The 71,351-nt window shown below is 45.6% G+C and overlaps 5 protein-coding genes and 1 pseudogene across 6 annotated transcripts; 2 read left to right on the forward strand and 4 right to left on the reverse strand.

The window, feature by feature from the left end:
- The first annotated feature begins 6,761 nt into the window (after nt 1-6,761).
- Nucleotides 6,762-11,705, forward strand: LOC133905334 (cellulose synthase-like protein D4). Of its 2 annotated transcripts, none has more exons than XM_062347103.1 (4): nt 6,762-7,187; nt 7,263-8,086; nt 8,724-9,549; nt 9,629-11,705. In XM_062347103.1, exons 1-4 carry the CDS (start codon nt 7,011-7,013, stop codon nt 11,438-11,440), a joined length of 3,639 nt encoding a protein of 1,212 aa, XP_062203087.1. In that variant the 5' UTR covers nt 6,762-7,010; the 3' UTR covers nt 11,441-11,705. The 2 variants fall into 2 exon arrangements, with proteins under 2 accessions (XP_062203087.1, XP_062203088.1); XM_062347104.1 differs by having other exon boundaries at nt 6,762-7,165; nt 7,223-8,086.
- Nucleotides 11,706-13,998: 2,293 nt separating this feature from the next.
- Nucleotides 13,999-15,436, reverse strand: LOC133904232 (major allergen Dau c 1-like). The gene is made up of 2 exons (XM_062345690.1): nt 15,175-15,436; nt 13,999-14,581 (listed from the first exon to the last, which is right to left on the reverse strand). The coding sequence occupies exons 1-2, from the start codon at nt 15,356-15,358 to the stop codon at nt 14,280-14,282; spliced, it is 486 nt and encodes a 161-aa protein (XP_062201674.1). The 5' UTR covers nt 15,359-15,436; the 3' UTR covers nt 13,999-14,279.
- A 2,744-nt stretch (nt 15,437-18,180) lies between these two features.
- On the reverse strand, nt 18,181-19,631 carry LOC133904317 (major allergen Api g 1, isoallergen 1-like). Its single transcript, XM_062345785.1, has 2 exons — nt 19,362-19,631; nt 18,181-18,767 (listed from the first exon to the last, which is right to left on the reverse strand). Exons 1-2 carry the CDS (start codon nt 19,543-19,545, stop codon nt 18,466-18,468), a joined length of 486 nt encoding a protein of 161 aa, XP_062201769.1. The 5' UTR covers nt 19,546-19,631; the 3' UTR covers nt 18,181-18,465.
- A 9,198-nt stretch (nt 19,632-28,829) lies between these two features.
- Nucleotides 28,830-32,697, reverse strand: LOC133905287 (probable polygalacturonase). The gene is made up of 6 exons (XM_062347045.1): nt 32,398-32,697; nt 31,731-32,042; nt 30,598-30,718; nt 30,345-30,519; nt 30,169-30,239; nt 28,830-29,829 (listed from the first exon to the last, which is right to left on the reverse strand). Exons 1-6 carry the CDS (start codon nt 32,407-32,409, stop codon nt 29,159-29,161), a joined length of 1,362 nt encoding a protein of 453 aa, XP_062203029.1. The 5' UTR covers nt 32,410-32,697; the 3' UTR covers nt 28,830-29,158.
- A 1,112-nt stretch (nt 32,698-33,809) lies between these two features.
- LOC133904585 (xyloglucan endotransglucosylase/hydrolase protein 24-like) lies at nt 33,810-34,597 on the reverse strand (annotated as a pseudogene).
- A 14,942-nt stretch (nt 34,598-49,539) lies between these two features.
- LOC133904586 (uncharacterized) lies at nt 49,540-51,009 on the forward strand. Its single transcript, XM_062346067.1, has one exon. It carries the CDS (start codon nt 49,540-49,542, stop codon nt 51,007-51,009), a length of 1,470 nt encoding a protein of 489 aa, XP_062202051.1.
- The last annotated feature ends 20,342 nt before the right edge of the window (nt 51,010-71,351 follow it).

Below are 71,351 nucleotides of genomic sequence, written 5' to 3' on the forward strand. Positions count from 1 at the left end.
GTTCAAACTTTCATTTCATCACCAATACAATTAGATACAATATCATGGCCACCATCATGGAACACCGAATATGAGATGGATTCGGTAGAGATAGAAGAAGACTTGAGGAACAAGAAGAACAAGTAAAACTCTGTTTCAATTCATTTCATAGATTCCCTCTTGAGTACATGTGTTCTCTCACATTTAACATATTGTCTTTCCTTTATGGTCATATGTTCATTACATAAACCTTCAAGGAAAATTGTGCATGGGCTAGTTTGAGTTTTTGTTGGTAGTGTTTATCACACAAACACGATTGTGGTGCAGCATAATTTTTAGTCTTATATTCATTTTTGGTAGATATATTTAAGCAACAGATTTGGTCACGATGTCCCTGAAAGAGGTAGAAATGAACCAAATAGTTTTTTAGCTCATTAGCGTGGTGACAAACCTCACAATAGACATGCGCACTACCAACTTTAGGACTGGGAGATTAGAACAGCTAGAGACTTCTCTTAGGAATCTTCTTGAGCGAAAGTCCTTGTGGTGAATAATGAAATACTAAATTGCAGCTCTTATAGTTGAACAGGTTGAACACTCTGTGGACAGAGATGCACCCTTTAATGTGGCCACTCTATAAATTAATCTTTAATTATATTCTGGTCTCTCCCTGTGAATGAAACATGGAAATATGTGAAAACCACTCGAATATTTACCCGCATTAGCTTGAAGTCTGTTGCATATATATCCCTCAATAATTCATCCTAGTAGTTCATACTGCAAAATTTTCATGCGTGCCTCCTCTTTTTTTGCTAAAGCCTTTGCCTCATCTATGTACTCAAAGTTGGCAACCTTGAATCCTTTTAGAAAGCCATACTCTTCTTCATCTTCCACAGATTGTACCCCATCAGTTTGGTCATAATCCCTATTGCAGCAGCATCATAATGAATTTGGCTTGTGACTAGACTCACATCCATCTTTATATCAGCCTGATGAACAGCTAGCTAGCTATCCACAATAGTACAAACCTTGATGTGTACTCCCACTCATTGGTAAATTTGATTTCGACCTCTGTTCTTTGATCCCCTCACCAATCCACCTCTATATTGGCATGATGAACAACTAGCAAGCATACACATAATAGTCCTATAGCTTGATGTATATGCTACACACGAATCTTGTAAGCTGAACAAGTAAGCATGTATTGAATTGTGATCTGAATTTTTATTGGGTCATACAAGGGACGACTTGGCCCATGTTCTGAAATAGTCCGTATTAGACTCGAGTCGTATATGTCAACTCCTATAAATATATCTTGTAAGCTGCAAGGAGAATTAAGACGCTCATTGTAATCTCCTGCATTGTACATATTTCTGATATAGTGAAGATCGCTGAGGTTTTTCCCAAGAGTTTTTCATGTAAAAATCGTGTCTCGTGTTCGATCCTGTCATGCTTGATTTCTAACAAGTGGTACCAGAGCCGGATTGGACCCACTAAAAAAAATAGATCAGTTTCTTTTTTTGCCGCCACGGGATTCTTCATCGTCGAGTCGGCGAGTCGTTGCTTCCTCCGTAAAATCTTGCCTCGGAATTGATATGTCCCCCATCTCTTCGATGCAAGAGAGAATTAGGAAACAAGCCTGCTTTCTTCAGAGAGAGAGAGGGAGAATTTCTTCGTTGCCTGCCCACGGTTCGAGATCTCTCTGACTAGGAGTAGAACCGCCTACCCCTCACGTGAAAGAAAAAAAAATCAAATGTGGCAACCTCCCGCGGGGATGATCTCCCCGAAGCGCGAGAAGACTAAGTCCCGGGAGAGGGCGCTCGGGGCCATAAACAGCGGTCCCCGAGTACCCGAGTTCCCCGATAATCCGCGAAGATCATGTACCGAGAAGAGAATGCTCGGGGTCATGAACAGTAGCCCCCGAGCACCTAAATCCCCCGATGACCAGAAAAGCTGAGTACCGCGAAGGGTGTGCTTGGGGCTGCGAACAGTGGCCCCCGAGCACCCGAGTATCCCGAGGACCCAAGGAAGGTAGTTCCGGGAGAGAGTGCTCGAGGCTGCGAACAGCGGCCCCCGAGCACTCGGTTCCCCGAGGATCTGAACAGTCAATTCCGGGAGAGAGTGCTCGGGACCGTGAACAGTGGCCCCCGAGCACTCGGTTCCCCGAGGACCAAAAAAGGGCATATTCGGGAGAGAGTGCTCGGAGATGTGAACAGTGACCCCCGAGAGCTTGGTTCCCCGACAGCCTAAGAAGTACTTCGCCGGTGGCCCCCACAGAGGTCCAGCGGTGAGGTGTCAGCCCATGAAAGGCCCGATGCAGCATTTAAGAGGGCGCGTGGCCTGTCACTTCCAACTGCTCCAGCCACGCTCGGTGTCAGTCCCTGCCACATTCTAGCAGGAGGGCGTGGGGACATTTAATGCACGGGTCCCATCCCGTATCATCCGGCGCACCTCGGGATAGCATCGCGAGGCCTAAGGCGCCCCGCCTGCCGCCCTGCTGTGTCAGGCGTACAAGACTGGGCGGGCACGCCGGACCGCTCTGTGGCTGCCCGGTGGGCCCTCTCCACGGCACCCGTTGCAGAACGCATCATGACAACCGAGGCTGGGCGGGGGGCGCGTTTTCAACCCCACCGTCACTTCGCGCAGCAGCCCATGATGGATGCTTTTCCATTTATGGCACCTTGGAACTCGTGCCCTCCCTTTTAGGGCACGCTACCGCCGGCGAGTATTTAAGAGGAGCCGATGGAAACGAGAAGGGGGGGATCTAGCTCTCTGACTCTCTCTCTCTCTCGGACGGGAATGAAGATCGAAGACAGAAGAACACCCCAGTACAAGCACAGAAGCTGAGACCACCGAAGAACAAGGAGCCCGATGCTCTAGGATAGACAGACATTCTTGTAACCAGCAACATCCCTGAGAGACATTCTCAATACATTTATAGCATCCACATAGGAGTATGGTATTATGCTTAGTGCAGCCCGAACTTGTCTAAAAACCTCCGGTGCATTTACTGCATTCTGCATTCGATTATTCCATTCCACCTGCCATCGCATTTACGACCATTTACTTCACCCGCAAACAGATTCAGAATCATCCCCCCGGCCGAATCTCAAAGGGGGTCCCTCCGGATCCCTGCTTTAGGAGTTCATCCTCCGACAACCACTTATAATTATGTTCAAGATGCTAGTTCTGTTAGGATGGGTGATGACAACCCACGTTCAATTGTTGGAATTGGATCAATTATGATAAAGATGCATGATGGCATTGTTAGAACCTTGACAGATATGAGGCATGTTCCAGGTATGAAAAGGAATCTTATATCTTTGAGTACTGTTGATAATAAAGGGTATGATTGGTCAGGTGGAGATGGTATTTTGAAGCTGAAATAAGGTTCCCTTATTGTAATGAAAAATGATTTAAAGTCTTCCAATTTATATCATCTTCGAGGCACTACAATCACATATGATGCCGCTGTAAGTTCACATTCATTACCAGATTCTGATGCTACTAATCTATGGTATATGCGTCTTAGGCATATGAGTGAACTTGGTTTGGCAAAATTGAGCAAGAGAGGTCTTCTTGATGGACATAGCATCGGCAAGCTGAAATTATGTGAGCATTGTATTTTTGGCAAGCATAAGAGGGTGAAATTCAACACTTCGGTTTATACAACAGAAGGTATTCTTGATTATGTGTATTCTGTTTTATTGATAATCTTTTAATTTCTTGAGTACAAAGCTGGGAGCATAAGAGCACTCCACAGCCACTTACATGGGCTCTGATGACAAAAGAGCATACAACCTACACTTCTCAGTCTCGCTTCCTCCTTGAGAGTTGTGACACCCGTTTTGTTTTCCCGTCGGGTTGGTCCATCTTCCCGTGCGCTATGGGCCGATGCCAACCAAAGCCTAGACCACTCCCTCTCTCTCTCCGCCCCGCTGCCACACTAAGCCCACCTGTCAGCCCCTTCCTCCACCTCCAGCCGCGTGCGCAACCGCCTGTCTGAAACCGCTGACATATGCCTCAATTTCAACCGCCTGTGGTTTGTCCGGTGTTCGGGTAGGTCTAAGCTAGTTTGGACTCTGTGTTGTTACATCCCTCAATTTCATTGAGGGATCCGGAGCAGTGGCAACCGTTTCTTGCTTGTTTCTAGGTGTTGTAATGTATGTTGCTATGTATGGTTTGGTCTTTAGGAAATAGTTGGACAGGGTTTGCCATCTACCTTAATTCAAGTTCAAATCTAAAATGACAAATTTTGGATTAAATGTTGAAATTTAAAAAGTAAGTCAATGGGATTGTTGTGAACTCTGTTGAGTACCAATTGGAATGCATGGGTTCATTCTGCAACAGTCACCGGTTTGAGTTTTTCAATGATGACTCCATGCTGTCGTGGATGCGATCCTCATCAATTAAACTTTCATGTACCACTAGATCTAGCTCTAGGTAGCGAAGGGTGTTCATCTATAACAAGACCAATGGCTGGCTCCGCACCATCTCCGCCAATAATGTCAGGTCCCTCAACCTACGCTAGAGGCTCTTTACTTCATGGCCTTGACAATTGACAATAACAACTACATTCACTATGATGTATTGCACCATCTGAAAGGAGAGCTATGGATGTTAGATAGAGGGTCTTACATTGTTTTTTTTTTGGAAAATGCTTTATATCAATGGATTGTGTTGTGGGCAGTCTAGAGTTCAGTAGCACCTGCCTTGACGAGCGTGAAGCAGTGGTCTAGGAAGCCTTTGCCTGTTGGGCCATACTGTCTTAGACTATGCCTAAGAGATTCCTGTCGCGGACTAAATTCTCGTCGTGAAGGGATTTTCGTTCCCTTCAGCACTCCAACAGTTTCCCTTCACGATTTCCGTCACGAAGGGATTCCTAGAATCATTCCTATTAGGACGAGATTCTCTCTCATTTTCCTTCACGATTCCTCTCGAAGGGAAGCTGTTGGAGATGAGAGAAAATAAAGAGATGAGTGACCATCTCTAACCATATTCCCTTTATTTCATTCCCTTCCATGTTCTCATTCCCTTTATTTTCTCTCATCTTCAACAGCTTTCCTTCGAGGGGAATTGCGAAGGGAAAGGAGAGAGAATCCCGTCCTAAAGAGAATGATCATGAAAATCCCGTCGTGAAGGGAGCCATGAAGAGAAACCGTTGAAACACTAAAAAGAACGAAAATCCCTTCACAACAAGATTTTCGTTTCCGAAGAGAAACCGTTAGGCGTAGCCTAATGTGCTTCGAGGCTTGGCATCCAATGCCTGAGGCATATGGAGCTCACCGCACTGAGCAGATTAGATAAAATACGCTCTCTATATATACACATATCTATAAGACGATATAAAAACATAAGCACAACCAGTAAAACACAGCTCTTTGCATATCATCCGATTCCAATAAAATGAATGAAAATCAAAAGAAAAAAAGAGGTGGAATTACTGCCGGTGCCAGTAAGTTGCTAACTCATTCAGCTATGGAATCCCGATCAGGCCTGACAAAGATCGATCCTAAAACCTGGCGCCTAAAAGGATTCGAATTTTCATATGCTAAAATAGGTCGGCAAACGCTCCAAAGGGTAAGTACATGATATGCAGATCGATCGGCAAAAGGGGTTGAATTCCCATTACATAATGTTCTCAAGGACCCGGATCCATGATATGCAAAGCGATCTGAATTGTGGTACCAACGGCTGGGATCCATGATTGCCCAATCGCGAGGATCAAATGATTGAGCACCTGCAAACCAAAATTACGCAGGGATGTTATCTGATTGACTCCCTTTGAGTATAATAATATCCAGGCACATAGATTTTCTACTTTTAGTTAACGAAAATGCGCGGGAGCTCTTGTTACCGCTGGCTCTCTGCAATTCGTTTCCTCAGACGCTTGCACAAAAAAAAAAAAGAAGGAAAAAAAAAAGTGCGACTCGTTAGCCACCTCGACAGTCTAATCAAAGGGCAAGGCCGTGCACCGAACAAACAAGTTTTCCTCTTTAAAAAAAAGAAATGAACGGACAAGCTTCTCTCTCTGTTCTTTATTACTCATGACAATGGCCGCAATCAATGTTTTTAAAAACCGTAAAATTACTACTTAAATATGTCACGTAAAAATGATATTGGAGCATACAAAAACCAAAACTAAGTAGAAAAAGTACTGGTGAAGCACATTTGATGGATCTGTACAAAGCGACAGCTAAAAGAAAACCAATATTGTTCTTAAATCGTAATCACAGGACCTGACAGGTGAGCCCTCTCGGTGGTCTCTGTAATCCCGTGTTTTTTTTTTGCGGGGGCTGTAATTCTGTAGTTAATCACAGTAAAATCTTAGATTTTTCTCTTTTTTTTCTTTTGAAACACAGAGAGCTTGGCTAGACCTAGTCCGGACAAAACAAATCGTTCGGCCACGAGCGAGGGAAATTTGATTATATTTTCTTAAAATTGATTAATATTTAATAATATGTTTCAAAATTGGTTATTTTTAATTATATCTAAACACGGCCCATCCGTCAGTCTCCCAGCCCCATGCGGACCCCGCCCCGCTCCCTCCCGTCACAAACGGCTACCTCCTCTCCCTCCTCGGGCTCTCGGCCTCCCCCGCCCCCGCGCACCCCAACCAAACGTCGACCGTCCGATCCCCCACGCGACGGCCGATCCGCGCCCCGCCCCCGACCGTTGCGCCTCCACGTCAGCCCGACCCGACCGTTGGGGGGTTCGCCGTTTCCAAAGGCAGCGAAGAATCAAAGGAAAGCGTGGGATAAATACACTGCCACTCTCTCCCTCTCTCTCTCTAGAGCCCCACCAGATCCTCTCCTCGATGCGCGAGCCCATCGATTGCTCAATCTCCATCCCCTGGGCTCAAGAGCTCTATAATTTCGGACCCGAGCCGTAAGGGAACGCTTCTCCGAGCTTTGGCGGATTCATGGGACCGCGAGGATTGGGTAAAATTTCGTGTTTTTCTTGGCTGAGCTGAGCTGGCCGGGGTTTGGTTTGGAGGGATCGAGCTGGTTGATTTGGTTGGGGGAGGTGGGATGTCGCGGCGGCTGTCGCTGCCGGCGGGGTCGCCGGTGACGGTGACGGTGTCGCCGGTTGGAGCGAAGACTGGGAGCCCAGGGGATGGGGTGGTGAAGAGGGGCGGCGGAGGGGGGCTCACAAGCCCGGCGCCGAGGCACTCGCTCGGGGGGTCGTCGTCCACCGCGACGCTGCAGGTCTCGCCCGTGGGGCTCACAAGCCCGGCGCCGAGGCACTCGCTCGGGGGGTCGTCGTCCACCGCGACGCTGCAGGTCTCGCCCGTGCGTCGCAGCGGGGGGAGCCGCTACCTGGGCGCGTCGCGGGATGGTGATGGCATGGACGCCAGCGCCGAGTTCGTGCACTACACCGTGCACATCCCGCCCACGCCGGAGAGGACGGCGTCCGCGGCGATGGACTCCGACGAGGCCCCACCGCCGGCGGACGAGGAGGGAGCGGAGGTGCGCGCACAGAGGAGCTACATCTCGGGCACTATCTTCACCGGCGGGCTCAACCAAGCCACGCGCGGCCACGTGCTCAACACCTCCACCGACGGCGGCGCGAGGGCTGTCGCGGCCTCCGGGAACATGTCGTGCAAGATGCGCGGCTGTGACATGCCTGCGTACCTGACCTCTGGCGGCGGTGGGCAGCCGCCCTGCGACTGCGGATTCATGATCTGCCGGGAGTGCTACATGGACTGCGTCGCCGGCGCCGGGAACTGCCCCGGCTGCAAGGAGCCGTACTCCGCGGGCAGCGAAACCGACGACGACGAAGACGAGGCCGTCTCCTCGTCGGAGGAGCGGGACCAGCTGCCGCTGACGTCCATGGCGAAGCGGTTCTCCTTGGTGCACTCCATGAAGGTGCCCAGCAGCAACGGTTGCGCTGGCAAGCCGGCCGAGTTCGACCACGCCAGGTGGCTCTTCGAGACCAAGGGGACCTACGGCTACGGTAACGCTCTCTGGCCCAAGGACGGGCACGGCGGTGGTGGCGGCGGCACAGGCTTCGCTGGGTTCGAGGAGCCGCCCAACTTCGGCGCCCGGTGCCGCCGGCCGCTGACAAGGAAGACCAGCATTTCTCAGGCCATCCTCAGCCCTTACAGGTAACAAATCCTTTGCAAGAGAGAATAAGAAATACTACTGGATTTTTATCTTACTAAAGTTGCCAAATCGGCTGTCTAAAAGAGCAACGTCTAGTTGACTTTGATGTTACTGTGTGCTGTTCATGATTAAATTCTATCTGACAATTTAATTTAGTACAGTAGTATCCAAAAATCTGAAATTACTTGCTGCTCATGGTCACTAAATAGTACTTTCTTTGATCATAAATACTTATAATTTTGATCAAAATTTAATCAAATTTTAAAAACTTTTACCGTCAATTATTTCTAAAATATTTAGTTTGAAAATATAAAATCATATGGGTAGATTTATCTCGAAAAATATTTTCATAATATTATATTTTTTATTAAATAATATAACTATATTTTAATTAAAAATTATGATAAAAATTGCACGTCAAAAACTGTAAAAAATCAAAAACGACGAGTATTTATGATCGGAGAGAATAGTATGATTTTCTAAATTTTCAAGGCCACTGACATTCACAATTAGATTGGTACAGTATTATCCAAGAATCTGAAATTACTAGCTGTTCATGGTCACTAAATGGTAGTATGATTTTTTTGTGTGTGATTTTGGTTGTCTCACTGTACTGCTTCTTCCTCTGCTCTGGCGCAGGCTGCTGATCGCCATCCGTCTGGTGGCGCTGGGTTTCTTCCTGGCGTGGCGCATCCGGCACCCGAACCCGGAGGCGGTGTGGCTGTGGGCCCTCTCGGTGACGTGCGAGGTGTGGTTTGCCTTCTCCTGGCTGCTCGACAGCCTCCCGAAGCTCTGCCCCATCCACCGCGCTGCCGACCTGGACGTCCTCGCCGAGCGCTTCGAGTCGCCCACCGCGCGCAACCCCAAGGGCCGCTCCGACCTCCCCGGCATCGACGTCTTCGTCTCCACCGCCGACCCGGAGAAGGAGCCGCCCCTCGTCACCGCCAACACCATCCTCTCCATCCTCGCCGCCGACTACCCAGTCGAGAAGCTGGCCTGCTACCTCTCCGACGACGGCGGCGCGCTCCTCACCTTCGAGGCGCTCGCTGAGACCGCCAGCTTCGCGCGCACCTGGGTGCCCTTCTGCCGGAAGCACGGCGTCGAGCCTCGCAGCCCGGAGGCGTACTTCGGCCAGAAGAGGGACTTCCTCAAGAACAAGGTGCGGGTGGACTTCGTCCGGGAGCGGAGGAAGGTGAAGCGGGAGTACGACGAGTTCAAGGTGCGGGTGAACTCGCTGCCGGAGGCGATCCGGCGGCGCTCAGACGCGTACAACGCCGGTGAGGAGCTGCGTGCCAGGAGGCGCCAACAGGAGGAGGCTATGGCGGCCGGCGCCCTTCCAGGAGCGTTGCCCGAAGCGGCGGCAGCCGTGAAGGCGACATGGATGTCAGACGGCTCGCACTGGCCTGGCACATGGCTCACCGCAGCGTCGGACCATTCCCGCGGCGACCACGCAGGCATCATTCAGGTGGTTGATCGATTGGTCAGTTTGATGCATATCGCACTTCAGTTCTTGATTCAAAATGCTGATGTGTCCCAAATTACAGGCAATGCTGGCGCCACCGACGTCGGAGCCAGTGATGGGCGGGGAACCGGCGGAGTTCGGCGTGCTGATCGACACGACGGGCGTGGACATCCGGGTGCCGATGCTGGTGTACGTATCCCGCGAGAAACGGCCGGGGTACGACCACAACAAGAAGGCTGGCGCCATGAACGCGCTGGTCCGCACCAGCGCCATAATGTCCAACGGGCCCTTCATCCTCAACCTAGACTGCGACCACTACGTGCACAACTCGGCGGCGCTCCGGGAGGGGATGTGCTTCATGCTCGACCGCGGCGGCGATCGCGTCTGCTACGTCCAGTTCCCACAGCGGTTCGAGGGCATCGACCCCAACGACCGCTACGCCAACCACAACCTCGTCTTCTTCGACGTCGCCATGCGCGCCATGGACGGGCTGCAGGGCCCCATGTATGTGGGCACCGGGTGCGTCTTCCGCCGCACCGCGCTGTACGGGTTCAGCCCGCCGCGCGCCACTGAGCACCATGGCTGGCTCGGGAGGAAGAAGATCAAGCTGTTCCTGCGGAGGAAGCCCACCATGGGGAAGAAGACGGACAGGGAGAACAACAACGAGAAGGAGATGATGCTGCCCCCGATCGAGGACGACAGCTTCCAGCAGCTCGACGACATTGAGTCGTCGGCGCTGCTCCCGCGGCGGTTCGGCAGCTCGGCGACGTTCGTGGCGTCGATCCCGGTAGCCGAGTACCAGGGGCGGCTCCTGCAGGACACGCCGGGCGCGCACCAGGGCCGTCCTGCCGGCGCCCTGGCCGTGCCCCGCGAGCCACTGGATGCGGCCACCGTCGCCGAGGCCATCAGCGTGGTCTCGTGCTTCTACGAGGACAAGACAGAGTGGGGGCGGCGCATCGGGTGGATCTACGGATCAGTGACAGAGGACGTGGTGACCGGGTACCGGATGCACAACCGCGGGTGGCGGTCCGTGTACTGCGTGACCCGGCGCGACGCATTCCGCGGCACGGCGCCCATCAACCTCACCGACCGTCTGCACCAGGTGCTCCGCTGGGCGACGGGCTCTGTGGAGATCTTCTTCTCCCGCAACAACGCCCTGTTCGCGTCCCGGCGGATGAAGCTCCTCCAGCGCGTCGCCTACTTCAACGTCGGCATGTACCCCTTCACCTCCGTCTTCCTGCTCGTCTACTGCGTGCTCCCCGCCGTGTCGCTCTTCTCCGGCAAGTTCATCGTGCAGTCGCTCAACGTCACCTTCCTGGCATTCCTGCTCATCATCACCGTCACGCTCTGCCTGCTGGCGCTGCTGGAGATCAAGTGGTCCGGGATCACGCTGAACGAGTGGTGGCGCAACGAGCAGTTCTGGGTGATCGGTGGCACGAGCGCGCACCCGGCTGCGGTGCTGCAGGGCCTGCTCAAGGTGATCGCCGGCGTGGATATCTCCTTCACGCTGACGTCGAAGCCGGGCACAGGGGATGACAGCGAGGAGGACGCGTTCGCGGAGCTGTACGAGGTGCGGTGGAGCTTCCTGATGGTGCCGCCTGTGACGATCATGATGGTGAACGCGGTGGCGGTGGCGGTGGCATCGGCGCGCACGCTGTACAGCGAGTTCCCGCAGTGGAGCAAGCTGCTGGGCGGCGCCTTCTTCAGCTTCTGGGTGTTGTGCCACCTCTACCCGTTCGCCAAGGGTCTCCTTGGGCGCCGCGGCCGCGTGCCAACCATCGTGTTCGTCTGGTCGGGGCTCATCGCCATGACCGTGTCGCTGCTCTGGGTCTACATCAGCCCTCCCGCCGGCGCAAGGGAGCGCATTGGCGGCGGCGGCTTCAGCTTCCCGTAGTAGTTGCATGTCTGAACGAGAGAAGCCCACGCCCACGCCCACATGAAGGAGTCCTTGCTTCATGGGGTGTTGTTACTTGTCAGTGGTAATTAGCTGTGATGATGCATTCTTAAGTAGCTGATGAGCTGCTGCTGTATCCAGATTGAATACTTGTTTTAGTTATTATGCTGCTCCAAAACTGTATATTGTGATTGCATGCATTCTAGGTTAATTAGATCTGTGCCATTATAAATTTATATGAATTGAAAAGTACTATTATAAATTAGTTATTTATAACTATGCTATTACAAATCTGTATCTATCACACCAATATCATTTTGTACAAATTTGTATCTATTTCACTCTTCTCGTTAGCCTTCTCCTGCACTCATAAGCAAGTGTGTCGGTGTGACTTCTTGGCCATTGCTGCCGCCTGCCTCAAGTTCGCGTTGCGCCCTCCCCACTTTGTCATGCTCCTCCCGCTTGCCAAGGCCTGTGTGTGGCTCTGCCTCGCCTCGCTCCTCCTTAACAGCCGCAGCACCGGTGTCACCCCCGTCGCCAAGGCGTACCTCTAGCGCATGCTCCTCCCCCTCTCACTGCTCCCGTCCGCGCCACCCCTGCCGCCAAGGCGCACCTCGAGCGTGCGCTCCTCCTCCTCTCATTGCTCCTGTCCGTGCTGCCGTGGTTGAGCTCTTGGCCCACTCCCACCTCATGGGTGCACACGGTCCTCGGTGCCATCCCGTCATAGAAGCACGTGATTTGTCGCAACCTTGGCCTCCTCGCCTCCGCGTTTGCCTTCGGACTCCTCCCCCGCGTGCCCATGTTGCTTTGGACGTTCAACTTTCAGGCGTAGCTTGCGTCCGCGCTCACCATCGACTGGGACGCCACGTCCATGCTCTCCACCCTGTCTAAGGGGAGCTACTATCGCTGCAGGGCCCCGGAGCCCCTAACTCGAGCTCTTCTTCGCCGTAGTAGAAGGCTAGGGAGAAGAGTGAGATGAGTTAGCTCGGACCAGGAGCATTTAGGACCATATAGAAATACGGAGGCGTCAAAATGTGTTCCGAGGGTACAAAATGGTATTGGTGTGATAAAACCATATTTGTAACGATATGGTTACAAATAACCAATTTATAATAATATTTTTTATTCTAAAATTTATAATAACACGGATCTAATTAACCCTTCTTAATATTGTCACTCGTATCTTACCACAATGCTAGTGCTTCAGATTCAGTGGCATTTTGCATTGCTGCTGCCTGTTGCTGGTCTTTTCCCAGGTCACAGAGGTCATTTTCTTCATCTGCAGTGGATGTCATCAGTTACATGTTTTTTCAGAACACTTACGCGGAAGGAAAATAGTCCAGACTTGAGAGCAACAAGGAGAATAAATATCCTGTGACAACAACCAAAGGATCGCTCAGCTACTGATACAGAAATTGACAACGACCTGAAGTCGGCCTGAAATGTCAACAGTGTGTGAAACTGAAGCGTCGATACGTTAAGACATTCTGATGTGGAATCCTTGGATCTGTTGGAATGTGGCCCATTTAAGATCTATTTGTGATAATGCAAAGCAAGAAAGTTTAGTCTCGTATTGTCAGATAAAAGAATGTAGATCAATTTAAATACTTGAGTTCTCTGACCTCTTTGAAATAGAGAAAATGAGAAAGAGAGAGTATACTTTGCTATATTCACACGCACGCGCGCGCGCGTATTCGCGTGAATATCCGCGTGACTTGTGACTTGTGACGCGCGGCCGTGGCGTGACAGCACAAAATTGCAAGCCCTTTTGCTGCTCTCCTTTTTTTAATTGTGATCAATGTCATAATCAGCTATTTTAATCGCGATTAATGCCTTAACTCTGAGGGTTATTGGTCAGTTATGGAGGCTGCAATTGTGGGAATTTTATGAGAGAAAACGGCTCCAGGAGGGCAGCCATTTCCCTATAAATCCTGGAGACGTCCAGGCTTTTGGGGACAGATCTCTCTACTCCACATTTTCTTCTCCACCCATCCAGATCACTGTCCTGTGTGCTGTGCTGCCGGATCTTGCCGGCCCTTCTCTTTGCCGTGCACAAGGTTGGAGGGTGAGCGGTATCTTCGAGCCTCTGCCGTTGTGAAGCTCATACGAGGGACGGCAATAAGGTTTCTGGGCAACGCACCAGCGCGACCGCTCTGTACTGCTTCATCTTCGATCTGCACGGCAGCAAATCGACACATCGTCAACTTTATCCCTTCATCAATCCGACTGTGAGTTCTTGATGAAACTGATGGATTTTTGGTACTGTTGCTTGCTGCTAGGGTTAGAAGTATGTTCAAATATTATAGGTCGTGAAATATACATTTGTATAAAATCTGGAATTAGATTTTTGCGTATATTACCAACAGGATCAGTGGATTGAACAAAGATGTAGCAATAGATTCTGATGTTCACTTCGCAAATCCGGCTGGACATCAGAATTTGCCGAAAGATAGTTGGGCAGTGCTGTACATTGAATGGTTGATAGATTATATATATCTTTGGATACGTAGTTCTGAATTTCTGGTCCCTAAAATACAGATACTCATTATGCTCAGAACTAATCTGCAAACCACACCACACACATCTTTATTCATGAAGCAAAATGCTCTCATGAGCACTGAACACACATACAAGACACAACAAACACAAAGCATACAACATAAACTCTTCTCACAAACTCAAACCGATTTAACTCTCCTCACAAGCACAATCAACAAACCAAACCGAGGATCAACTCCTCCGATTACAATTACACACCAAATACACACTGCATCAAGATCATACTTGCAATTAACACGGATTTCTGCGACGATTTTTTTGCGACGTTGATCGGTCTCGATCAGGCGTATTCCTCGGGGTGCGCAACGAGGTAGGCCTCCACCTTCTTGACGATGCCGAGGTAGCCCTGTGCGACCGTCGCCTGGTCCTCCGGCGAGAGTGGCGCGCCGTCCAGCCGCTCATACTCGATCGTGAACTTGGCCAGGCACGCGCCCTCGCCGGCGGGCTCCACCCGCACCTCCGTCACCTGCGACTTGAGCTGCGCGCTCACCTTGCCGCCCTCCAGCACTTCCGTCTTCAGCACACGCGCTGCGCTGTCTTTCGCTAGCAAGCGGGTCTTGAACACCGTCGCCTCACCCACGGCTGCACGGAATTTATTTCCAGTTAATTTCAGAAAAAAAGAGAAGTGATAAACGTTGTACGCTTGAAAACGGGTATTTTTTCAAGCGACTACGCACAACCATCCAATCTAACGGTGTCTAATCATCTTCTTTATTCGTTATTTCTCACCGTGCTTCTTTCTCCCCGTGATGTCATGGCAAGCTCCCTTATCCCGCTTACTTCTGGTCGTCTCCAGCGGCTCTTCTACCGTTGGATCTGTGTCTACTACTTATCACTACGCTAACAACTCTATTTTTCTCACCTCTGTAGCAAACCTCTCTCACTGCCCACCTACCACTCTAGCAGCGCCACCATCACCCACCTCCAGTCCGACCACCTCTTCAAGCCTCCCTCTAATCCTAGGGTCGCCGATAAACTTCGAACCCTAAATCTTAACCCCTTTCCTAAAATCGCCGGTGGCAGCCGCGTTCACATGTTCGCCTAGCAGGCGTGTTTTACATGGTTCAAAAGCACATTTTTCTCGTTGCATAAATCGACACCGTGCCAAGACCAGGCGAACGTAGATTCCACGTCACAGCACATCAATTGCAAATCGTCCACTGTTCCATGCCTACCTGGGTTAAGCTTCATGGTGGTGATGCTGCCGGGCCCGCCGTCCCCATCGATCTCGACGGCGTCGATGAAGCCGGCGCAGGCCTTGGGCAGGAAGACGGACCAGGCGTCGGCGAAGGCCACCTTCCACAGCAGCTCCGCCGACACCGCCACCGCGCACTCCTTGGTGAAGCTGCCGGCAACCATCTTCTTGGCAGTCACTCGTCACACACTGAAGACTGATCACTGATCAGAGAGAGAGAGAGAGGGAGTGTGTGCGCGCCAGAACTGTGAGCAAGCAAGGGGATACTTATAGATGACTCAGAGAGCAGGCAGAGAGGATTTGAGCTGAGCTGCGGGGCGCCGGGGCCTGGGCACAGGTGGACTTCTGGGACACGAGATTGGACTGCCGAGAACACATGGTCTAGACCTGGAAAATTCAGAGATTGGACTTCCGGTACAAATTTGTACTAACGAGGGCGTCGCAAATTCGGAGGAATTCAGAGTTGGGTGGGATCTAGAAGGGTTGACAAGGAATACTACTTGGCTGCATGTGTTTGGATGATTTTTTTTTTTCAGAGAATGGTCATTCAGTAATCCTGTTTGTACTGGCGTATGTACAAATTTGTGTGGATTATGTTCATCCGGGTCGTGGTCGATTTGGGATTCTAGAAGGCTAAGCATATCAGAGCGACCAGATGAAAATATTAGTGTATTTTAATAGAATTTATTCGGCTTTGATAGTGTTTGATCGATGTAGGGGAGAAAAATATGATTTTGTTATTTAGTGGCCAACCGCTACTTAGTCAATTTTCTTTTTAGTTTTTCCTTCCACCTCTTTTCTTTTTTGTATTTACTAGGCTTCAGTCGACTGAAATATGGAGATTTCAGTCCATGGCTTGAACACCGGCGCCGATGAGCTTCTTCACTTGTTGGGTTAGGGGAGGAGGGTTGCCGAATTAGGGTTGTGTTCTGCAGGCTTAGACGAGAGGCCCTACGAGGTGGCTGGCCCGGTGGAAGAGATGGGCGGCGGGCGGAGCAGTGAGGCGGGGTGTTGCCCGCCGCAGGTGGTGAAGGACGACCAATGGGTGATGGCGGCGGCGGCGGTAGAGGAACTCAAAAATCGACTGGTTAGTGTAGCGGGGGAGGCGGAGAAGCCACTGGGACTGGAGGAGGTGGGTGTAGGTGGGGGCGTGATGAAGAGCTTGCATGCTTAGAGAAGATTGCTACTGTCAGTGTTGCCGGAAGAAGAAGAAGAAGCGTGCATGGCCGTTGGAAGGAGACTGAATGGTTTGGGTGCGTCGACCGAGACATTTCTTGTTTTCAGGCGATCGAGATATAGGTGGTGTTTGGTTCACGTATTTGTAACGATATCCAATTACAGTGGTAACAGATTGCATTAGATTTGTTTGTTCCAACCCAATTGTAATCAAATCACGCTGTAATCGGATACGGGCGTGTAGAAAGCCGATACCGCTCTCATCTTAGCGCAATCGGATCGATACCCATCATCTTCTCTGCACGGCATCTTCTGTCTGCCGTTCTGCATGGACTTCCTCCCATTCCCGACATCTCCTCACTTCGCCACCACGTGCCCACCCCTTCGGGATCTTCCTCGCCTCTCCGACTCTGTCTCCTCCACTCCCTGCCACTGCTCCACCTTCACCGTCGTTTCCCGCTTCTCGTGGGCGCCATTGTCTTCGCCGACTATGGCAAGCCACCAATAAGACTGGCAAGGCCCAACGGATACAAAAGCATGCATCATGGGCATCCAATCCAATCGGGCTTGGATGCAACAGCATCGTCGCCGCATCCATCAAGTCGCCGCCCATTCAACAGGCTGCAATGGGACGCCCCGCCATTACCTGCAAGCGGATCTGCTTGCCGTCACCGCGGGCTATGAGCACATCAGTCATGGAAGATAACTGTCACCGCGGAGAGCGAGTAGGCCTAACTCCCCACCGACCACCGTATGGGGCCTGCCGCCGGGAGCCCAGGACTCGCCTCCCTGGAGGATGTCCCCTTCTGACTAGAACGAATAATTCAGAAGATTTCAGAACTGTCCCCAATTTTTCTTGTCCCGAATTTGCAAGATCTGAAGTCATTGCTGTCGTTCAGGAGGTCTGGGTGGCCCTACTCTGATTCAACTTTCAGGCACAGCTTGCGTCCGCGCTCATTGTCGACTGGGATGCCATGTCTGTGCTCTCCACCCTGTCTGCAGGGGGAGCTACTGCCGCTGCAGGGCTCCGAAGCCCCCAACTCTAGCTCTTCTTCGCTGTAGCAGAAGGCTAGGGAGAAGAGTGAGATAAGTCAGCTTGGTACGGGAGCATTTAGGACCATATAGAAATACGGAGGCGTCAAAATGTGTCCTGTCCCAAGCGTATAAAATGGTATTGATGTGATAAAACCATATTTGTAATGATATGGTTACAAATAACCAGTTTATAATAATATTTTTTATTCTAAAATTTGTAATAACACGGATCTAATTAACCCTTCTTAATATTGTCACTCGTATCTTACCACAATGCTAGTGCTTCAGATTCAGTGGCATTTTGCATTGCTGCTGCCTGTTGCTGGTCTTTTTCCCAGGTCACAGAGGTCCATTTTCTTCATCTGCAGTGGATGTCATCAGTTACATGTTTTTTCAGAACACTTACGCGGAAGGAAAATAGTCCAGACTTGAGAGCAACAAGGAGAATAAATATCCTGTGACAACAACCAAAGGATTGCTCAGCTACTGATACAGAAACTGACAACGACCTGAAGTCGGCCTGAAATGTCAACAGTGTGTGAAACTGAAGCGTCGATACGTTGAGACATTCTGATGTGGAATCCTGGGATCAGTGGATTGGACAAAGATGTAGCAATAGATTCTGATGTTCAGTTAGCAAATCCGTCTGGACATCAGAATTTGCCGAAAGATAGTTGGGCAGTGCTGTACATTGAATGGTTGATAGATTATATATATCTTTGGATAAGTAGTTCTGAATTTCTGGTCCCTAAAATACAGATACTCATTATGCCCAGAACTAATCCGCCAACCACACCACACACATCTTTATTCATGAAGCAAAATGCTCTCATGAGCACTGAACACACATACAAGACACAACAAGCACAAAGCATACAACATAAACTCTTCTCACAAACTCAAACCGATTTAACTCTCCTCACAAGCACAATCAACAAACCAAACCGAGGATCAACTCCTCCGATTACAATTACACACCAAATACACACTGCATCAAGATCATACTTGCAATTAACACGGATTTCTGCGACGATTTATTTGCGACGTTGATCGGTCTCGATCAGGCGTACTCCTCGGGGTGCGCAACGAGGTAGGCCTCCACCTTCTTGACGATGCCGAGGTAGCCCTGCGCGACCGTCGCCTGGTCCTCCGGCGAGAGTGGCGCGCCGTCCAGCCGCTCATACTCGATTGTGAACTTGGCCAGGCACGCGCCCTTGCCGGCGGGCTCCACCCGCACCTCCATCACCTGCGACTTGAGCTGCGCGCTCACCTTGCCGCCCTCCAGCACTTCCGTCTTCAGCACGCGCGCTGCGCTGTCTTTCGCTAGCACGCGGGTCTTGAACACCGTCGCCTCACCCACGGCTGCACGGAATTCATTTCCAGTTAATTTCAGAAGAAAAGAGAAGTGCTAAACATTCTACGCTTGAGAACGGGTATTTTGTCAAGCGACTACGCACAACCATCCAATCTAACGGTATCTAATCATCTTCTTTGTTCGTTATTTCTCACCGTGCTTCTTTCTCCTGATGATGTCATGGTAAGCTCTCTTGCCCCGCCTGATTCTGATTGTCTCCAGCGGCTCTCCTATCGTCGGATCTGCGTCCACTACCAATCGCTGCGCTAACAACTCTATTTTTCGCACCTCCGCAGCAAACCTCTCCCACTACTCACCTACCACTCTGGCGGCACCACCATCACCCACCTCCAGTCCGACCACCTCTTCAAGCCTCTCTCTAATCCTAGGGTCGCCGATAAACTTCAAAACCCTAAATCTTAACCCCTTTCCTAAAATCGCCGGTGGCAGCCGCGTTCACACGTTCGCCTAGCAGGCGTGTTTTACATGGTTCAAAAGCACAATTTTCTGGTTGCATAAATCGACACCGTGCCAGGACCAGGCGAACGTAGATTCCACGTCACAGCACAGCAATCGCAAATCGTCCACTGTTCCACGCCTACCTGGGTTAAGCTTCATGGTGGTGATGCTGCCGGGCCCGCCGTCCCCATCGATCTCGACGGCGTCGATGAAGCCGGCGCAGGCCTTGGGCAGGAAGACGGACCAGGCGTCGGCGAAGGCCACCTTCCACAGCAGCTCCGCCGACACCGCCACCGCGCACTCCTCGGTGAAGCTGCCGGCAACCATCTTGTCAGTCACTCGTCACACACTGAAGACTGATCACTGATCAGAGAGAGAGGGAGTGTGTGCGCGCCAGAACTGTGAGCAAGCAAGGGGATACTTATAGAGGACTCAGCGAGCAGGCAGAGAGGATTTGATCTGAGCTGCGGGGCCTGGGCACAGGTGGACTTCTGGGACACGAGATTGGACTGCCGAGAACACATGGTCTAGACCTGGAAAATTCAGAGATTGGACTTCCGGTACAAATTTGTACTAACGAGGGCGTCGCAAATTCGGAGGAATTCAGAGTTGGGTGGGATCTAGAAGGGTTGACAAGGAATACTACTTGGCTGCATGTGTTTGGATGATTTTTTTTTTCAGAGAATGGTCATTCAGTAATCCTGTTTGTACTGGCGTATGTACAAATTTGTGTGGATTATGTTCATCCGGGTCGTGGTCGATTTGGGATTCTAGAAGGCTAAGCATATCAGAGCGACCAGATGAAAATATTAGTGTATTTTAATAGAATTTATTCGGCTTTGATAGTGTTTGATCGATGTAGGGGAGAAAAATATGATTTTGTTATTTAGTGGCCAACCGCTACTTAGTCAATTTTCTTTTTAGTTTTTCCTTCCACCTCTTTTCTTTTTTTATTTACTAGGCTTCAGTCGACTGAAATATGGAGATTTCAGTCCATGGCTTGAACACCGGCGCCGATGAGCCTCTTCGCTTGTTGGGTTAGGGGAGGAGGGTTGCCGGATCAGGGTTGTGTTCTGCGGGCTTAGAAGAGAGGTCCTACGAGGTGGTTGGCCCGGTGGAAGAGATGAGCGGCGGGCGGAGCGGTGAGGCAGGGTGTTGCCGGCCGCGGGTGGTGGAGGACGACCAATGGGCGATGGCGGCGGCGGCGGGGAAACTCGAAAATTGACTGGTTAGTGTAGCGGGGGAGGCGGAGAAGCCACCGGGACTGGAGGATGTGGGTGTAGGTGGGGGCGTGAGGACGAGCTTGCGTGCTTGGAGAAGATAGCTGCTGTCAGTATTGCCAGAAGAAGAAGCGTGCATGGCCGTTGGAAGGAGAATGAATGGTTTGGGTGCGTCGACTGAGATATTTCTTGTTTTAAGGCGATTGAGATATAGGTGGTGTTTGGTTCACGTATTTGTAATGGTATCCAATTACAAGGGTAACAGATTGCATTAGATTTGTTTGTTCCAGTCCAGCCGTAATCAAATCACGCTGTAATCGGATACGAACGTGTAGAAAGCCGATACCACTCTCATCCTAGCACAATCGGATCGATACCCATCATCTTCTCCGCACGACATCTTCTGTCTACCGTCCTGTATCGGCTTCCTCCCATCCCCGCCGTCTCCTCACTTCGCCACCACGAGCCCACCCCTTCGGGGTCTTCCTCGCCTCTCCGACTCTGCCTCCTCCACTCCCTGCCACTGCTCCACCTTCACCGTCGTTTCCTACTCCTCGTGGGTGCCATTGTCTTCGCCGACTATGGCAAGCTGCCAATAAGACCGGCAAGACCCAATGGATACAAAAGCATGCATCATGGGCATCCAATCCAATCGGGCTTGGCTGCAACAGCATCGTCGCCACATCCATCAGGTCGCCGCCCATTCAACAGGCTGCAATGGGGTGCCCCACGATTACCTGCAAGCGGATCTGCTTGCCGTCACCGCGGGGCTATGAGCACTTTAGTCATGGAAGAGAATTGTCACCCCGGAGAGCGAGTAGGCCCAACTCCCCACCGACCACTGTATGGGGCCTGCCGCCGGGAGCCCGGGACTCGTCTCCGTGGAGGATGTCCCCTTCTGACTAGAACGAATAACTCAGAAGATTTCAAAACTGTCCCTAATTTTTCTTGTCCCGAATTTGCAAGATCTGAAGTCATTGCTGTCGTTCAGGAGATCTGGGTAGCCCTACTCTGATTCTTGAGTTGTCTGCTGCAGCTTGTTATATCTGTTCTTTTGAATTTCTTGATATGTTCATGCGTTCACTCAGAACATTGCGACGTTCTTTCATTTCGTTATAGAAACAGAACCAAACAAAGTCTTGTTTCACCCCTATTCCCTTTGCAATACCAGTGGAATGTGAAAACGTTTACGTTTGCATTACAGGTTTTGAACCAAACATCACCATAGTCTAACCCTTCCTTTTTTAGCAGCCCATTTGTCCCACGTGGGCTTCTTTTTCACAGGCCTGCTTTTCTCCTCTCCCACACCCCTGCATGTGGGCTTCATTGCTTTTGACAGGCCTCCCTACAGTGGCCTTCATTGCTTCTGGGCCTACTCTCTGATTGTTTTTTCGATTTTTTTTTTCTTTTCTTCCATTTTGTTCACATCCCGTGGCCTCATTGCTTCGCGGGCTTGCTCCACTCAAGGTGCATAGTGCAATTTAGAGTTGTTTTTAATATTTTTTATTACTAATATTTAAATAAATAGACTCATGATGGCTATATTTGTATAAATAGACATCTATCGTCCCTAAAAGAGCTGTAACCCTTTCAGAGGATGGTAAGGATGTTACGGTGGCAGCGTCACCCCTTACTGCTCTCTCAGAGGACGGGTAGGATCCACCCCTGCGTTCGCGGCCGTACCACCCCTTACCGCCCTCTGAGAGGGCAGTTAGTCCTTTTGCCGCCCTCTTAGGGGACGGTTAGCCTAAGACCCCCACCCTCCTCCACCAGTATAAAAAGGTTAAAAATCAGCCATTTAAATCTAAAAAAAAAGAAAGAGAGGGGGAGGAGAGGAGAGGAGAGAGAGGTAACGCAACGAAGCTCTACTGTTTTTGATCTGCTGATTTTGGATCTCGGTTTTTGGTAATTTTTTTAGATTTATATTTTTATTAGTAATTAAAGTACTATTAGATCTAGGGTTTAGCGATATAATATAAGTTATATTATATGAGACATAGGGTTTAGAAAGGTAGGATATGCTGTCTTTTGTAGTATATTGTAAAGATCAATTTCGATATAGTACGATAGCTATCAGATGCATAGTAGTATTTAGAGTATGATAGTTTCGATTATCTAGATTTTACAGAATAATAATGTAAGTAATAATTATAGCTAATTAAAAACTTTATTAAATAGATGGATGGTTAATTAGTTTAAATTTGTTAGTTTGCTTAGGAGCAATATTAAATAAATGTATTATTAGGTGATCATCGTAGTCGGTAATTTTGTTAGAGTTTCGATAATCAGAAGTATAGTTTTTTGGTATTAATATTGGATATATTTTTAGATGTTTCTAGAGATATCCGATAGATTATATTTTCATATATATTATGATGAAGGCAAAAATTAGTTATGGTCATAGCGGTGTAGCTCTCTAGATTTCAGCATGTCGTTAAGGGACTCAGTAGAGCTAATGAGAGGACTATAGTGGGCGTGTGCAAGTGGTTGATGCATCATTTTCAACTAGATCCTCAGCAACATGAGCTTAAGTTGAGAGTTGTGCTAAGCCATGCTACTCGAGAGTACTTTGGGGAGCTCGTCCCGATTAATGCGACATCTACTTGGAGGCAGTACGTATATATACCATGTGAACGTGGTCTTCCTCTTATGTGCTAGCTGAGACGTACCAAAAGGATCCAACAGAGATAAACTTTGTGTAAGCAGTAGCAGGAACAAGTCAGACAGTGGTGGATGAAGCAGACTCGACAACTGTAGGGGACGAGTAAGATATTGGGGATATGCGTGAGATGCAACCTAGCGCTATAGCTGATGAGGGGGAGCACATCCCTAACATAATTGAAGAGATGAAGGATCAAGAGCTGTAGGAAGCTATTGCCGATGAGGATTCATCCGACGAGGTGGGAAATGCTCCTGTTCCTGCAGAGTGAAGGAATCAAAAATTTTCAAAACTAGTGGTGAGTGAAGGTCATCAGACACCTTGGAAATATTATGAGAATGAGGTGTCACATGGTGCTATGTACCCTTGTAAGTAGGTTGTTATTGATCCAGTGAAATTCTGGTCGCTGTCTCTTCTGAGGTAGTTCAAGGTTGTGAAGTCGAGCAAAAGGGAGTACAACGTCAAGTGTTTGGTGCCTAATTGTCCATAGCGGGTGCACGTATTCAGGGGGAAGTGGGTTGACTACTGGAAGTGCTTAATAGTTAGGGAGCATAATTGTTACATTGAGGAAATAAAGTTCTCTCACCGGAATCTGTCATCTGCTTTTGTTGGCAATGTTATGTATGGAGAGATTATGAACAACCTAAAGTATGAGCCACGATCAATAATTCATGCTATTAAGGAAATGTTCCAGTACACAATAAACTACGTCAAGGCATGGAGGACGAAACAGAAGGCTATTGAGATGAGGTTTGGGACATACGAAGATTCATATGATAACCTACCACGTCAACTAGCCACAATATGTGCGAGAAATTCTGAAAGTTACTTTGACATCAAGCATTACCCCTTGACTGATGTGAAGTATAGCGGGAAGCGAGTATTGTAATGTGCCTTTTTTACATTTATGACAACCATCAAGACATTTAGGCACTGTTGACCCATCATTTGCTTGGACAGGATGTTCCTCACTGGGAAGTATAAATGACAGATATTGTCTGTAATTGGAGTAGACGGGAACAACCAAGTCATGACACTAGGGTTTGCCTTCGTGGAGAGTGAGAATAGGGAGAGCTGGTATTTGTTCCTTGAGCGGGTGAAGCATGCTATTGTTTTGGACCGGCCTGATGTATGTTTGATTCATGATAGACATGTACAGCTGTTGCAGGTTTTGCTGGATATGCAATACGGTAGTGTTCAATGGTGTGTAAGAGCAAAGTGGTACGACTTGAAGAGCAGGTGGTGCATGATGCATATAGGTCTAAACTTTTACAGACAATTAAAAAATAAGGACTTGATGAATCTTTTTAAGAAATTGTGCACCCAAAACCAGCAGAGAAAGTTCAACGCACTATGGGCAAGACTAAACGAACTAACCATGAAGTAAACAACTGAGCTAGGAGACACTGGAGATGACCCGATTGCTCTTGGACTCATCCCAACAGATACTCCCCAGATAGTAAGGAGGTCAGGGTCAGCTGTTAGAAACTTTTCGTAGTGGATACAAAATGAGCCAAGAGAGAAATGAGCATTGATGTACGATATTGGAGGAGAAAAGTATGGGATAATGATAACTAATCTTGCCGAGATCTACAACTAGGTCGTGCGGGGTATGAAGTCCCTCCCACTTGTTAGAATTGTTGAAGGTATTATGCATGAGACTTGTAGATATTCCATTGATCGCTACGCAGCTGCTTCAAAGGCAATAGAAGATAACCGTATGCTGGATGGATCGATGCTATGTGAGTATATGGAGAAGGCCACAAAGAAGGCACATATGCACCGCGCCAATCAGGAGGGAACTGTGGAGCACATGTTCAATGTCTTGTGCCGTGATAAGGGTCGTAGGGGTGACAGACGTGAGCACCACATGCAAGAGTGCGTGCTTAGGATTGGAACATGCATCTGTATGTGCCAGAAACCACAATTGTTACACAGGCCGTGTAAACACGTCATAGCTACATGTGGGGAGAACAATATGCTACATAGATAATATATTTCTCACTACTTTATGAAGGATCAGATACTGAACATATGGAACTATGAGCTTTATGGCTACGATATTATTGATATGTTTACAAGTAATCCAGATCCCTCACGAATCTATGTGCCAGACTTTGAGAGGATAAAGTACACACAAGGACGTTGACAAACTCAGCTGATTCAAAATGATATGGATGAATTCGAGGTGGGTCCAAGGGTGAATCGATGCAACAAGTGCGATGAAATAGGTCACCATACAAGTACTATCCGAAAAATGCACCTAGTGTGTAGATGAGGTTATGACGACGATCAAGTGTCAATGTATTTAGCGTATCTCGATATTATATTTTTAAGGTTTTCGCCTTACATATGTACGTTGCATTTGAACCTTCCATTTGTATTTGATTGTGTACTTATATATTGTAATATGTTCATGTAACTTTGTGTACGTGTATGTTATATGCTGTTCACGTAACTGTGTGTATACTTTTATGTAACAAACTGTTTATATTTTGTTTCAATATAGATATGACGCAACCACCGACCCTCGAGCTTCTTGACCCTGCAGTGAACAAGAAGCACCGCAACTTCTTGTCTGTCGTTCACCAGACAGAGTTAGTAGTTTTCCGACCATGTGGCCCTGGGGAGCTACTTACGATCGACGATCGTTGGAAGCACCGGTATATCGCTAATTAGTTACGTATGTGCCTGTTTATTTATTTATTACATGCTCTACATACACTTTATATTCAAAATGATTGAGGTTGACAGCATCTGGACTCCTATTGATGTGTCATTTGGTGGAGGCCCAAGTGACAGAGAACACTAAGGCAGCGACAAGGCGATTCTATTTTGACCGCTCGTTGATAGCTACACTGGTCGACCGGTGGAGGCCTGAGACCCATACTTTCCACCTCCCCTGCGGCGAGATGGCTCCAACATTGCGGGACATAGGTTACCTGTTAGGCTTACCTTGCGCCGGAGCCACCACTGGAGTCATTGACGTGGATGTAGATTGGATGAACGTCATGCACCAGTGGTTTGCCCCTATTCAGCGGACGGACAACGCACCCACCTACGTGCTTGAGTTCCTGTCGGATCCGCGAGGGCCCACGAAGAAGTGGAACCTCCAGTTCCAGGTACCTTGCAATTTACCTTCCCATTTACTTTACGATTTCAAAGATATTTTACTCATCGTCATTTGCATTACTTCAACCCTGCATACATCCACCCGGACACCGGTGTGTACTCGGTCTCGAGGCACTTGAAGGCCTATCTGCTTTGGTTGTTCGGCTGGCTTATGTTCACCAGCAGCCAAGGTCACCTGGTGTCGAGGACCCTTGTTCCGTACATGAGTTGGATCGTAGATGCGGAGCCCGATGATGTCCCCCAGTTGATCTAGGCCTCCGCTATCCTAGCGGTGACATATTGGGCTTTGTGCGACACGTGCACGAAGAAGGAGCCACAACCCACATTTGTTGGGTGCCCACTATTGCTGTAGTTGTGGTCGTATGAGCGGTTCACGATTGGCCAGTCCGTTGTAGACCAGTCCCCGTATATTGAGGAATGGTACGAGGAACCCGAGGAGGACGGACCCACGATGGGCTCGCATCACTCAATTAAAAGATGGATATAGCAAAGGAGATAAAATGAAACATATATCGCCTAATTTTTTCTTCACCCATGATCTTCAAAATAGTGATATTATAGTTCAAGTGAGAATCTAGCAGACTTATTCACGAAGGCACTCCCCACTTTAGTATTCAAGAAATTGAATCATGATGTTAGGCTGCGGTGACTTAAAGATATTAAGTGATATTGTCATTAGAGGGGTGAATATATGTGTACTTTTTTTCACTTGATCATGGTTTTTCCCACTATTTTTTTTTCTTGGTAAGATTTTTAACGAGGCATACATATTCACGATTAATGGACATCTAAGGAGGAGTGTTATGAAATCTTTATTTATATGGATATCCATAACCTCTATACTATCAAATCTTTAACCTTCACAGCATTAGTGATGTAGTGCCCTAAGCATCAATTCTTGAAATACTGTTGTTCAATCCTCCCACTCCTATATAGCTATATATACATAAGAGCTTGCATGCATCTAAGACGCGATAATAAGAACATATAATATTATCTCCCACTCTCTTTGTTATCTACATTCTTGCACACTAATTTTTGATATTCAATAAGTAGTTAGTATACAACACAACACATTTTTTTTCTTTTCTTTCCTTTTAGTTTTGATTTGCATTTTTTCCTAGAAAATAAAAGAGCCAACACAACTTTGTTAAATCCTCTCAGCATATAACATGTTGGCACCCATTGGAATATCTTAGGATAGCATTTATTCATCACCAATACTCTTGGATGCTACTTTAAAAAAAAAAACCAAAACTCTTGGATGCCTGCCGGTCATCCTGTTGGTCCCATATTTGTCATCAAGGTGGTCGGACGCATCATTATAAGGTCACCCCACAAACCCTTTCTTTTTTTCTGATTGAACCCAATTTTAATTTTCCCTGTTTTTGCACTGGAGGCGAACAAAATTTGAACAGCAGTAGTTCTACTGGTGCAACTCAGGTGCAAATGGCGCAAATTCACTAGAAACCTTACCTAGAAGTTCTAAAAAATTCTGAAAAAGTCATGAGTTGTGCGTAAGTTTATATTCTACAACCATGCAAAATTTGAAGTTCAAAGTAGATATAGTTTGAAAGATATATAAAAAAAAGACAAATTTCAAGCGTAGGACAAAATTTGTCACATAGTGCTATTGCACCTGAAATTTGTCCTTTTTTTTTAATCCTACAAACCAGATCGAATTGGACCTTAAAATTTTGCATGGATGTAGATCATTATCTCACCTATAACTTCGAAATTTTTGAAAACTTCTAAGTAGGGTTTCTAGAGAATTTGTACCATTTGCAATAATTGACCCATTTACCCTCACCAGTAAAAACACTGAAATAAGCAGTTGCCGTAACTGAACCTGCAGCAGCTGTGCATTCAATCATAGAATAGGTAATCCACTCCTTACCTTGACTGCCTGGAGAGCCATCTGAAATTCTGAGCCTCTTTTGGATTTATCTTGTACGGTGATTTGTTGCATCACATGATCAGTCTGTTCAGTTTTTGACAAACTGGGAAACTGGTATCCAATGCTATTCTTTCTTTTCAGATGGCATTCTGTTCTCTGCAATTCTACTTACCTTTCACGAATTGATGAGACAGAGACGAAAACAGTGTAGCTCCAGTGGTAAGTGTGCTTCAAGACTTACTGCAGTACAAAGTTTTTTAATGGCATTTTGGCATCATGGGATTACGCTGCAGTCAGTGTGCAGTCTTGACAAGCACAGCCGGTTGCACATGCTGCTCAACTGAAGCCAGATGAGTACAAGAAACACCACCATCACCAGCTAACCATCAATGCCAGCATCCTACACGGCTTTGTTCATCTTGTGCTTGGCTACAAGAGAGAAGATGCAGCTGAAGCTTGCATAAATGGCAACCCAGGAATGGAGCCAGCTCATCGGCCCGTGGCATGACGACAAAGCGAAGCTAATAAAGCCTCCAGGAGGGCACAAAGGAGGCCACCAACATCAGTCCAACAACTCCATTGACACCAATTTATTGGCAGCAAGGAGCTGCCCTGGCCCTCAAAAGCCAGCCTGTGAATTCCAGGATAACATGTGATGTTGCTGTGTTGGATGCCCACAAGATGATAGGATGGATGTGCAGGGTGACTTAATCATGATGTGTTTATTTTATGACAATTTAACAACTGTATGAAGCAACTCTCTGGACTCAACTCCTAGTACCACAAAATTTTTCTTACAGATTGAATGAAGAAATTTTAACTGTACAACCAAACAGCTCGCTGTCGATAACCTGCCAGGATTGCTCACCAAGAACGCAACACAGACTGCAATTTGAGCCTCAAAGCTGACTGTAGGAAAGTGAATGATTCTTTTGACGCGGCTATTTTAAAAGAGTTTGGGGAGGGAAAAGCTAGATTCTCTGAATTGTACAAGGAATAAACAAGGAAAGGATCACTTTGTACTCTATGCATTTACGCTTCTGCAATGGCATGGTAGCTAGGGAGGGAGAAGCAGATGGAAGAATTCGAGGATGGATTATGGAGGTCTAAGCAAGGCTCAGGAAATACCAACTCGGAGTATCCAGAAATGTTGGAGCAAGACCAAGAGGTGGAGTTGGCTGAATCAGCTAAGGAGAAATTGATATTGGAGAGGCAGATATTGGTGAATGGATCGCCAACAATTCCTGACAAAATGCCTGCGACCGAGATTTTTGTTCCAACCATGTTCTTCAGGGTGATTCGATTAATCACTGGGAATGCAGCCGGATCAAAATGGTCATCTGGGTGGCTTGACCAATCACCGGTGAACGCAATGGCAACATTAACATCTTCCATTTGGACATCTGAGATTACTGCATCTCTCATATAACCTCCGCGGCCTTGTGCAGTCTTGAAGAAGATGCCTTTGGAGGAACCATGGATACGGAGGTGATTGACATGCACATCCGAGATCCCGCCAGACATCTCGCTCCCAAATGCAAGAGCAGCTCCTAATGAAGATTGGAGATCCACTCTTCTAATGTGAATGTCTGAGGTTGGCCTTCCAAAAGTAATGCCATAGTTGTCCCACCCACTTTTCAATGAGATGGCATCATGGCTAACGCTAATGCTGCTGTCTTCAATGCACACATTTGAGCATGAATCTACAGAAAGAACAATGCAGAAATGAGTCAACTTTAAGCCATGGTTCTGCAGCAGATCAACCTAGGTAGATCATGTGTAAAGTGAATAACATGTAAGCAATAATCACAGGAGATTTTTCTTGCTGTCTCCATCTGAGCGGAATCACTGATCTTGTTTTCAGATAAATCACTTGAATTTACTAGCTTCTCAAAACATATCCAAATAACATAATCACAACTTAAACTAGCTGTAACTAGGATAGTAGGATATGCATCCAACCAAAAGCTAATGGATGATATTGAGGTAAATAAAAATGCACACTAAAGTAAGGAATGCATGACGATCAAATGCAGCGTTACCTGGAACAATCCCATCAATGAGTGGAGCATCTGCTGAAGTCTGAATTGTGATATTATGGACCACTACATTGCTGGTGAAAATGCAATAAAAGCATGTCTGTAAATAATTTGGCAATCCATATCTCAAACATTAAGTAGAATGGGGTGGAGCTAGTTTTTTAAAAATGTCAGAATACCTGCAATACACCGGATGTATACTCCATGCAGGGGAATTTAAGAATGCCAAGTTTGAAATCACAATTTCTTCAGAATCCACAAACTCAACAAGATGTGGGCGGCTATAGTTCAACTTATTAGAGCGAAGCCAGTTCCACCATGTCGAACCCTGGCCATCTATGGTTCCATTGTTTCCTGGAACAAGTATATTTAGTATCCAAAACAAACAACAACCAAATAAAATCCGGATGTGTCTCAGAAGATTGTAACTACCAGTAATTATGACATCAATCAGATTCTGCCCATTTATTAAGCTGCGATGTCTCGGACCAGGAAGGTCAATTCCTTGGCCATATGATGGCAAAGGTTCCACAATTGGCCATTGTGACAACTCCTGGTAAAAATGCAAATGCATACAATTAATTCAAATATTTCATTTACAGTAAGTAGGGTATCATTTCCCACAACTAAAAGAAAGAAATGAAGGGCATATGAAGATGTGTTCGCGTTTTTTTGGGCAAAAAAAGAAGATGTGTTCGCATTTAACTATTTTGTGATTCACATCGTCTGCAAAAGATTGCAGAGTACTATCTCTTGTTCACAACATTTCAAACTTGACGAGAATGCAATGAAACATAAGCTAAGCATGTCCTTACCATGCATGAAACTATATATAACAGACAAACAATCCCAATCAGCATGGTAGCACTACAACCAATTGCGGTAGGATTACAGAAAGCATCTTGGCTTCAAAACAATGCAACGTGATTTGTCTTTCCTTAGCTACTGCCCTCACATCGATAGCTACATGTCGCCCTCCAATACTCTCATCTATTAGGAAAGACAAAAGGAATAACTGGACAGTCCTCAATTGCATACTACACTATCAAAGGCCTCAGAGAATAAGGAATTAAAAAGTACTTCCTGAATATGTGCAAGATAAAAACGTCTTACTCACAAGTAACTGTTTTCCAGGTAAAACCATCACATTCGACACTTACTAGAAGGCTAGAAACATGTTAAAATCACTCCAATGGGACATCTTCCACCAACCATATCCAAACAAACGCATGACCTAGCCACTAGAACTATGCCGGGTCGCTGGCAACTCTCATTGCAAATGCAACCGAAAACGATAGGTAAACCAGCATTCATGCAACAATACCCCATCTGTTCAGCCTCTGCATCTCCAATTCTCCATCAAGTAGGTGAATTGATGGCCAAACCAACATGCTCCACACCTACTGCCGATGCAAAACGAAAATAGGTGTCTTAAACTAATCTATGAAATAGGAGTCCACTCCAACCAATGGCATTGCAAAATGTTCATGCTGATCAGACGGAAAAAGCTTGGTTTAAAAATATCAAACGAAAAAAGGAATTTGGGCAACAATGCGGTGGGCAACCTGGGCGCCGACGATGACGGCGCCCGTCTCCAGGAAGAGGGTGAGGTGGCTAGTGAGGTTGAAGCTGCCGGTGAGCCACCGCCCCTTGGGCACGTACAGCTGCGCGCCGCCCTTGTCGGCGAAGGACCGCAGGTAGAAGACGGCGTTCTGGAAGGACACCGTGTTCAGGGTGACGCCGTCGCCGACGGCCCCGAACTCGGTGATCGTCACGCTGTGCGGCCGCGTCGGCGCGCTCCGACCACGCCGCGCGCACTGCGGCTCCGCCTCCGCCCGGGCGAGGCCGAGGACCGCCGCCAAAATTGCCAGATACACCTGCAAGCACCACATCAGCAAAAGCACAGCGACCAGTCAGTGCTCAGTACTACCACTGCTCCCATGAATCCAGCACGAAAGCTTCACACTCCCAGATAGATCAGAGAAGCAAACACGCAAGAAAAGCGTGTTTAATCGCAAGATCTCAAGGGGAGCCGCCTCCACAGGAAGATCTCGATTTGGGGGAACGAAACAGAGCAAATCAAGAACAGTATGGCCCCCCAGCTCCACACAGCACCAAACGACAATCCAAGAAAACCATTTGGCAGGAGACCGCCGCGAGCAAGAAAAGAGGCTCCTTTTGCGTAGGAAACCCACGGAGAATTCAACCGAGGTGGTGATCAGACATACTTACTAGCTTCATCATGAGTCCCCCCCTTTGCGGCGGAAGGGAGGAGAGTGGAGCGGCGAATCAGGACGGGAGAGTCAGAGGAGACGAAGCTCCGACAAGCGCAGGAGGGGGAGACGAGTAATTCGCTTGGGATTGAGGGAGAGAGGAGTTGGCGCAGGAGAGAGGGAGAGAGAAGAGAGAGTGGACGAGGTGGAAGAAGAAGCTTAAGAGCACGGGAGGTTTTGCAATCCTGCGTTATGTTACAGCTGGAGTCACTGAGGAGCATTTCCCGTCCTAACATTTTTTTCCCACGCCTCCTAAAATTTAGAAGCGAAATCAGACGACGGGTTAGCGGTAGGGTTAAGGTTTTGGGTTGTCGATGATTGATTCCTGGTAGGCGATAGGTTTAAAGAAAGGTATATGACAGTAGGTTTATTTGCTGAAGAAGGTGGGTGTGGGGCAGAGCGGTAAGGTGATGAGGATACTATCGATCATGGGCGACGGAGGATGGCCGGTAGGTAGGAGCAGAGATAGTGGCGGAGGTGAGTGGAGACGATCCAGTGAAACGGGTTTAGTGCGGCGGCGGATCCGATGGCGGGAGCACCACCGGAGATGGGTGGAGGAGGGTAGGAGGTGGGGGTGAAGATCCGGTGGTGGGAGGTATCGACGCGGTGAGGCAGGAGGTGAGTGGAGATGGTTAAAGGTTGAAGATGCATGAGGGTTGTTGGATCATATTTGATGGCTTAGATTCATCGCATGATTTTTTTTTTTAAAAAACTAGCAGCTGAGATATAGCATTTGCTTTTTCCATGTTCTTAGGTCATGCTCGGGTAGGGCTTTGAGGTTCGTCAATGTCGTTTTTAGGCTTAGAGGAATGCTCGGTGCAGTAGGTTTGCTAAGTGGTGGTGGTGGATGCGGATGCAAAGAGTTGGGATAGGGGCGAGTGAAGACTGGCTTGGATGGCGGCGATGGGGATGTCACCAGAGACAGGAAGAGGAGGGTGGGTCATGGGAGCGAGATGTTGCACAGTGTGAGCTAAGAGGAAAAAGAGGGGGAGGGGAGATGAACAATACCCATCCGGAAAAAGAAATGTTGTCCAATGGCTCATAATCATCGACTGTAATGAAGAAAAAAAATAGATGCTTGAAATGTAGCATTTTTCATATTTGTGCATCTTTTATTCTAATATGTTGTTTATCAGTTGTGGAGATTGTAGTATTGTCTGTAAAAATTATGCTACTATGGTTCTTCCCCGGCTATGGCTACCTTCAACTTTCACTGTTATAATTATAAAGACGAGAAAGTTCTTTATTTGTCATCAAAAGATAGTATAATCTCTTATCTACCACTGAAACAATCGTGTTCCCTTCCATGCCACTGGTTGAATTTTTTGTTCCCTTGTTTGCCATTTCTGTCTATTAGCTATGAGGTGGCTATTAAATTGAACCAAAAAAGATATTTTTGCCCTCATATTCTTCCTTTGTTCCTCTTCCTAACATAAGCCATGGCACGTGACTCTTCCCATTGAAATTGTCTCCGTTCACGTTGTCGGCATCTACATCTTTACATTCCTCTTCTTTTTCCACTAAAAGCGCAACAGGTGGCACCCTAACTTCTCTGTAGATGTAGACGTAGGGTGTGTCACGACTGTGGTATGTGCTAGTCCACCTCCCCTTGTCAATGTGGCTGGCGTCCCACATGCACGCATACAGGAACATGGGCTCCCCTCACACCTCTCCTGCCATGGAATCAGCCCACCATCGATGCACCACTCGATGTCCTTGTCCTCCTAGGCAGTGACATAGTGGTGGAAGTTGGAGGAGGAGTCGAAGGGGAGCTGATGGATTTGCTCCCGCCTGCTGCCACCTTCAACGTGGAAGTTGGTGTGGACGGTGCACTTGTCGTGGCTGAGGAGCTTAAAGTCGATCTCGTCCATGTTGGGGGAGCCCTCTAGGGAGGTGAGGTAGAGGTTGTAGTTGAGGCTCGAGGTGTCCCCGGGCGGTGCACGAATGGTTTTCGCAACAGCACCATCGAGGAGGTAGCAGCGGCAGGAGCACCAACGCGCGCCGCCGTGGTCATCGTAGGTGATGTCGATCTCGTCGGCGTGGAGCATGTGGCGGCAGGCTTCAAGGTAGTAGTCCACAATGATGTGGGCTAGCACCTCCGTGCCGTGGGGGTGGTGCGGGTGAGGCATCAACTCACCAAACTCGAATATAGACACCATGATAGAGAGTGGAAGGTGGTGAGGGATGGACAAGCCTACTCCACCAGTTCATAAGGGAGGCAGAGTACCTGCAGAGCCTTTAGCTTCCTGACTTGGGCCTCGTCAACATGTCTCTCCCCATCATGCTTGCCATCTAGGGCATCGAGAAGGAGCAGATCGGGGATGAACGAGGGCATGGGTAGTATGGTCATTAACAAAAAAAATTAGACACGTCATAGAACAAATATGCAAACAGTAGCTGTCAGAATGGACAACAATGACATGCAAGGGATGAAAGTAGAAGCAATGGCAAATAAAGTAGTGTTTGGATCGTTGAACAACCTGTACCTATACCATCCCGTCCCGAATATGAGCTCATCCTGTGCTTGGATCGTTGAACCGATCGATACAGATTCTAGTACATTCGGCTGAGATCCTGAACAAACTGGTTCCTGAAATCGGCCAAACGACGCTCCATCCAGGACAAACTTGTCCATGTAAACAGTACATATTGTTAAGACCTCAAATAAATTCTCGAAAAATCTAAAAATTTGCTAATATTCTTCTTATACAATGGACTAATTTCTAAAATTATTTACAGACCTAGGTTATATGGTGAAAAAATGAGTTCCTTTGTAATACTCTATTAATATATATATTTTTATCATTCAACCTATTTAGCCAACCAAATAGAATCTTGTAAAAGTTATCCTATTCTATACAACCAACCAAATACATTCCCGTACGATTCTATATATCTAACTAAACAACCTACTTGTACCATTATATCTAGGACCATCCTGTCCAGTCACATCCTATTTAGAACAATCCCATCTCATTCAATTTTGTTCAACTAACCAAACGCTACCAAATAAACTCAAATTTTCCATTGGCACACAAAGAATTAGGTTATCATTGGAAATAAGGAATTTTCTCTCTATAATGTGATGGTGTAGCTGGTCTATGCCATCCAGCGTCAGTCCGAAGAAAGAAGCGGCACTTCCTCTTAGGACTCTAGTGGATCACGATCAGGGTTTATGAATTCATTTAGCCACCGAAATGTGGTGGTCGATGAATTTTCCAAAATTCACGAATATCTGTATGAATTCGGCAGAAAGCAGACGAATTTGATTGATTTTTTTATTTTTTATTTTGAATTTGAATCGGACTGAAATGCAGTCGTATTCTGAATATGGTGCAGACCAAATTCGTTGAAAACCGCAAAATTCGAGCAGTTTTCGATGAATTTGTGAACATTGATCTCGATGAGCCTTTGTGTGCCTACAAACAATCCAAGTCCCACCATCTTTGTTCCAATTCGACTTAAAACATCTCTAATGGCAGCTCGATGCTCAAGAATTCAAGGACCTATTTGTAATTTGTGTTTAAGAGTTTTTAAACCAACTCTTGTGTTCATTTTTTTTTTGTTTTTTAAAAGTTATTTCATAGTAACTTCACAACCTATTACCTCTGGTAAGGAAAGAACAATGGCAGCCATCTCGGCTTCGAAAGGAAAGAAGTTGTTCAAATGTGTATCTTGGCATGCGAAGCAATGCCAATTATTTTTGCAAGCTGGTTATGGTTCACCAAATGATTTACACGCACGATCATTGTCAAGGTGCCCTTCATAATTTGCTGAGTTGGAGCATGCATGTGAGACACAACTGGATCCTTGGGTATGAACATTGGAAGGTTGTGTGGGCTAGCTGTACATGCATGCATGACTATTTTGTAGCAATTCTTTTCTCATAAGATTGTACAGCATGTTGATCAGTCTCAGAAATAATACCATGTGATGTGTCTTGCATATAAAGTTGAGTGCAGAATTAGCTAGCTCTATTATGGGCCGTGACGACGAGCGTCCGGTTGACCAGCTTCGTTTCACTGGATTGGAGTAGGACGGCGTGTCCTTGACGGACGGGCAGAGATGAGGTGTAGACGTGTAGTCGGTATTACAAGTGCACGTTAAGCACGCGATATGAACCGTCCGTTTTCAAATAATTCGTTGTACGATACATTCGGTGCAATGAAAAGTTACAAACCACGGTGGAAAAATATATATATATATATAGAGCTAGCTATATACATATAAAACTCCCAATATGCTAAATAAGTATTCAGCATGCCATCTACTTCCATAACGGGAAAAAATAGTAAATTTACTCTCACAACCAGAAAAAGAACTACCACAACAAAAAAAAATCGAGTTAAATAGCAACCAGAAAATCTATCTAACGAAAAAAGTAGTAAGTTCACTCCTGTAACCGAGTAAAACCGTTGTATCAATGATTTATAAACCGTCGATCTTATAAATACGTAAATGAAGTAGGAGATACTCCCTGTAGTTGAATCGTATACAAAAATACAAAGATTTTTATATAGATTCAAGCCTCCCGAAGGATAATAGCCCCACATCATATGGTCTTGTATTGATCTTTGAGAAATATTATAAGGAGAGGGTCTTAGCTAGCTTAGATGATGTTGGCAGAAGAGAATGTCTTTCATGAACAAGTACGGCGAGAGCACACTCACATGAATGGCTCAAGCTCGGAGAAGATGTGGAGAGGAAGGAACACCAAATGTATTGATCGTCTAAAGATTTGTCGTCTGGTCTGGTGGCTAGGGGTCTATATTTATAGTGTCATTTGGGGGTGTAAATGTACAAGTATACTCTTACAGAGATAAGGGTACAAGTTACCGCAATACTATATGGACCTAGGACCGGTCAAACTTACACAACTCAAGCTCTAGTAAAAATATTTTTACCCCTACCTAGAAAATATTATCTATTATGGTAAATACAGTGATGCAAGCAATCGTAGGGGTGCGATGCTGAGTCGGTCGTCAATTGCCGCACTGTGCCGCACTGTCGTAGGTGTCAGGATGGCCTCTACTTGCACTGGCATTAACTGTCGCTCACTTCGTGTCAGATGACTGCAGGAGTTGTCCTTCGTTTGCTGATATTTCCCTTGGAGGCTAGCTGCCTCCCCTACCTGGAGAAGGAGATCGTGATGAGCTCTTATAGCCTCTAGAGGTTGTAGTCTCTGTGGGGATCCCGGAGCCTTAGGGCTCCATAGTAGCACCAGATGGTGACTCCCTAGTAATACCCGTGGGCTGAGGTATTTCCCCCAACAGTACCCCCTCATCTGTTGGCTCTGAGGTTCGAAGGGGTGAGCAGATGTTAGAAGAAATTAGCTCCAGCCCAGCCTCATAGTCAAGGTCTCCTGAACAACCCCTCGCCATCGGAGAGTCTCTCCGTAGTGACCGCGAGTGATGGTGGCGAGGCTCTGATAGAGACGATATAGTTCGGAGGGAATTACTTAGTTCCGCTTGGGCTCTAAAGCCTATGTGGAGGCTGTTGGCATGGTCGTCGTTGGAGCTGAAGGCCGTCATGGTTGTGACAGAGGCACGTGCTCCGGATCCCATGTGGGGGCCAGAGTGAGCCCTTCAGCTCCCTGATGGTGAGTCCTTTCGCCACTTGAATCGTCACAGTGGAGATTACGTGTGGAAGCAAGGTATTCTCCTCATTTTCTTGGCCCAAAGTATTTAAGGACGTGAAGTGACAGTGGTGCAGTTGACTGGGTAATGCGTGGGTTAGCTGGGGGTCTTGTGCTCACAGCCCTTGCACGCGCCGAAAGGAGTCCTGAGCCATGAATGTGACGAGACGAGCGTGTAAAAAACCAGGGTGTCGTCGTAGGATGTTGCCACGTGTACGAGTATCGACCAGGATGTAGCCACAGGCCCCTAGGGGACTAATGGGAAGTGTTGTGAAGTGACACCCAGAGTTGTTCTGTTTCCTTCCCCAGGCGTGCGTGGCTGATCGGTTCGTCTATAAAAGTCGGGGTCACCCAGCTAATTCCTCACTACTGTGTGAGGGAGCATTTCTCCTTGGCTTGAGCATGGAACCCTCTTCCTTCTCAATGTCGGAAATGACGATGGCTTTGACTGGTTCGTCACCTTCAACGTCTACCCTGGCTCCGCCTGTCGTGGTGCCTTTGAAGGCGAGTGATCTCTCGGGCATGCTTGCAAGGCTAGAGCCAGTGCTTGCAGGTTGGAACCGATGACCATCGTGCTTTCATCCTTGCTGAGGGGGCCGCCTCCCATTGCTCTGGCTCAACTTCCAATCCGAGCGTTCGCTCCCCTCAAGATCATCGATATCTCCGGCTATGAAGGGGAGGCCGACTAGGATCTTCTGATGAAGGAAATTGATGAGGAGGAGAAGGCAAAAGCGAAGAAAGGGGCGGCCCAGATGGAAAAAGAGGCCAAGGAGGAGGGAAAGAGGGTTGTGGAGGAGGTCTCTTCATTATCATCCTCATCTTTTGACAGCTCGAGGGCTGATTACTACATCAGCTTCCGCAGTGGTAGGCCTTAGATGAAGCGCATACGCCACTTCATACGCGGCCACTATTAGGGCTCGATGTTTTTTTTTGTCACCTTGTACTCTTTCTCCCCCTGGTTTTCTCTCTCAGGATTTGTTTCCTGTATGTTGGTGCTTTTCTTTGTAAGTATCCTTTGGATGTGCAAGTTTTTAGTAATATAACTAAATCCTTGGAACCGCTTAGTGTGTTTTCTCGGATCGAAGTGTATAGCAATCCTCCAAACATGTGGCCAGATATGTCTTTGTGCACTTCTAGCATGATATACCCTTTCTTCTATTCGATGTCGGTTCAGACTCCTCTTTAAAATTGTTCTAGATTTCTGGCTTGAAGCGATCCACTGGAGCTCAGCAGATGGGCTTCGGAGGTGGGGCCATCCAGAGCCGCGTGGCGGTGCGCTGGACGAGTTGCCGAAGGTGAAGGGGATGGCGAGGTCGGGGGAGGCGATTCGTGACCCCCTTGGCCCTTAGCTATGGCCAGGCTCTGGAGACAGGGCCATCCGGAGCTCCACGGCAGTTTGCTAGAGGTGAAGGCGATGGTTAGGCTGGGGAGGCGATCCGTGACTCCCTCGGCCCTTAGTCACGGTCAGGCTTTGAAGGTAGCGCCATCCAAAGCCCCACAACAGTTTGCTGGAGGTGAAGCTGATAGCTGAGCTGGGGGAGGCAGTCCACAACCCCCTCAGCCCATAGCCGCATTCCGACTCTAGAGGTAGGGCCATCTGGAGCCCCACGAAAGTTTGGTGGAAGTGAAGCTGATGGGTGGTCTAGGGGATACAGTCCGCGACCCCGTTGACCCTTAGCCGTGAATAGGCTCTAGAGGTAGGGCCCTCCGGAGCACTGCGGCAATTTGCTGGAGGTGAAGGCAATAGCTGGATCAGGTGAGGCGGTCTGCGACCACCTCGGCCCTTAGCTGTGGCCAGGCTCCAGAGGTAGGGCTATCTAGAGCCCCACGACATTTGCTGGAGGTGAAGACTATGGCTGGGCTGAGGGAGACGGTCCGTGACCCCCCCTCGACCCTTAGCCGCACCAAGGCTCCAGAGGAAGGGCCATCTAAAGCCCCACGGTGGTTTGCCAGAGGTGAAGCTGATAGCTAGGCTAGGGGAGGTGGTCCGCGACCCCCTCGGCCCTTAGCTGTGGCTAGGCTTTGGAGGCATGGCCATCCGGAGCCCTGTGATGGTTCATCAGAGGTGAAGCCAATGGCTGGGCACGAGGAGGCGGTCCGCGACCCCTCAGCACTTAGCCGCGGCTAGGTAGTGGGCAGTGGAGGAGTCCATACCCACTTCCATGACACACAGAGTGGACTTTTACTTAATATTTGGTATGTTCTTTATGTATGATATGTGAATATGTATAGATGAGATTGTATTGTACTGACTTCACCTTTTGCCTTATATTTTTGGTCGCACCAATGCTTCGATTGTCTCCCCTTTTCCTGGCCCCCTCGCCTCCTGCGGTCGCTAGTGGCCGGTGAGTGTGATTCTCTAGGGGTATTTTGTTGAGTTGGGTGTGAGCAAAGTTGAATTCTTATTACCTTCTGACCCAGGCTATCGAGGATGTCCCTCTGGTGCGTGGCATCCACACTACTGAGGTTTGCAAAGCCTTCCAGGTGACCTAGGCATAATACGCCTTCTAGGTGACTTAGGCATACTACACTTGCAGGTGTGTAGGCTCCACTACCTACCAAGGCTATGCAATGCCTTCCAGGTGACCTAGGCTCGATGCCTTTCAAGTGACCTAGGCATGCTATGCCTACAGGTGTGTGCTATGCCTACAGGTGCGTGGGCGTGTCTGCCACCGAGGATGTCCCTCAGGTGCGTCGCATCTCCACTGCTGAGGATGTCCCTTTTGTGCGTGGTATCTATACTACCAAGGCTATCTAATTCCTTCCATGTGACCTAGGCTTAATATGCCTTCTAGGTGATCTAGGCATGTTGTGCCTGCAGGTGTGTATGCTTTCATTATTGTGTACTATTTAAGCGAAGGTATAACTTAAACTAAGTTTTGCTACCTAATGTTTGAATAGAGATATAGCTTAAGTTTGATAGTCTACTGTTGTCAGTGAAAGACTAGTTGCGGCACAAGTGATGGCTAGGTCGGATGACTATTCTTAGCACATGCCAAACTAAGATATAACTCAAGTTTCGTTTGTCTATGGTGAACAGAAATATGACTTAAGTTTTACTATGTATTGTTGAAACAGAGATATAACTTGAGCTCTACTGTTTCTACCTGGTAGCTATCTGTTGTAGAGACTTACAATAGCTAGGCTAGATACTGGCTAGGCAAACTATTGCTAGATAGTCATAGGCATACCTTTGCCAAAATTAGGTCTCCACCGCAAGGCTGGAGGCTCGGAAGACCTCATAGCTCCGAAGCGAGGGAAGGGTTGGCCCCTCTGGTCTGAGTCCGGAGGGTTTTGGTCTTGTGGACCTTCGAAGCACCCAGGGCCTTCTTGTCGGGGCCCAACGTCCTTTTCCCCCAGTCGACCCTACCTGTACTGAGCCTGATAGGGGAGGCCCACTAAGAGCTTTGATCGTCTGAAGCCTAAGGCGGGTCCCCTCGTGTCCGAGACCTGTCGGGCTCTATTATGGTTAGGGCTGTCGGGGCGACTCAGCCCTTATCATTGGGGTATTGTATTGTCGACGGTAGAGTTGGTGGTGACAGAGAGGGGTTGGAGGCCTAGAGACCTGCACATGGACCCACTCCAGTCTTACCACCCTTGTGTCGCCTATCACCGGCTTCCTCCCTTACCGGGTGTCCTTCCTACCTTTCGAGGTACTCCTCCTGGAAAGTTATGAGTGTCCGACAGTCATCTGTATTGTGGCCTTGTCCAGGCCTGTGCAAGATACACCCATACTCTCTTCCGGTGGTACCAGAGCTTGTGGTCAGCGTCATGGGCATCGGCGGGGGCTGTTCACATCGTAGCTCATGGTTTCCCCATAGCCCTTTTCCATCCGGGGAAGCCGATGAGGCTGTCAGGCGAACTAGCTCTCAGAGCCAAAGTAGTTCTAACTACGCCTTCTCGACCGAGGTGGACTCGGAGCCTCTTTCACGCAGTTGACGTCATGATTGCTACGTCGATGGTGTTGGTGGGGTCTGCGCGACCTGGAGTCCTAGGCCTATTGGAATCCTCTTGTGCTAGAGGGGGTCGAGAAGGATAAAGAACATATCACCTCCAAACCAAAACTGGAAACTACGCAGCGGAAGATTAACAACTATGAATAAAAAAACTTAGGTGAAGCCATATTCCCTTAGGCTCCACCCAAAAGCATGTCACTCGAGTAGTTTGCACTACTCATTCCCGCCACCTACATCGGCGGGCATGAAGTAGCCAAGCACGAGCCCCTCCTCACCTGTGGAACCTGAAAGAGCAACGTCAGTACGAAGGTACTCGCAAGATTTAATCCATAATATGTACATATAATAACCCAACTTCAAGGATGTATTTAAGTCATTAACAAGGAGTAGGCAACAAGATTAAGTAAATTCATAAGCGAAGCAACCTAGACACCTATGTGTGAGCATCTATACTTAACCAAAAGTACATTTTCTACCATGTAACCAACAACTTGAACATAAATGTAACTAGAACCATCTCATGTAAGCAATAACCATAAACAACCATCCCAACTTACCATACAATATCAAACATCCCCAATTTCATAAACTCTACGATCGGTGAAAATGGACAGAAGCATGCTCATGACCGAGAGGTAATAATTCAAATTGTTTTTACACGCTGCAAGGGGTACTCCTGTACCTATACAACTCGAGGACCATTCAACTCATGTGTCCACACAAGCCCACGTAAGGGGGTACTCGTGTCAACCTTTCCTAATAAGTCCCAACCGTTTGATAATGCACCGATATGTGTGGTGGTCATCTAGAACTACTCCCAAAGCAAACTGGATACCCCTACAAGCCTGTTATGCCCACGACACCATCGGCTCGTATGCCAAAAGGTCACATCTACATAGGTATGTGGCTTATCGTCCCCATATGCAACATGTAGTAAGTACGGAACATGCTAAAGCCAACTACACCGGTGGACGGTGCTTAAACGATGCAAGTGGTCTATAGCATCTGGGCTCCTCTCTCGAATTACACCGAGGAACCCCTCCGCTAAAGAAGATACCCCTAGCACCGCCCATATCTCACCTCGTCCTCACCTTTCATACAACCCACATCATTCTCATTGTGTTTGTAAATAATAAGTAATTCCTAAGCTCGTAAACAATGGTTGCACCATCGCTTGACTTCTACCGAGGACCTATGCATTGCTAAGCATTTCGAATAACTCTTAAGTTAGACATTGATAAGGATAATAAGGCTACAAGGATATAGATAATCAACAACTCAAGGTAGAGGTAATGCAATTAATATAGGTTGTACCCATATAAACCCGACATCAACTCGCTAACCATGCAAAGGTACATAAGCAACCACTTATCAATTTAAACTCCATTCAATTCAAACAAAGGTGCAATATGCTTAGATGTTTGTCTTGCATGCTTGAATATTAATAGAGCACCATGCTTCAAAAAATATTTGCAAAAGACCACCAAATGATTAGGGTTTTGAAGTTTAAAACCCCGGGCAAGGTAACCTAAGTACATACAACCTTGAAGGGCTGGAGGTCAGACCGACGTAGAGGTGGCGGTCTGACTGTCGGTCTGTAGAAGGTTTTGGCGCATGGTGGTCAGACCAATGGTATGTTAGCAGTTAGACTGCCATTTGGCGGTCAAACCAACCCTAGTAGTGGTCAGACCACGAGACCCTGCCAGTGCCACTTTACGAGGCCACCGGCGAAGGCTCCAGTGAAACATTCAACCACGATGGGTACCAAAATGCTCTATAGAACTAGTGGAGTGCTTCCAAAGTGATTTGGATAATATTCACTGAGCTAAACTCAAAATACCCCATGGATAAGCCCTAGGATAGGGTTAAGCTTGGGTCTAAATGGAATGAGGATCGATTAGAGCTCGGGAATGATGGATAAATAGTAGGGGATGTCTCACCTTAGCATAACGAAGCTTTCTATTGGGGATTATCACTTCAGAGAAGCTCTGATTTGGGTCAGATTGCGGGATGGGTCGTATAGACCGCGAGATGGGTTGGTCAGACTGTGGGAAGCCCACGTGGCAAGCCTATGTGTCTGCCCCCTGACAGTCAGACCGCGGGGAATCCCGGTCAGACTATGAGAACGGTCTCACGCTGAAAACTTGATTCTATTCCCCTTTTTCTATTCTTCTTCATCTCTAGGGCATTTAGGGTTTTCCTAAAGGGCTCTAAACTATCTACAATTACTTTTGAAACATGTTTACACTAAATTTATCAAAAGAATGCACATAAACATAATGTCATAATGATTATGAATGCTTAATCATGTGATTAGCATTTTGGGATGTGACACAGTGGCAACGATCAGAGTTGAAGACGGCTGAAGTTGATTTGTCTTCATGCAGGTGGCAAGCTCAAGTGGTGGGGAGACGATGACGACTGGCAAATGACTTTTGGGCAATGGCAGACATACTCGGGCGGCATGGCTCTTGTGTGACGAATAGGCAGAGGGGTTACGGATGGCGGGCTCTTGGGTGGAGGAGTAGCGTATGGAGGATGGGTGGATGATCGACAGGGCTCTCAGGTCTGTGGGTGGTGGCGGGCTCTCGAGCGTAGGGGCGGTAGACGACGGACATGCGATAGGTGGATGGGCGGTGGGGATCATGTATAGAGGGGCAGCAGATGACAGACGTGCAGCAGCTAGATGGGCGTCGCACTCTTGGGCACATGGGCGACAGATGGAGGAGGAGCGATGGGGTGAACGGGAGGTAGAGCTCTCGACCCTGGTGAAGGTGCATTTAGCCCCTAAATATGATTTTGGTAATTAATAACAATACCTATGGACTAACAATTGTATTAAGAATTGTTAGTAGGTTGTTCCATAGGTGATGCATGGAGGATTGGGCATGGATTCATTGAGGAATGACACGTGATTGAGATAAATGCATCAAGATAAATGAGCTCTAGATGATGCTCGGATAAGTGGTGATAATACACATGGACTAACAATTATATTGAGAATTGTTAGTAGGTTGTTCCATAGGAGATTCCTAAGTGATAAAACATGGATTCGTTGAAGAATTCCATGAGATCAAAAGATGTGCATCGAGGTCATTGAGCTCTAAGTGATGCTCATGTGATGAAGAAGAATCTAGAAAGGAAGAGACATCGGAGTTTGATGATGGTCTTAAAATATTGACAATAAGCGTGAAGACCAAAGTTACTAGTGGAAATTAAGTAACTAAAGGTATGGAATTGTCAATTGAATTTTATAGACTAACCTATATGCTATGTGCTTAAGAGTAAGTTGGGGTTAGGTTCCATATGAAGGCAAATATTAAATTGAGATATTCAATGTGTTGAATTGGAAGAGGAAGATCAAGAAAGCTTAGTGGATAACTTGTGTGCTTGATGTTTGCAGTTCATACCTTGGTGGTGAACCGGATGAAGATGGTGTGAAAAGAAAAGTCTTCTATGCTTGTTGCATGATAAGCAATCAAGTAAACTTCATAAAACTGCCAAAACATCAAGAGATGATCGAGCTGGGAAGCGAGGATGACAAGCAGTAAGTGAAGAGTTGATAACAAGCCTAAAAGAAGCATCATGACTTGGATGATGTGTTTGTCAAGTCCAAAGAGATGGCTAGCTTAAGGCAAAGGTATAAAATGTAGGTCATTTTCTTCTAGCGGTCAATGGCAATTTGAAAAGAGAAATGACCGAATCGATAGGATAAATATCGTAATATTAAAAGGGGTCTAGATGATTGCTTGAATTTTTACCATGTGTTGATAAGCTCAATCTTGCATGTGCATACTCTCTTTGATATTGCTTGAATTTTTACCATATATTGATAAGCTCAATCTTGCATGTGTATACTCTCTTTGGTAGGATGTAATAGTGTACAAATGAGTTTTGCAAATAACTCAAGTCTATATTCCTACTCCATATAGCATGTCACTAAGTTTGTAAATGTGTTTTGCAAGTTTTCATAGTGAATGTTTTAACCCTTGGTCACATAGAACCTTTAGATTGCAAATTTGTTTTTGCAAAAGATTAAGGTTTATGCAATTTTCATTGTGGTGGATCTTTAGACTATGCTTTAGATTTGATCCAATGTGTTTAAGATCAAGCAATCAATTGAGATGTATAGCACTCTAAATAAGCTTTCCGTAGAGTCCAAGATCACCTAAATCAAACATCGGGTTAGAAAGTTATCGTTATTTCTCTGAGTGTCAAGTGTGTTGGTTAGGGAGTAGCGGTCTGACCGTCAAGAACTCCTGTCTGACCGCTAGGGTGGCGGTCTGACCGCCAAGATGGCCGGCCTGACCACTGGAGCTTACAGAGAACTTTCATCTATCTGTAATATGTGGCGATCTGATCGCCAAGGTTGCCGATCTGACCGTCAGGTGTTGTCGGTCTGACCGTCAGGTGTCACCGGTCTGACCGTCTGAGAACAGAGAGTTTTGGTAGTCTGTTCGAGGCACACGGTCTGACTGCCAAGGTGACCGGTCTGACTGCCCGAGGCTTGAAAAGGCTGTAACGACTAGTTTTAGAGCCGTTGGACGAGTGACGGTCTGATCGCCAATTGTATTGCAGTCTGACCGTTAAATATGTAGAGAAGTCAGACTTTGATCAACGGCTATATTTCGGGTTGTGGCCTATATATATCCTTTGTCAAGCAACTTGGAGGATCTCTCCTGCCCCCATTAAGCATCCTTGAGCAAAATGAAGTTCTCCCCACACATTTATGTATGTGTTGCACAAAGAGAGGGTTGTGATGCAAGAATCAAGTGCATTTGCATTAGTGATTGAGCTTTAGACACTTGGTGAGAGTTGAGTTCGTCTTAGCTTGTTATTCTTGGTGTTTACCAACACCTAGACAGTGCAATGGTGTTCTGATCTGATGATCTTCTCAAAGAAGCTTGTGAAAAGGCCTAATGTGATTGTGAGAGATTTCGTGCACGCCCTACCGAAGTGGTAAATGCAATTCTAGTGGAGTCGAGATAGTGAGTGATTCATTGGATTAATCCAGCTCAAGATCACATTGCTCGTGGTGAGCCTCTTGTGGTGAGAATTGCATACTTGATAGAGGAGCAGTTAAAGGTTTGAACCCATCTCAACATAGATTAGGGGAGATCGAAAAGTTTTTGAGACCACGGTAAAAAATTCAGTGTCTCCTTTGTGCTTTGCCTACTTAAGTTTATTTACTTTGAGCAATTTACATCCCAGAATTATAACTGCTTACATATCACCCTAGGTTGCAAACCCTAATATAAACATAGAATTGATCACTTCCATTGAGACATAGATTTTGGGGGTTTCATATGTGTTGTAATCGATTGTTTTTAATTTCACATCTTTATCGATTATATCTTCCTAGAATTTTTAGAACAGCATATTCACCCCCCTCTAGTCAGCCTCCTTGATCCTACACCTGGGGGTAGGAGCAAGGCTCTCGGGGCCGGGGGTGGTGGCGGGGTTGGATTGGGGATTAGGGTGGCAGTGGTTGGGGTTGGTTGGGAATGGGGGGATAATTGAGGGGCGGTGGGGTTGGATTGGGAATTGACCTATTTGTCATATAAAGACGAGTAAACTGGTGTCACAGGTATGAGTGAGCTTTACTCATACTCATACACGTCGGATAGCAATTTGCGCTTATGAACGTGCCCGTGGACATCAAATGAGGAACAAATTTGATTCTATTAGAGTTTTTATCAATAGATAAACAAATAAACAGTTGATAAACGAGTCCCTCCTAAGGGTCTGATAGAGCTTAGCCGCTCGACCAGGATGGCATTGAGAACAAAGCCCAAGCTCGTCTGCAGCCTCAGGTGGCAATGGCAACCAGAGAGAGAGAGAGAGATGATCAGATGGGAGCAAGCGGAAAGTGGTATTCTGGAGTGTGTGCGCGTGAGTGGGCTCTATCTGGGCCGTGCTCGTGCCTTGAGTAGAGAATTCCTTAAGTACACCTTAGTTACTTTCGCTATTATTTCTCCATCGAAGTTGTTGCTTAGGTTAGCTATTCGCTATTATTTCTCCATGATATAGTTTTCAGCTACTTCTACTCTATCTATTAGCATCTCCTTATAAGTATTAAGATGATATACAATACTTTATTTTATTATTAAAATAAAGTTATCACCGGCAACAAACATTGATACCATTTCAGCCAGGCCTTAGCAAGCATGCTTAAAGCACCATGGATGAACGTATGGTGTAAAATGTTTAGTATTATTATTAAAGTGAAACTAACACCAGTAGAATGCCTTGGCATTAATGTTGATTATAGCAAATTCTCCAAATTAATAGAGGTCCAGTCGTAGAGCATTGCATGTGGCATGTGCATTGAGGCGTGTGAGTAGAGGTTGTTTACTAACTAGTAATAGACCTTTATCTCTTCTCATATTCACCCATATGGGTCTTGCTCACCTGAATTATATATATTGATTGAAGGGAGGTATGCTAAGCAAAATTATATTTATTAAAAAGAAAAATGTTTGATTGGTTGTATCGGTCCAAACAGATGAAGCTGAGTTTCTGTTTAATTAGCTGAATCTAAAATCGTATGAGCAGATACAAGAGTTAAGATTGTGATTGGTCATTCGTATAAAGGTTATTCCGTAACATTGATAAGCATACTGTTTTATATGAGCGGATGCAGAAACTTGTATTTATAAAATCAGACTAGAACAATATATATAGACAACCAAATTAACTTCTTTTTAAAATTATACACATCCACTGCACTAAATTCCTCGTCTACAAACAACCAATCAACCCCTTAGCCGCCGCAATGCTAATTCGCTTCTTTCTCTCGGCAGACTTCTCACTAGTACCACGGTTATACGAGTAGCGCTATTACGGCATGTCCTCTTACCACGCCCACTACAGCCCATTTTACCCGTGATATGTGCATCCTCGTCGCTTAATATCGGTCACAACTCCCACTGCACATATCTCAAAGGGAGATCAACGGCTCAGCACTTACGAACACACGCCCTCGACGGCACAAAAGAGTTTGCATGCATGCCTACCTATTGGAGGCCATGTTTATGCACCCTTACACAATCACACGACATGCATGTCATCATGCTTATTCATTAACCCGAACAAATTAAACAATAATTTATCGGTAATTATTTGGGTTTGTATTTTAGTTGGACTCTGGTGGCGTCCTCCGATCAAGCAACAACCAGAAGAGGGAAGGAAGGACAATGTGAGAGTCCGAGTCCAGGGCGATGGGAATCCGCCATGAGAGGAGTCCAGGCCGAGTCCGACAAGAACTTACCCATCTGGGACGCTTCCGCTCGATGATTACCTCGATCGCGCTGTGTTGAACGCGAGTCTTGGGAAAGCATTTTAAATGGACACCACCATCACCATCGATCGGTGCTGCTGACCTTCTGCAGCGTGCATGCATGAGGAGGAAGAACAACAACCTGCCGCCTCTCATCTTCATCTTGCGATCGAGTAGGGGAGGAGCCCTAGGATTCTCTACTCTTCGGTCACCTGCGCGAGTCGGATCACCATGGCGCAGCAGCCGCCGGGCGAGGCGACGACGTACACGGTGAAGGAGATCACCGAGGCCGTCGCCTTTCTGCAGAAGATCGGGGCGTGCTTCAAGACGAACCCGCACGTCCGTGACGAGTTCTTCACCCTCATCACTGGACTCGGAGAGGGCGGCGGCGACGCCCGGACCGTGGCGGCCCGCGCGAGCGAGCTCCTAGGAGACCAGCCGGACCTCCTCGCGGAGTTCCGCGCCTTCCTCCCCGGCGCCGAGGTGTCAAACGAAGACGTTGCTGCGGCAAGGACACGACGCAGCAGCCGCGCGATGGAAAGGAACAGCCGGTGCCGGCCGGTGGTGCCAACGGCGGAGCCAAACGTGGGGGCTGGTGCCGGCGACGCACAAGGCTATGGGTTGCTCCCAGAGAGGGAAAGGGAAGGAGGCCGCCGCGCAGCTGCCGGCGTTTGCGGTGCCGGCGGCGACGCGCATGAGGACCCTCGGCTCCGCGAGGCCGTTGAGTTCTTGAGGTGGGTGCTTGAGCACGCGGGCACTGAGGTTTACTCGAAGTCCCTCAAGGTGGTGTTTGACGCGGGGGACGACAACAGCATGGACGCCAACGTGATCTACGAGCGCGCCAGGGAAGCGTTCGGCCCGGCGTACGGCCACCTGCTCCGCGGCTTCTGCGGATACCTCCCGGGGAGAGCGGAGTGGGAGGAACAAGAAGCGCGTCGCCAGGCGCCGAAGCGAAAGCACGCGACCGATGCCGACACGCCGAGCAGAGCCGCCAAGACGCCCAGCGCTGACGACGGCAGCAGCAGGCACGCCCTCCATATCGGCGAATGCTCGGGCGGCGGGGCCGCGTGGCGGGGCCATGACGATTACGACGTACCGCCGTACAGGCCGGCCAAAAAGCCGCGTGCCGACGACTACAACCGCCGGATCTCCCATCGCGTCGGGGAAGGCTCCAGCACCGGGGCCACAGCGCGGGGGCAGTGCCGGCGCTACAGCACCGGCGAATGCTCCAGCGCCGGAGCCGCAGCGCGGGCGCGGGGCCCCGACGACGACGAGTTCCTGCGCTTCAGGGCGGCGTGGAAGTTCGAGACCGACTACTCGATCCTGGTGGCCACGATGGCGCGCGCGGAGCAGCTGCTGCAAGAGCCCGCCGACGAGGCTTCCCTGGAGGAGCTCTTCCCAAGCCGCGAGTGCCAGGAGTTCCTCGAGAGGTTCTACGGCGAGGAGTGGTGGGGGTTCCGGAAGGCGCTAGAGAACGGCAACAGGACTGGCCCAGCGCTAGAGGTGGTGCTGCGCAGGCTGAGGCGGAAGGAAGAGGATGCCATCGAGGACGCGAGGGGGCGGCAGGACCCTGCCCGCGCCGCCGTGAGGCTCAACGAGCTCGTCACAGAAAGGCTGGACAAGGAGCGCCACCGCAGAACGCTGGTGATCACGGTGCATGAACGGCGCGCGTGGCCGGCCGTGACATCGTCAATAACTTGATATGGAGCACGTGATCAACGGAGCAACGGGCCAGATCAACTTACACAACCGAAATTAGTTGATCAACGGTGACGATTGGAGGAGGTTTAGTGAGTCCAGTTTACTGAAATTGTTATATCATTCGCAGCCAGATCATTGTTAATGTTTACGAAAACTACTAAGTTCCTATTCTAGACAACTTAGGTTTAAGCATAAGCCAGTTTACGCATAACTGTCAGCTTAAGCTTAACTGTCCACATGAACTTTTGTCTGAGAAAACCCTGAGAAGCGTGTGTCCTGTTCTGAACGATTTTTAAAATTTGAGTTTATTGTCGGTGTAGGTGATAAAAAATCTATTTTTTAATAACAGAATAGCAGTATTCTAACCCCTACATCATGAGATGCACATAGCTGTTCATTATTACAAACTATAGGCATACACCCAACTTAAATAAAGATTGCAACATAACTTTCCGAAGGCACATAAAAAAGAAAAGAAGATACTCAACACAAATTTTATTACTACACTTCCACCCATACTTGGTAAAAATTTCCATCGTCTCCAAAAGACGGCATGCAGACTTCAAACCACAAGACACTAGAACCAAAGGCCAAATGAATCTAGCAAAAGGACAACCGAAAAATAATTGTTGTATTGTTTCATCAGCAGTAAAAAAATAATATTTTAGACAACCCTTTTATTTTATTTTAGCCATATTATCTTTTATTAATATTACCCCTTGTTGCAAGTATCAAAAAATATCTTTATCTTCAAAGGAACCTTTAGCTTCCATATGATGTTCTTATGGGGAACGACATCATTGTTAATTAAGGCCTTATACATGGACTGCACAGAAAATCTACCATTTTGAAGAAGAGACTATTTAAAAATGTCTTGCTGGTTATCAAGCTGGACATTAACAATAGTTCTAATCAGATCATACCAAGCAATCAATTTGTCACCATTTAAAGGTCTGTGAAAAGAAACATTTAGAGGCATTGAATTCATCACATCATCAACTAACAGTTGTGGTTTTCTTATAAACAATATTATAGAGATTTGGATATTTATATTTGAAGGCCCATCTCCCTATCTAAACATCTTTTCATAATCTAATATGTCTCGCATTATGCAAGTTAAAAGAACCTAAGTTTAAGAACTCTTGTTTGATCTTCATAGGACCCTACCAAAATTGTGAATCCCTTAGATTCTTATCCACTTGAGCAATGTCTTGGTTCATAGAAATTTATTCCTGAGAATTTGTTTCCATGGCCTATCTTTTCATTTATTAATTTAAAAAGTTATTTACTCAGTAAGCACATATTCTGCACATCAAGGATAAGAATCCCAAGACCCCTTGATCCTTGGGTGTACAAAGAATGCTCCATCTGGATAGTCTATATTTCTTTTTATGTTCCTCACATTGCCAAAAAAACATAGATATATAATAATCTAATTTCTTATGAACTCCTCTTGGTACTCAAAGAAAAATAGTATAAACATAGAAAGACTACTCAAAATTGAATTGATTGACACTAATCTTCCTCCAACCGACATCAACTTTCATTTTCAAGAACTTAATTTTTTTTTTCTGAAAGCATTCTTCATCCTCTATCTAATCTCTATTACTAATCATCTTATGATGCATTGGAATCCTCAAATATCTAAAAAGATATGAACCCATATGACACCCAAAGATCTGAGAATACTCGCCTTCACATTGCTTAGCTTCCCCATAACAAAACATCTCACTTTTATCAAAAATAATTTTTAGACCAGATAATTGCTTGAATACATAGAGCAAGAGTTTCATACTCTTAGCTATCTCAAAACCATGTTCCATAAAAAAGATAGTGTCATCTAAATATTCCAAGATGAATAGGCCATCATCAACTAAATGAGAAATTGCACATTTAATTTGTCCACTCTCTATAGCTCTCTTGATTAAAATTACAAGCATATCAGTGACAATATTAAATAAGATAGGTGAAAGAGGATCTCCTTGGCGTAACCCTTTTTAGTTCGAAAGTAATGCCCTAAATTATCGTTAACCTTCACTCCAAAACTCCCTCCTGAGATTATATGTTCAATCCACTTACACCAACGAGGAGAAAACCCTTTCATGTGCAACGATTGTTGCAACAAAGGTCATCTCAGTTTGTCGTATGATTTCTCAAAGTCTAACTTAAGAATGACTCCGCTAAGTTCCTTTCTAAACATTTCATGGATTGTTTCATACAAAACTACTACACCCTCATAATAAAATGACCAAGTAGAAAAGCAGTTTGAGTTGAACTAATAACTTTTTGAGCCACCAAACTGATTCTGTTCATAATGACCTTAGTAAAAGCCTTCACTACTACAGAACATTACATATATAGCATCTATTATTGCCGGTTCAACAATAACCGCTATTGAAGATGTATCAGTGCCGGTTCTTAAACTCCCGCGTGTGAACAACGACTGATGAGCTAAGAACCGACACTGATACATCAGTTTTAGTCATGAACCACCACTGATAGTAAGTATCAGTGTCAGTTCTAGCCACGAACCGCTACTAATGATTGCTACTGTCACAGTTTATCTTAAAAAATTCATAACTTTTTCACATCAAATCGGAAGGGAAAAAACTTTATATAAAAATTATAGCTCTCGATGAGATTTACAACATTGTAGTTATTTTTTTTAATTTAAGGTCATTTAAAATTTTATATGAATATTGTAGAACTTGACGAGATGTACATCTTTGTAGTTGACAAATTTTTCATTTAGGATCATTAAGATGTCCAAATAGTCATTCAACTGTTCGGTCAGAAGATGTGAAGGGGATTTATTTTGCTACTATACTCATGAATAAACGATAGCTAAGATGCTTAGAGAGGTCATGCATGTACCTACTGTGAGGTCGTGAGTTCAAGTCCTGTTTGCTGCATGCGAGCAAATATCGTGTGGACTTGCGAATTTTGGGCACGGTGGGGTTAGCAGCATCTGGTCAGGTGCCTCTGGTCGTGAAATTTTTTTAAGCTTTTTTGGCTAAAAAACTTTAAGTCGGGATCGACTATTAGTACCGGTTGGTAGCTCTAACCGACACTAATAATCCACTATCAGTGCCGGTTGGAGCCATCAACTAGCACTGATAGTGATTTTCATTGTTAGTTCTATACCCGATACTGATAGTCAGTGACTATAGTAATTCATATAATTTAGCTACTTTGTCTTAACCATTCACCCTTTATTATGATCACGGTGTACATATGGAGGTTTGTCGGTGTCTTCCATAGGACCTAGGTCAACATTCTCTCCGAAAGGAGGTAGCGCGTCGAATTGATTGTAGTCTTCCTTGTTAACGACATTCTCCACTCCGACAATCCTTCTTTTTCCTTGAAGAACCACGTGGCACTCCTCCTTGTTAGCCGAGTCCAGGTCCTTAACATAGAAGACTTGTATAACATCATTCGCAAGTACAAATGATTTTTCTCTGTATCCAACGAGTTTTTGATCCACTACAGTCATACGGTATTTGTCGATCTTCACACCCTTGGAAGTTTGACCCATTTGCACCGAAAAAGATGAACCTTTAACACTCCATAGTCAAGCTCCCAGATCTCCTCTATGAATCCATAGTAGGTCTCCCTGTTTCCATAGCAGTTATAGGCATCTATACAAACATCGCTATTTTGGTTGGCGCTCTTATTATCCTGAGCTCTTATAGCCATTTATGTCATATCCTTGGAATGTAAGGATTGTAGTTGATGGTTCGTGAGTCAACACATTCAACTGAGCACACTTTATTTACTTATCCATCACATGTCTACGTAACCAGGCGCCGAAATGATCTTGTTGCTCTCGCCCGATCCAAAGATCGGACTTCCCTGGGTTTCTGGTGTTCTGACCACTACAACTAATTTTTATAGAACTGCGAAATGTGCTTGCGTGAATGAAATGAGATTGTTAGTGCGGAATGAGTTTGCACCTATTGTCCCTTTCCCCTGTAGCCTTCCCTTATGGCGAGATACAGGCACACCAATTGATTTGAGATTCATATAGTCGACGCAGAAATCAATGACCTCCTCAGTTCCCTAGCCATCGGTCATGCAGTCTTTCGGCCGATTTTGGTTTTGAACATATTTCTTTAGAACTCTCATGAACCTTTTGAAATGGTACATCTGATGTAGAAACACGAGGCCAAAAAATTATATCTCTTTCACAATATGAACAATGAGATGCAGCATGATATAAAAAATGATGGAGGGAACAACACCTTACGCTGGGATAGATTCTCAACATGTCTTCCTATAGCTTATCTAGCTTGGTCGGATCAATGGCCTTCTGTGATATCACGTTGAAGAATGAACATAGCTTTATGATTGGGTTTCGGACCTTCAGCAGCAGAATACCTCTAATTACAATTGGAAGTATTTGTGTCATCATCACATGACAATCATAAGACTTCATTCAAGTTAATTTCAAATCTTTCATGTTTACTAGTCTATTTATATTGGCAAAGTAACCGGATGGAACTTTGATTCCATATAAGCACTCGCACATTGCAATTTTCTACACCTTGCTCAGACTGTAGTTAGCGGAAACAAGATATTTATCGCCTTCTTCTATATCTTCAAGATGTAGATTATGTCTGAGTTTCAAATATTTCAGGTCCTTCTGTGCTTGGAGTGTATCCTTTGTTTTGTCAGGTATGTCTAGTAACGCACCAATCAAGCTATCACACACGTTCTTCTCAATGTGTATGACATCGATTGCGTATCGAACCACCAAATCTGGCCAATAAGCTAAGTCATGAAAATATATTTCTTTTTGAATATAGGATCTCTAATATTAGATTTCGGAACCGGTGTACTTTCGCGTCCCTTTCCAAGGATAACCCTAAGTCCTTTTACCATCTCATATACCTGTCTCCCAGTACGATTCTTGGGAGATAATCGAGTCTCAACTTTCCCATCAAAAACTCTCATGTTGCTACGGTACGGGTGATCCTTATGAAGAAATTTACGATGACATAAGGACATCATTTTTTGGCTATTCTTCAGCCACAAGCTCTCTGTTTCATCCAAGCAATGCACACATGCACAATAGCCTTTTACAGTCTTGCCCGATAGGTTGCTAAGAGCTGGCCAATCCTAGATTGTTATGAACAGCATTGCACGTAGGGTGAAGTTCTCTCGTTTGTATGCACACCATCATTTTACAGTACTACAAGATCTTTCGTTAATGGTTTCAGTAGACCTCGATATCGTTATCAGTTTGCTTCAGCCCTGGTATTAGCATCGTCATCATAATATACTTCCGCTTTATACATAACCAAGATATGAACTAAACATACCCTGTATCTGCAATTTTTCAAAACAGTACCATATATTTACATTTTTTATTGAAAAATATATAAATTCGCTGCTCACCGCCAGGCCAAGGCCCAATCATGTTGGCAAGAACGTCGGCCCGAGTTCAGATCAAAGAAGGACTAAATTAACATGGGCCGTGGACTGGGCTCAGGAGGTCAATTTGTTGCTTGGTTTCCTTCTCGTGGGCTCAATGGATACATAGCTTTTACTAAATCCAGATCTCTTTTTCTTCTTCTGAAAGATTGATTCCATGTTCAATCCACATCCTACACGCGTACATATATGTATGCCCCCTACAAACTTTAGGAACTTTACAGAGACTTTAGGGCGGCACACACCATGACTTTTGTCACGAGCGTTTTCGTCGTAAAAATCCAGATTTGTTCCACGTGACCGGCCATTGGAAGACTAGTTTCTTCTGATCACCAGGCGCCAAAAGATAATCCTCCAAGTTTAACCTTGAAAGCTAGAGATTACCACGTTAATCTAAGGAAAAAGAGGAAAAATCTAAACCATTTATTTGGTGGGACCAGGTTATATTTACATGATTATTATATATATTTTTCGGTTGCAATTAGACGTTTGTAGCCAGGAGTCCAGATCCAACGTTAGCCATAGGAAATATAAAAGAAAGATTAATCAATGTGGAAAGAAATAGGAAATAAGATGCAAGAAATTAGCAGTAGAATACACGCGACGTCTTTATTACGTGGTACAATGCCGCGTCGGCGCGCTTCGCCTGGAAGAACAGATCGATGGTGCCAGATACCTCCGGGCCGGGCACCGCGGCTCCAGGGGAGGAATAAAACGGAACGGGAGCTGCAGCACGGCGATGAGAGCCTGAGCGCTGCCATGCTCGACGCCGACGAGATGCAAACGCGAGGACCTCAAGGAATCCGTGTGCCACATCCAGCGCAAGAAACGCTGCCAATATTCACATTTTTTTTCTAATAATGGAAAACAACAGTCACGTACACCATTTTCTACCAACCCTGAACGAACGTCATACGGCAACTATATTCCGAAGATAAGATTACATTACTTTAGGAGCCATAGATTCCTATTATACGTAGGTAGCACCCCGACTATCGATGACCAAGTTCCTCCTTCCACGACCATGGTGGTGAGTGCTCCAGTATCGATCGGTGGGTCTGCTGCAAACTCTTACCTCATTCTAGCACGTTACCATATTGCATGTGCCTTAACTATCGAACACGTGTGCGGCTAGATTCAGGCCAAACGCGTGGGATTATCAGATCCTGGCGCGTTGGGCCCCACGACTGACTGAGCATTGGGACCCCTCGAAAAACCAAAATATTGACATCCTCGGATATTAATACTCAACTCCCAGATGACAAATACTCCCATGTGCTTCCACTCCATTGGTAGCCTAACCGACCCGAGGCGTCTTGAGAGTTTATTTAACCGGCAGATCTATGAACTTGGGGGAGTTTCTCTACTTGTATGGAATAAAGACCTTGTCGACCTTCAGATTCTCGCCAGATGAGAAATGTGGAACGAGTGCTACATGAGAATTATGTCAGCGTAAAAGGGTGTCCATGCATCTGTCGATGGCCAAGCTAAACGAGGAATCCAGTACGGGATATTAGTGGGTGTCTGGCGGTTTGTCCGCCTCATCCTCCTGAGAGTATTTTTTTTTTCCACAGGCTTTGTTATCCCTTGTATTCGTTCAGCTTTACTTCTGCTTTTTAATATAAAGATGCAGCTCTCCTATCTGTTTTGTTTTTTAAAAACGAAAAATACTTTCATGTGTGTTTGGTTGGTGTAGAAGAAACAAAGGCGCGTCCGTTCGATGCCTTCACGTACGCGTCATGTTTTAGCATGGTATCAGGTGGAAGTGATCAGCTACATAAATAAACACAAGTGTCCGAAGTCCAACGCTTCCAAGAGGGGCTAGCGTAATTTCGTTCAGGCTTGACAAAGCAACGACGGCGACCTGAAAAGTAACCGGGTGGTGATCGAGCCAAATGGGGTTTTCCTTCGGGTGGAAGAAGTGTGGTACACATGTTATTATCGTCATCTGATCAGCTGATCTGGGTCTCCATCAGAGTGAGCTTAGATCATCTCCAACGGTTTCCCTTCAGGGACCAAAATCCCTTCACGACGGGATTTTCGTTCCCTTCAGCGTTCCAACGGTTTCCCTTCACGGTTCCCGTCACGACAGAATTTCCAGGATCATTCCCTTCAAGACGGGATTCTCTCTCCTTTCCCTTCGCGATTCCCCTCTAGAGGAAGCTGTTGGAGATGAGAGGAAATAAAGGGAATAAGAACGGGGAAGGGAATCGGGAAGGGAACGAAATGAAGGGAATATGATTGGAGATGGTCTATAATCGATCAGATGCCTTAATAGTCGTGGTCGTGCTTGGCTGCGCGTTTTCAAGGGTGGGTTATATTAGACCCTATCTATAATGGAAATTTTGTTTATATATCATTAATTTAGTTGTGTTTCGAAGATTTAATATTTTGACCCGCGTGTTACTGATAAGATGATCTTATATGTCAGTGAGATATAGATGATATTTTATCAAAACATAATATAAATAGTGGTAACTGAGAGACCCTTAAATATCCCGTAGCTTTGTGTGGTTGTACATGAACATTGAATCATATGTATTTTTTTTAAACGAACTGGCAGAGACCTACGTATTATATTAAAAATAAGGAGTTAAGACCAAACAGGTGGCACTGGATGGTGTTGGCACGAGGCTACTATAAGGTTGATGTGTCGTACCCTGTGTTGCGGCAAAACCTAGTTGGTTAAGAGAATTTTTACAACTTGAACAGTGATACTCTCGAAAACTTTTCCTATGAGTCAGAAAGGGCTTTAGGGGAGGATCTGAACTTTGGGAAGAATGATTTGAGTGCCTCTCGAGGGAGCTCAGATGCCGCTCTCTAGCGACTCCACCCGAGATCCCGCAGATCCCACCAAAAACCCCCCAAATCCCCTAATCCGTCTCCTTCGCTCCAACAGATCCACCTCCCTTCGCCCCCTAGATCCACCTACCATCCCCTTTTCTGCAGGTCTCCTTCAGATCGGGTGCTAGCATCGACTGTGTTGAATGCATGCCTTCTATCATAGTTAGATACGCCAAATCCGTCGGAGATCTCTCAAGTTAAAGTAGTTGTCGCCAAGATCTGCAGCAATGGCACCCATACCAGAGGTGAACAAAGATCAGCGATTGTGAAGACTGGAATGCAGAGCTACGCGGAGGTAGTAGAGAGGGGGATCCGTCAACCAGATCCTATGATAGTCGATCCTCTCCCAGGCCACTGTCCAGCAGTCCTACCGTTGCACTCCCGCCGGGAGCGAGAAATCATCAATGGTAGAGGTAAGGCTATGTCACCCAACAATCCCTCTCTGTCCGAGAATGCCAGAGATTTAGTGCAGCCAGCTAGTTTTTTAGTAGATCTTGAGGACAGTACAAAGACCGCAATCATCAGCATTCACCCCTTTTCCTCGAGCCCAACGTGCTTGGCGGCCACTCAAGGAGTCTTAAAATCGCAGTGGAAACAGGTTGGCTTCCGGCCAGCTCTGCATTCTCAACATGAAGGCTGCAAACGCTCCCTCGATAGAATAGGCTTCACAAGCAATAGAGACTCTACAAGGAGCACCTCAAGGTGCCCAACCAGCAGCAAAGGCACCAACTAGAACTAAGTACCAATCCAAACATGTCTCTCTTTCCAGCTAAGTCCTCCACCACAGGTGAGCGTAGGGCTCGAGATCTATCTTTCAATGCAGTTGAGTGGAACACAGTTAGTTCAAGGTACTGGTGGAGGATGGCCTGAGATCATTCAAGATAGCCGGTGCACTAAGGCATAATACAGAAGCTATAGCTAAAACCAAGAACAGAGTCCTATTTAAGAAGAACAAAGGGAAAATGCTTCAACTGCCTCGCATCGGACCACAAGGTATTAGTTTGCCGGGACCCTACAAAGTGCTGGCGCTACTGCAAGTCGGGCCATCGCTCCACTGAGTGCAAGCAGAGAACGCCCTATCACTACCAAAGCCAAGCAGCAGGTCTCAAGTCCAAGCCCCAGTTACTCAACCCAACCATCAGAACTTCCTCCACACCAAAACCTATTTCTGCTCCCATGGTTTGTTTCCCCGATGACCCAGCAGCTCGCCCTGTGGAGGTTTTTGCTGCAGTGGCAGCTATAAGGGACGTGGAGCACTGCAGAGAGCTTTTGATCAGTAGGGCTACTGTCTACTAGCTCGTAGGCTCCCAACCTGACATGGAGTCCTATATCCTCTCTGTCGCTCTATCGCAGGAGTTTGGTGTGAGAGTCCATTAATGCTAGGTGGTGAAGCACCACCCAAAGGACTGGCTCATCATCTTCAATAGCCAGCTCATCAGAGATGAGGTCTTCCGTTCCAACCGGTTGTCATACTGTGACCATTACTTCAGGTTTGCAACATGGAATGAAAGGAGGTACGCTGAGTCCACATCATTTGATTTCCATGTCCACCTTAGGATTGAGGGACTGCCAGCACACGCATGGTTCGAGGAGGTGGTTGCGCTCGCGATTGATCATCACTATAGCATCCACTACATCGAAGAGCACTCTAGGAGCCGGGAACAAACAAGAACTTATGACCTATGGTCTTGGTGCAGCAACCTAAGTGAAATTCCGAAGATCAGGAGAGGCATGAAGAGGGATCCCTCCTTGACGGCTTCATCCTTGAAGCGGTAACCTTCTTCAGTGTATGGCCAGGAATAGGACATTTGGATGGATCGACGGCAGCAGCAACAACGCCAAGCTTGGCCTAGATTTTCTTCCCAAAAGAAAGCACTTTAGGTAAACTGCTACCGTCTTGCAATAAATCTCAAGATGCAATTACGGAAAATACCCTTGCTAGTTCATCCGTCTCCAAAGGGCTTAGACATGTGCTCCCCCTCAAATGGTCCTTCACACGACGGATCATGCTTCACCAACAAGCGCTTGATCCAGTCCTCGAACTCCTTCTCGATCATATCTGAGGAAAGACCAGATTAAATTACTCAAACATCAGGAGAGGCATGAAGAGGGATCAAAACATGATCAAAGAGCTTCCAAGAAAACATACCCATCCAAGGGTCCCTGGTGGCGTGGCGGTCTCTGGCGCCATGCTCTCTAGCGTGCAGGGCATTAATCCTCCGTCGGACAAATCTTGCATGATCCACCGCCATGTAAGTCCAAAACGAACCAAGAAATCCACAATAGTGATATGCTTCTACAGCTTGGGGGTAATTTCGAGCTCCACTGCCCAGGACTCGACCTCCATGGGCTCCTCACCCCCTGAAGAACAGGGATCCCCTTTCACGAGCGAGTAATAAAACCACTTCTTGCTCCACTCACTCCAAGATCTCTAGAGCGGAAGCGACGGTTACCCTACCTTTGTCCAAACATTGAGATAGAAGTACCAGCGATCCCCATCCCACGGGAGGCGGAGAGGTGGAAGAAGTGGGTGAAGATACCCAGTAATGACATGATGCCCATGAACGCCTCGCAGAGGTGGATGAATATGCTCACCATCAAGATCGAGTTGGGAGTCACATGGAGCAACTCGATCTCATAGTGCGCAAGCAGCTGTAGGTTGAACAAGCACACGACATGCGCAACCCGCACCAGAGGTATGAGACGAACAAAGTCACATCCCCATCCTCCATGTGCAGCACCATGTGCTCCACTGGCAGGACACGGTGCCTAACAACCTCAGACTCCTCCAAGAGCCCCAAGGAAATGAACTCCTTGAGCTATGATTATGTCACCGTCGACAGTGGCCACTGGTCCATAGCAGAGCGACGAAAGGAGGAGGGAATGACCAAGAAGGATGGAAAGCACTAAGCATAAGAGAAGCTAAGAAGGTGGAGAGCTCAAGAGCAAGGCTGGCAAAAGGCCACTAAATGAGGAGATTGGAGATGAGTCCTGATCACTAATGACCTCCCTTTATAATCAAGATCATGCAACAGGCACATCGTGCACTCCGATGCAGGGGAATAGTCGCACGCCGCACATCGCATCATCCTCTCTCTCTCCTCTAAAAACCGGTAAGTTCATGTCCTCATCTAATTTTGTCAGTTTTCCTTCCTTCCATTTGGTTTCTCTTTTCTCAATCCTAGCAAACTTACATTTACTAAGACTATTTTCAACAGATACCTAAAAATTAATTTACTATAATACTATTACAGCATCCTCTAACACTATTACAGCATTTCCTTTTTTTTCATCTCCAACAGCTACCATATTTCCTACCTTCCATTACTCTTCTTTTCCCTTGGACCCACATGCATACTCAGAAAACAGCAATACTGACTCCTCAAAGCATCGACAAATTTGCCTCACCAGCTGCTACAGTGCCGCAGCCGTAACACTGTAGCACTGGATACGAGCTCTGTTGGAGGAAAATGCAGCTACTCACGATCGACAAATAGTGCTAAACAATAATGTCGTATGGGGATACCGATCCCGTTGGAGATGGCCTAAGTGGGAACACTCACCCACATAAAGGAAAGATCAATCTTCCAAGAGAATCCAAGGGATCCCTTATTTTTCGTGCGACGTGGAAAATAATTAGAACGAATCCTTGGACTTCCCTCGGACGGAAATTCGGTATTTTTAAAAAAAATTACAACTTTTGGTGTACCCCAATTTTCTTAAAAAATAATACCAAAGGGCACAAGGCCCTCTCTCGAGTAGAATCTTAGGAGCTAGCTTACGAGGATAGGAGAACATGACTGGTCTCCAAAATTCAAACAAACCACGAGCAGAAATGAAATCCATCTATGGCCTCGGAACCTAGGCGAGACCAGCCCCCAGAGACCAGTCAACTATCCTACCGCAATCACACCAATCAACGACTCATTGGGCCTACATTGCTACAGGGTTACCATCTAGGCACCTGCACATTCGATGTGTACAAAACCACGTCATGAGGTGGAAACCGCCCTTGTATAGGAACTACTAGGTAAAAGACCGTATGTATAGGAACTACTCTGGATAATTTAGCCACACTGAATAGTTAGATCATCTTGATTATATTTCTTTATTTTATTCTCTTTCTGATTCTTCTTTTCATTCTCATCCCTTTTATTTTCTCTCATCTCTAACAGCTTCTCTTCGAAAGGATTGGTGAAGGGAAATGAGACATAATCCCGTCATAAAGGGAATGATCTTAGAAATCCTTTCGTGACGAAAATCACAAAAGAAACTGTTAAAGCGCTAAAGATAATGAAAATCCTTTCATAAAGAGATTCTGAATACTGACGAGAATCAGTTAGCATGATCTTATACACGGAGGTAGAACTACCCGATTGAGAATTGCTAGATGAAGTACAACCTATAGCGGAAAAGAACGGCCAGAAACTGCTCAGCGGACGACACACCCTTCCAGCACCTACATATACAAGCCTCGACCGTATATACGGTGTTCCTTTTGGCTCAGTTCAATGAGGGCTAGCTTGAAGGACATGCATCACATGCATTTTTAATCTTTATATGCCACATCAATAGCAAAAAGAGCAACCACACAGGAGTGAGGTTGTTACTCAATCTCCTATGATCCGAATCTGTCTAAATCCCCGTGTCAAGACCTATGCTGCTTTGTGCGGCTGTTACTCGTATCATTCGCATAAATCTTGGTCTGCGACTAGGCATTTGGCTGAATCATCGAAAAAAGCTATTTTGTTTCCATGGGACTTTAAAATTAATTCTTGGAATTATTAGATCAATTGTACTATTGGAAACAGGACCCAATGTTTTTAAAACAAACATTTGAGTTTCTACTGAGTTAGTCACAGCAAGTAAACATTTTTTTTCTTTTGTTGTGTAAATCTTATGTTGCAATATTGTAATATTGGTCATACATGAAAATTGGTAATTTATTTAACATGATTGTCATGTGCACTTATTATCACTAAAGATTTTAGGTAAAAAACTATCAGTGATAGTCTATTATCACCGACCATTCCAATTAAAAACCATCAATAATTAGTTATTAGTGATAGCCTATTATCACCGATCATTCTAATTAAGAACCATCAATAATAACGGCCACATATCATATTATCATTGAATGTTCATTTCTTCCAACTTATCCTAGACGATTTTCATGGAACCATCGGTATTGAGCATGACGTGTGAGTTCCTGTGGTAGTACCCCTTGGTGGAGATCGAAGTTGTTGGAAAATGACCACATTGGTTGGCATGGAATTAAGAATCTTCGATCCGTTCAATGGCTTCACATATGCATATTACTCCTATGTACTATCCGTTTTAAAATAGATATGTTCTAAAATTTGTATAGTTAAATTTTAAAAACTTTAACCACTAATATACATAAACTATTAAGATTTAGTGTATAAAAATGATAGTAATAAAAAATACGTTAATATCATCTAATTTTTATTAATTTTTATCGAAAGATAGTTATCAAAAGTAATAATTAAACGTGTTTATTGAAGATTATATCGATATTCTACACGATAAGTAAAAAAGAATAGATATAGTAGCATAATACACGCTTTGGACTTTTTTCATCTTTGTGTGCGGCTACTTAGTGTTTGGGCCAAGTTGGCGTGCAGGTCGTGAATTCTCGGTTGTAATATTGCACTCTCATTTTTCTTAATGAAATATGTGCAATGTGAAGAAAAAAAAATAGTGAGATGCCGACCTGAAAGTAACGGATGCCAAATGGTTTCCTTCCGATGGAGGAACCGCGTTATTTTTATTATTATCGTCATCTGTAAGTGATCGGGATTCAGGGTCTCCATCACAATTACGTTATCAGGTGCCGTGATAGTCATTTTCATTAGCCATTTAGCCCTAGAATTCTTCACTGCAGACAGTCAATGCTGCCTGCCCTGCTGCGAGCAGGGACGAACTAGCTGGGAAGATACAGCAGCAGCAGCAGCAGCAAGCCTTTCCCTTGGAGCTGAAGAAATCGGCGATCCTTAACGCGCACTTTGGTTGAACATTGAGTATTCAACAACTCAACACAATTTTCTACCTACTCTGAAACGCCATAGGAGAACGACAGCGTAGAGATAGATAGATAGATAGATAGATAGATTACAGATCACAAGTCGCACATTCTTACCACTTACAAAGGAGATGTGCAAGACATATTTGATCTGACTTGGTAGTAGTAAAAAGTCAGGTGTTCTTGAGAAGACTAACATAACTCGAAATTACATAAAAAGAAAGATTGTAGCTCTGATATAAACTAACTATATAACTCCAATATATATAAAGTGACTGTAATTGTAGGTGTGAACAAAAAATTAGGTGCTGGAGGGTCTAAAAACACATGAATTTTCTTACCTTAAATCATCAACGCCTTTGAGCATGAATCGCAACAAAATCCGAAATGTTTATCATTCGTGATTGTTTTTTTATTCTGTAGGGATCAATATTAATCGCAGATCTACTTACAGCATCTCATGTTCCATAAACATCAACGCCGAAAGTGTTTAAAGCACCCACATATATTCCAATCTGAATGTGCTAATTGTTGCAGTCTTTTGATTCTTGCACAAAATTAAAGTATCCTCTGAATCAGGGCGTCAAACTTGCAATCTGGTCATCGATTTTGTTCTGTATCGTTTAGTCCACCCGGTGATGGAATTGTGAGGTCAGGACATATGCACTACTTAAGAAACTATAAAGAAAATATGTCATTAGTGATGGTTCATCATTACGTGTTACTAATATATTATTAGTGACAGGTTCGGTACTGACCCGTTACTAATGTGTGGCTCGAACTGGGACCCATCACTAATGAGGGTTCATTAGTGACGGTGAGCGAACAATCCGTCACTAAAGATATTCATGACAAGTCATATTAAAATATATCACTAATAATTCAGTCATTAGTGACGGATATATGAGGTACACATCACTAAATATAGCCTACTCATTAGTGATAGGTCGTTATAAGACATGTCACCAATACTAAAGTAATTAGTGATGGGTCATAGTTGTTACCATCATTAGTGACGGTAACAACTGACTCATTAGTAACGTTAACAACTACGACCCATCACTAATTTCTGCGTTGACCATTAATTTCTGCGTCGACCACTCCTATCTACTCGACCACTCTTATCCACCAATTTCTCTCTCTCTCGACACTCTCGTCTCCACTCACCTCCTCCTCCCATCGATGCTGCCGCCATCCTCCCCCTCCACCATAGCCCGATGTACGTCGTTGCCCCCTCTACCCTCTAAGGTTAGGGCGATAGATCAAGATAGTGACGGAGGTCGTTGCTGTCGTCGTGGCGGACTTGGATGGATCCCGACAACTCCTCTATCGGCTCACGCACCAGACGTACACTACCCTCCAATGTTACCCCACCAACGTTCCCACACGGGCCACGATCGAGACCGATTATAATAACATCTTTTCTTTTTCTCTCTAATTGTTAGGCTCATATTAACACTCATTAGGATACAATAATTTAATTCAAATATGATTAATTTGTTTGAATTCAAAAGTTTGGAAATAATTTTAGAAATTAATCATGTTTGAATTTGTTTTAATTCAAATTGAATTAAAAAGAGCATATCACATGAAATGATAAAAATGCATTTAAATGGAGCATTATAAAGGAATTTACTTTTTTCTAGGAAAGGAACTCACTTTTCACTAGTAACCTAGGGTTGAAAATAATTTTAGAAATTATTACGCCACATGGGAGGAATATTAGTGAATTTTTTCAAATTTTTAAAAATTGTTTTGAGGCTTAAAAATTACTAGAAGTTCTAAAAGTAGCCATATTTAGAGTTTTTATTTTGAAACCTACACAGGGTATTATGGTGAATTCTTTTAAAATAGATTCATCATGAATTATAGGATGTATTGAAAAAGTTTCATAAATTTTAGAGCACGACAACCCACTATTCAAATAGAGAAAGTGTGAACGAGAAAAATTCGAAAAACAGGTGGGTTACTGTTTATCTAGGGGAGGGGGGGCGAAATCCCCGGTAGGGTGAAAACCCTATTTTCGCTAATCCGTTTGACGACTAGATAATATTTTTGGATTTTTTATTTTCTGTATTATTTTTAATTTCCGAAAAAAACTAATATTAAAAAAACCCCAAACAAATACAGCAAGGTTTTGATGTGCAAGTGAAAGTGAGAGCTTGGAGAAACGAAGAGAGCTGCTCTGCGTTCGTCTCATGTCACATCTCACCGGCATGCAGATGCAGTGCAAATGCGAGCAGTAGTCCGAGTGGAACGTACGCGTGAGCCACGACGTTCTCTTCACGCAGGCATGAACACGACAAACCGATGGTCAAAATCGCGCAGGGGCGCCAAAACCAAGAGAGGGAGAACGTGTCGGGTCAGATCAGCAGCAGCCGGTCGAGACGATCGGTCGGTTAGTCCATCCACCGGCCCTGTCAGCACGTAATGTTCAATAGATTCTCTCGACGAACAAAACAGGTTGAGGGTTCGCACTTGATGGGTCTTCTTTTTCTTAACGGGAGATCCGATATAACAACGAAAATATAAATATTAAATATAATAATATAAATATAAATTTTAAATATAAAAATGTTAATGTATGGAGAACTATCGAACGAATATGTTAAGAGCGATATTATAATTTAATTTTAAATGAGATTTTAAAAAAGTAAGAGAAGATTATTCACTAATTTTTTTTCTTAATTTTTTTATTTATTATTATCAGTAAAATATATCTTACATCTAGAACCGGTAATGAGTGAAAAAACTGAGAGATGATGATAGATAATAAAAATAGATAAATATTATAGTAGCATAAGCTTTTTTTTTTCTATGCACTTGATCCATGCTTTAATTGTTAACCGACCAAACCCGAGCTATCTACGTACATAGCATACATATAAAAACAAATTACTTTTCTTTTTGAAACGAACATAAACACATCGCATGCCGGCCTGAATTTTATTTTTCGAATAATACTGAATTGTACAAAGGACTCCGTAGAAAAAATAAAAGGATGTATGAGTAGTTGGATATAGATAGATCAAGGAGAAAAAGGGAGCAATTTCATCTCTCGTTCCAACGAATTCAGATGTACGATGGTCGGGGCATTGCTAGCTCCTGCAACCTTAGACAGCCATCATGCTTTGTTCATCAACAACACTGGGACGATATGATCAAGCCAGCCCCACAAGCATGATCATTGCGTTTATGTGCGGCGGTTTTATTGGCTCATGCGTTCGAAAGCTACTAATCTCCCAGCACTACCCCAATTTCTTCAAGGCATAAGAAACTAAAAGATATGCGCTGATAAAAAGAAGTACCTGAATCTAAGCTGAAGTCGAACAAACCTCTCATCGACTGAGCTAGTTCTGTTCCCAGTGTTTTTACGTGCCCGTCCCTAACACGAACCTTAACATTTCTACGACAGGGACTCTAGAGTTATACATTCATGTAAAGTTCACATGAAATTCATGTATCACAAATGACTAGGATTTTCTCGTCATAAATAATTGATGTTTCGGACATTATATAATTTTCAATGTGTATCACTGGCCACTATTTTCTATTAATATATATATATATATAATCAAATAAATTGATAGGATTATGAAAGTATTTTTCAGAAGCTATCTACACATATGATTTTTATATTTTAAACTAAATATTTTAAAATTTATTAATAATTAAAGCTTCAAAAGTTTGATCAAATCCTATCCAACTCGTTCCATTCTGAGTGCTCCGTGCACTCCCTTGCGGTCATCCATTACACAACGTTACGTTGCTGCTATCGATGACTTAGCTTGTAGGGCATGTAATAATTAAGAAGTTCTTCAAGCGTGTGTGTATCAAAAGGTGCTGCGGTGGCCCTTATTTTGGTCCTACTCCAACCTATAGGAAATAGTACGATCAGTGTACATCCATCGTCGCATGAGAATGTACTTTTCGTATTCCCAAGAGATGCATATATTTTTGGTGCCAATACTTTACTTTTTGTTATCTAAGTTGGGATTCATAGAACCCAACAGATCCACGTAGGAGTGCTAGCTCGATCCAGAAGGAAATGCAACATGCTTCTCTCTTCGATGCTGCCGTGATTATAAAATATATATCCATCAGGTACGTACGTGCCATTACATACATATATATATCGATCAGGTCGCCGGCCGGCAGATGGTCGCCGGCGCCATTCCATAGGCCGGCAACGGCAACATATGCATGCAGGTAGTCCTCGTTGCAAGTGGTCATCAGGACCGGCCAGAATTATTCCAGCTCCCGAACAAAGAGAAGCCAAGCAAAGTGCTAGGAGAAAAATGGGAGTGGGAGGGGCAGAGCAGAGTACAGGCAGATCCAGCTCTGATATTTTGGTGGTCCTAAAACGAGATTAAAAATAAGATCTCATTATTAAATATAAATCGTTCAGATCTAATTTTTTTCAGTTTAGTTTTGAACTGATATACACAATATATATATACATATGTAGCCTTTAAATTTTGAGACCCAAGACGATGGCACCGCTCAGACCCTCTCCTGACCGGCCCTAAGTACAGGCCGCCGACTCCTTGCTTTACTGAGGTGTGCACTCGAGCAGTCGGGCACACCGCTCTCCACTACTCTATCCTGATTGTTTTAATAATAAAAAACAAGTTTTCGACATCTGCACCATACAGTGCATAGAATTTGATGTATTATTACAATGAAATTGCATGACCTGTACTCATCCTAATCTCTGTTACTACTTTCATTTCGTACCTGACTGACACCTCAAATTGTTACGGGCCATAATCTTAGAAAAGAAATGTCTAGGAATCCTTCCGGTTCTTGTTCTCGTCTTCCCTTCTCAGGCCACATTTAGAACGCAGAAATTTCTCAGGCCGAAGTTCGCATGAATCATTTAAATCAGTACGAATCTCTCACAACCTGACCTCGTTGGATAGAACTAACTAACGCTTATGACACACCAACCGGAGTATCCAAAGGACGATTCGACGTAACTATAAGCTAGTGGGGATAAGGAAAACAATGCGGCGTGTGCTACATTCTGGTTAGTCATCATATCCCTTGCCACTTCAATTCACACTAGAAATTTAGCTTTCGAAGATGCCAAATGGACAAGCCACCGGTTCTTTCGGAATAGTAATGCCATCAACAAGCATACTAGGGACCATTATTTGGTGCAACCAAGCATGCTTCCATACATTATCTACCTATAGACCTCTCCATTAGATAGATAAAGAGATAATGGTTGTGCAATTGATCAATTTACCCTAGTCCTAATTTGCTTTTTCTTTGTTTTTTAAGTGAGCAATTGACCAAATTCAATTTTTTCTCTAGATATAAAAAAGATAAATACTTAACAAATCACAAACAGTTTTTTCCCAGTGGTGAAGGATTCAATGTTTGCCTGCATGGCCAATTTGTTTGATGAAGGGAGCTTAGATTGGTGTGATGCAATTGCTGAATCACTTATGTGCAAGTTTTCAACCTCTTGTCGGATGCAGTGTCACCTTGCTTATGATTTAGATATTAAATGCACCTCCACATAGGCGTCCACATAGGATAAAAGTTGATATGGCAAACAATTAAATGAGAAAAGAGAATACGCTAGTATCTTATAAAAGAAACAAACTAGGCTCAAAATTCATGAGACAAGAAACAACCACATATGTATTGGGGAAAAGTAGTATCCTCAATACATGTTCTCCATTTATCTATTGGTAAAAAAACAAGTAATAGACATTATGCACCGGAATTGTTGTTTGTTAGGATATACCCCTTTCGTTCAAGAATATAAGGCATATTTTATTTTAAAAAATCATAAAAAATAAATTTTAACGTAATTTTTGTATAATATGTTGTCAATTGCTATAAAATCAAAATACAAATCTACTAAAATAAATTTTATATACTAAACATGTATATAATTTGACTAATTATCGATCAAACTTACAAACCTTGATTTTTTCAAAACAAAATATGTTTTACATTTTTGAAGGGAGGGCATATTTATTACCCAATAAACCCCTCCATCATATAG

This window comes from Phragmites australis, chromosome 22 (assembly GCF_958298935.1).
Source record: "Phragmites australis chromosome 22, lpPhrAust1.1, whole genome shotgun sequence".
In the NCBI taxonomy this organism is placed as follows: Eukaryota; Viridiplantae; Streptophyta; class Magnoliopsida; order Poales; family Poaceae; genus Phragmites; species Phragmites australis.

Excerpts from the sequence above, each read along its gene's own strand:
- LOC133905287 (XM_062347045.1), bottom strand. Across the intron at positions 30,520-30,597 it reads GATTGATGTCATAATTACTG|GAAACAATGGAACCATAGAT; the intron begins GTAGTTACAATC and ends TACTTGTTCCAG. Across the intron at positions 29,830-30,168 it reads CATTGATGGGATTGTTCCAG|ATTCATGCTCAAATGTGTGC; the intron begins GTAACGCTGCAT and ends TTCTTTCTGTAG.
- LOC133904317 (XM_062345785.1), bottom strand. The coding sequence starts at position 19,545 with ATGGTTGCCGGCAGCTTCACCGAGGAGTGCGCGGTGGCGGTGTCGGCG. Across the intron at positions 18,768-19,361 it reads CACCATGAAGCTTAACCCAG|CCGTGGGTGAGGCGACGGTG; the intron begins GTAGGCGTGGAA and ends AATTCCGTGCAG.
- LOC133905334 (XM_062347104.1), top strand. The coding sequence starts at position 7,011 with ATGTCGCGGCGGCTGTCGCTGCCGGCGGGGTCGCCGGTGACGGTGACG. Across the intron at positions 7,166-7,222 it reads AGGCACTCGCTCGGGGGGTC|GCACTCGCTCGGGGGGTCGT; the intron begins GTCGTCCACCGC and ends CCCGGCGCCGAG. Across the intron at positions 9,550-9,628 it reads ACCACGCAGGCATCATTCAG|GCAATGCTGGCGCCACCGAC; the intron begins GTGGTTGATCGA and ends CCCAAATTACAG.
- LOC133904232 (XM_062345690.1), bottom strand. The coding sequence starts at position 15,358 with ATGGTTGCCGGCAGCTTCACCAAGGAGTGCGCGGTGGCGGTGTCGGCG. Across the intron at positions 14,582-15,174 it reads CACCATGAAGCTTAACCCAG|CCGTGGGTGAGGCGACGGTG; the intron begins GTAGGCATGGAA and ends AATTCCGTGCAG.
- LOC133904586 (XM_062346067.1), top strand. The coding sequence starts at position 49,540 with ATGGCGCAGCAGCCGCCGGGCGAGGCGACGACGTACACGGTGAAGGAG.